The sequence below is a fragment of the Physcomitrium patens genome, chromosome 4, assembly GCF_059467195.1.
Source record: "Physcomitrium patens ecotype Gransden chromosome 4, ASM5946719v1, whole genome shotgun sequence".
Taxonomy (NCBI): Eukaryota; Viridiplantae; Streptophyta; class Bryopsida; order Funariales; family Funariaceae; genus Physcomitrium; species Physcomitrium patens.
The window spans coordinates 13,773,787-13,844,051 of NC_143413.1; the positions used below are offsets into that span (position 1 = coordinate 13,773,787).

Genomic DNA, 70,265 nt, shown 5'->3' on the forward strand with positions numbered 1-70,265 from the left:
TTGCCAAGATAATGCCCGAATAACAATAACTTTGATGCCGTTTCCTTACTACGGGTCTCTAGCCAATAATAATTAATTGAACAGCAGTAGGCTATGGAATGTAGATAGCAGAGTGCCATAGGTCGTGGATAGCAAAATTTTAGGAGTCAGAACCGCTCGGAAACTGATTCGTAATAAGGTGGCTTCTGTCTTGAGGACGTTCATTATTGGAACCGCTGTGACTCGTACTATATGACAAATTGCAACGTGGGGATCTGTAGAGTATACAGTTAAAAATTCACTCAAGCCCAGACATCTTTAACGGAACTGTACCCAATGCATTGATAGAGTTGATCATGGTACAAGAAACGACGGGTTTTCACGAACTGGGTCCTGTCTGAAATTGCGACCCCATCGTGTTTTCGTGGTCAACGGAAGGAAGGATGCCTCGACAAATTCTGCGGAGATAAGAACATTCGCAGTTTCCGCCCACCTCAAGAGATTTTCCTTTTCGTGTTTTTGCATGCAGAAAGACTTCTTTTCAGCATGCAAAAAAAAATATCGGTGTAAGCGGAACAGCCATTCCTACTCAGCCAATGTAGCCTCATCACTTTTATTGGGGGCAGTGGTACGTGTGCAAACCCTCACCGAGCAAAAGAGTGGACCATGCAGTTGCGAGGTAGCTGCTACGAGAATCAGTTTTTCTTTTCTTTTTTTTTTTCTTTTTTTTTGTTTTGTTTTGTTTTGTTTTTTTTTGTAACACTAATGAGAATAACTTTCATTGCAAGGGGTCAGTACACAGAGTTGGCCTAGACAGAATTAATAAATCACAGCCAGACACGACACAGACTGACGAAGAATATAATACAACCCAATTTTGCTGGGATCGGCTTTACCCTGGCCTGCGCTTGTGCGCATGCCATCTAATGGATCTACGATGACGGGTGCAGATCACCTGATTATTACCCCAATTAGAGTCGAAACCCTCGTATCTACTTCCGGGTGCGTCAACTGGTATTGTTGCAAGGGCCTTGGCCCACGCAATTCGAGAATCAATTTTTGAATCCTCAAGGGGTAGTTTGCATTCCCTCTCTAAATAAACCCAAGAATAACCAACATTCCTCATTACGTATAACAATAAACGATCAGCGATCGCAAAGTTCCCTAATCATACATCCAAAGATACGCGCACGAAATCAAAACACCTGCATCGAATATGCAAGATCGCATGAGAACTGTTCCCAGATGCACGAACCTGGAGACGTGATGACAGGTTGTGTGAATCGTCGCAGTTCAGTTGTAAAGAAGCTTCGTTCAAAACCTGCTGCGCTGCACCCACCGAGGAAAACTCCTGATATAGCTAGACCTTGAAAGCAAACTTTGAGGTACAGCCTCACAGCCTCAAAGGCTGTCGCCATGGTGAGAGGCTATTAATGTTCGTGTAGATGAGAGCAGCGAAGGGACATCATGAATTTCCCAACAACCCCACCTGGAACAACGCCATAGAAATAGGACACCAGAAGCACACCTGAAAAGCCTCGACGTCGACGAGGAGTTGAGGCCAAAGCCGACGAGGAGGGTGAGGGAGAGACAGCCAAGCCAAACCAAACCAATCCAAGCTTGGTTCCTGCGATACTGTGTGTGTGTGTTTATATATATATATATATATAGATATTTTGTTTGCTTGTTTGTGTTTTTTTCTTACACAAAAATGTACATCCGGTGCAATGGTAGATTGGAGCATGGCGATTCTGGATTAGCTTGTGAAGTGTCGTGAATGATTTGCATGCACTTCCCATTTTGTTCACTTGAATGGAAATTCTTGCCATCAGAAATTTACATGCCAACTTGGTGAAACTTTAATTCTTTTTTGAAATATATAAAAAATGAACAGTTCAATACACTCCTTGTCAGTTCGTAAAATGATGATTATGATGATGATCGTTATTATTTTTACTAAAAATTTGTCTTTTCTCCAAGATTTGATAAATTATTTGTTTTCGTTTGACATTGCAAAGATTTTTCAAAAAACTGCTTTTAACGAATGTTGAATTCCTGAATTTTTTTTTTTGAATATTTTCAAATCATACATGTGATTACAATATAAAACTACACCCTTTTGATACAATCCAAAAACTTAACAAATAATCCTTAAACATTGAAATTAATTTTTAACTATTTGCATTGAAAAGACAAATAATTCTAACTAATGAAGTTTTCATAAAGGAGTTTGAATGAGTTGCACTTTGAGTTCATTCTAATAATCTAAACCAAGTGTTGACACAAAATTGTGTTAAGTGTAGCAGCTCAGTTCCAAGTGTTTTTAATAATGAAGTGAAGGTTGCAAAGAAAACTAATACTATTTTTTTGTTGTACAAACTTGACTATTAAAATAGACTAACTATGAGATGCTAGTAGTTGTTGTAGAGACAACAAATGTTGGTATGCTATCAACATGGATTTATTTGTTTCTTGAGGACAAGTTCAATATTACACTCTATTAGACACCCACACATGGTGGCCTTATCATGAGCACACATACATTTACAACCAAGCTCATTATTAATACAGTCCAATCTATTGCATGAATGCAACTACATTGTACTTTGGATGTAACTTCACAACATTACCTAATGGTAGCTAAAGATACTAAGTTAGAGCTAATTAATTCTTAATTATAGTTAGTAATTAAAATTACCTCTAGATCTTTGATGGTGCCATTTGGTCACAACAATAACTAAACATTATTAAACTTCTAAGCAATCTTTTGACAATATTGTTACTACAAAAATTTGTACAATGTGAGTAGGGATAATGAGGTTAAATTCATATATAGTTTATAAAATTTTCTTCCAAATATATCTGATAATAAGATGATATCATGCTAAATATTTAAAATCTAAATAATTATAACAAATTACTTTAAAAATTATATCTTTAATATAAACACCTTATGTCTCAAAGAGCACCATGTAAGATTTTGTTTTTGGAGTAAGTTAGAACTAAAATTTGAAATGATGATTTTATTCTTTATAATTCTAAAACTATTAGTTTTAATAATAAAAAATAAAGTATAATACTATAGATTATACCAAATTTAGATTATTAGTATAAAAAATATAAGACCATCTTCTAAACAAATACAATTAAGCCATCTTGTTGGACTTCCAAAAAAAATTGTTATTATATTTTAATATATATATTACAAATATAATAAAAGAAAATATAAAAATTAGTGAGCATTATTAAAAATACTATTTAAAAAATAAAAGTACATCATTATTGAAGATAAAGTTCATAATTTTTAAAAAATAAAAATAAAAAATAAAAAAGAAAGTTATAATTATTTTTTAGATAAATTACAAACTTTTATAATCTCAAAACAATATATATATATATATATATATATTTTTTCTTTTATTTATTTTAATTAATTAAATATATATTTTTTCCAAAATATAATTCTTGTTGTAATATATAAGTGGCATCTCACAGATAAATTAGCAAATTAAACCATTAAAAAAATATGTGCTAAACATGCCAACTTGTTATGTTTTTTAAAATTATATTTATATACTAAATTTTATGTGGAATTTTGCTTCAAATAAATAAAAAATATTATTGGCAAGAATTAAAAAGGCCTAAGGTAGCTGAAATTTCCTACCATTAATATCTAAGCTAATCCAAAAAATCTTAAATTTTATGATCATGTTGCAATACACACCAATACATTGTAAAAAACTAATAAATTTCAAGTGGAAGAAAAAATGGTTTTAAATAAATTAAAATAAAAGAATGTTACTACTAAGTAATTAAAGAAATTCCTTAAAACTTATAAACTCAAGTTATTTGCATTAAACATAAGGACATTTTCCAACGTATACAATCAAATGGATTTCACTAAGTTATTTTGGAATCTATTTGTTTTAAAGACAACAAAGATTGAATAAAGAAGTAAACTTTTAATAAATGAGCTAAATAAAAATGAATGATATAAAGCTAAGTAATACACAAGACATAATACAAGTTATTTATGAATAAATAAATAAATGAGCTAAATAAAAATGAATGATATAAAGCTAAGTAATACACAAGAAATTATATTTATATAAATAAATATATAAATAAATAAGTGAAGAAATCTATTCTTTTTAAACATAATATTTGGATTTTATTCATGAAAGGCTTAATAAATATATTTTTAATATTTATACTTATAAATATAATTCATACTAGAATTTAAAATTTTGATTATAACAAACTTTATAGAATTGAGTGATCTAAACTATTTTACTTTTCTACCAATTTATTTTATTTTAATCAATTTCATGCTTACTTAAGAAAAAAATAAATTTATTAATCAATCCAAGTTATTTTTATATTATTTTATATTTTTATATTTTTATATTAATATATTTTTAAAATTTACATATTGATTTAGTTTTAAAATTTATGAAAATTTATTATACAAAATATATTTATATTTTTTTTGACCTCCTTATAAGTAATTGGATTTCTTCCTTATTTTGTACAAGTTATTTATGCTATATTTAAGGATGCAAGAACATGCATAAAAATTAAAAAAGTTCTTTTTAAATCATTTCTAATTAAATAAGATGTCTATTAGGATTGTTTACATGTCATCCTATTTCTTCTTTATTATTGCAAATATATAGAATGAAATTATTATCAAAGAAGTGGAACAAAAACTTGTTTAAAAAATAAATCTTTTAATGCAAGGAAAACAATAGATTACATTCCATTATGTCAATAACATACTGCTAATTCTATTAAAAGATGATATATTAGCATACAATACTATTTGTATATTTAACTCAAAATTTCAAAAGTATTACAAAAAAGGATTAAAATTTTATAAAAATGAAACAATGGTATATATATATATATATATATATATATATATATATTTATAAAGTTTCATAATAATATTAATGATATTGATCCAAAAGACTTAATAATCATACTCATAGCATCATAGATGTGAATAGTTTTTTCTTTTGGTAATAGTTGTTAGAAGGCAATAGATGTAATTATTTTCTTTTGGTATCAATTTAAGTATTGAAATATATACAACAACACAAAATAAAATCCCAACTTAACCTTCTTTTTGTTAATTAACTATCAATTAATTAAGACTCTCTTCTTTTTAATAACATCTTTGTTAGATGAAAAAAAAATATTACCCAAATTTTTACTAATCAATCCCATAGACATAGACAAAAACGAATAAGCAAAGAATATGTTTTTGTATTACCTAAAATTATTTATGATTAACTATTGCTTAAAGTTGCCAAATATATAACATAAAAATATTACATCTACGACTATACAATAGAATTAGTCAATTTCATTTTACCATATGCAACAAATCAAAATAGTTTTCTCCCTAGAAAAACTGAAGCAAAGAACATAATCACTGTCCAATTATTTTGGCACAATATCTTTCAATTCCATTAGTTAGAATAAAGGCAAGTGAAATACGCTACAACCATAGTAGAGAGATGTTTTTGCAGCAGTTCCATGGGATACCATCAGCGTTGTGTAGTAGTTAGTAATATTATTGAAGAGGGGGTTGAGGTTGCATTGAGCTCCGCGTCGCAAAAACAGTGGCCAGAGATCTCATGGCTTCGCTCGGAGTAGTCGAATTGATCGTAATAAGGTGCGGCTCTTCTTCTTCAGACTCTCCGGGATCATTCTCACATTCACGTCAATTGCCATTCTGAACAAGGATGATACTTCTTTAGATTTACTTGTCTACATTCGATTGCGGAAATCGATGTTAGAGGGATTGTAGCCGTTGTTGAATTCCAGGTTAGGTTCTGTAGAGATTATGCGTGTGGTTTATCAGGACTGCTTCGCGAAGGGCAAGAGAAGAGAAAATTTGGATTCGAATGTTATTCAGATGTCGAATGCACAGCGCGGATCGGCACTACCGGACCTGAATGATAAAGAATTTGCAACTCTCTGCAATGGAATCAATTCCGGGGATCTTATGGCTGTGAAATTGCTTATAGACAAACCCGGTGTCGACTGGAGTTGTTGTGATGTCCAGGTTCTGAGGGCGGTTCTGCTCAGCGTGATTCACTGTCGTCTCAAAGTTCAGGAAACTTTACAATGAAACAAATTGCTTTGGTCTTCATGCTTGTGTTTTTTTTGCATGACTTGACAGGACTGTTAGCAATCTTCTACTTTCATCCAGAATATTGAATTAATGTGCATGGTACCAAACAAGTCATGTGAACCAGCCGGACTCAGGATGTCATTGGTTGCTTTCGAATTGGCGAATCCAACTAGTGTGGTGCCTCCCAAGCACTTGACTGTGTCGGTTGGAAACTACGGCTGTCAAGTGCACCAAGTTTTGTTAAGCATGGTCTGTTTCATGTCAATCATGGCTATTTTTTCCACCATGCCGGTAGAGAGAAAGAGAGTTCAACTGCAAAATAGGGTTGCCGATTTCCAACTACTCTGCTATTCTCATATTTCGTGGGAATCGGTTCATATGTAACATCAAGTTGAAGAATCTGAACTAGAGCATCCGCAGGCCGACGATTTGGGACACCTAATGCAAGATTTTGTGCTGAAGCTACAGAAGTCTGGAAGGGGGGTTGATTGTCCTTTTGTTCGCGTAAGATCTATTTCATCTCGAATAAAATTTGGACATTCGATTTTGTGATTTCGCATTCCTCTCATCCAGGCTTTTAGCTGTTGTTGCACTAATTCTTCACTTCAAAGTACTCCTGGGTACTTGTCGATGACAGTAATAATATGTAATTATATGTATTTTTGTACTTATCTTTTTCCTTTGTTGATAAGCTGTTGAGGAAAACCTGAACAATCATTTTGCCTGTGGCATGACCTAATTCCAAGCGCTGACTGCGACCTCTTAAATTGTCTCTTAAATTGTCTTGATGGAAATTTTCAGATGTTTCACAGATTGCTGAGGAATTTAAGAGAGAACACTCACGCCAAGTGTTTTGGTTCATGAAGTGCAATAATTCGTGCGTGTCTCACCCTGCTGCATAGGGTGCTTGTCTGGAACCATATCACTGGAAAGTTTGACTTTTTTTTTTTGAGAAGTAAGAATAATATACCTTTTTCTCCATCGTTCTTGATTCTTGATTCGAATGGAGTAACTTTTATAATTTCTTCACGAAGCAGGTATTTTTGAATAAGATTTGATAATCAAGATGGCAGACCCCGAATCCCCTGGCGTCCCTCTGGATCCGACTTCTGCAGAAGCGCGGGCATGGCCGAGAGAATCTGTGAAACTGATCGCATCTTTCGGCCTTGACGTTTGTCTCTGTTCTTTTTGCCGTTGAATTCCAAGTTTGCATACTTAGTGTTCAGCGTCCATGCCTCGATGATCATCGTTATCTTGTTCATGACTATTATGAGACATTCAAGGATTTTCGTTTGTAACTATAAATGGTCATGGAGAGTCTTGGTTTTCAAATTTGTGTCCCTAACGCTTGCAGGCTAACTTATTAGATTACTCACCATACATTCATACCAACGTCTTGATCTGTATTGTATTTCTGGAAATCTTGTATTATTTGATCGCAGGGAAGCAGGAGAAATAATGTGATGTACATTGCTCCTGGAATTCTTATTCATTCTTGTGGCGATATTGTCCACTTTCTGGATCTAAAAACCATGACATACATGTTCCAGCATGTATGTTCTGACCCAACTTCTCCTGCTATCAACTTGCGCACAAATACTTTCTAACAGTTCTTGCTGGCTATGACTGTACCTTCTCTCTAGCAAGTCTTGGATGTAGTAGGATTACAATTTTGCAATTCTCTACTTTTCATGATAATTCTCTCATATAAGATTTTACAACAGTTTCTGAATGCTTTCCAGCTTGGTATGAAGACGTCTAATGTCGTTTCTATGGTGAAAATTCGTTTGTTTATACTTTGGGATGACGTTTGTCACTGTGAGGACCTCACAACCAAACTGTCGTTGTTTGCTGGTTGTTCCTCCGCTTGTCACCCCGACTTTGGAAACTGATGTGACATTTTACCATAGGCATAGTAGGGTTTTGCAGAAATTTTTGGTCTTTGCTTCAACTATCGTTATTCTTCGTAGAGCACATTCCTATTACCGAATCTCGTCTAGACTAGTTTGGCATGTTATAGATTTAACCTCCAATGGCCACAGAGTGTGGAGGGGAATGGAATCGGATGCGTGGCAGTCCATCCAAAGAGAACACACTTCTGCGTTTGTGAGAAGGGCGTCTCGCCAAACATATACATCTATGCATATCCTTCTATGGAGCTTTACAAGGTATTCCCTCTCCCTCATCCCACAAATGTGCATGTGTCTTAAGTTTCTGATTATCTCTATTCCTGCCACTTTATTTGCCCAGTATTGCTGTTAGTTCAAATACGCGTCCCTCACTGAATGTCGTACTTGGATTAAACAGCTACCAATATTTATCGATGTGAGGTAACTTTGCATTCCTCTCTGTTGACATGTTTGCAGTAGTTCAGCTTAGTTTCTTATTATCAGCAATGCCTTCTGATGATACATCTACCATTTGAAATCGCACAACAATTGCAGCACTCCTGGAGACACTCAAACAACTCTTAGGTATACTGCACTTGAGGTGGGGCGATTTTCTCTCATTGTAATTGCAACTAACAGAAGGTTTGACTGATTGCAGACGCTGGTTGACGGAACAGAACGATATTTTTCAGGAGCCAGTTTTAATTTCGATGGTACCCAATTGGCCACAGTACGTTTCGAGTGCCATTATTCACTCTTTTCTATATTTACTTGTTGGTAGAATCATTCATGAAAGCTTCATGTTGATGAAATGTGTGTAATGGGAAAAAATTGCAACATTTTTGACGGCATGAAAATTCGTATTTTGCACCAAATTACTGCGCATGCTATTATTCTGGACGCTGAGATCAATAATGTAGGTGGGAGCTCACCCAGATTATCTGCTCACGGTTTGGGATTGGGAGAACGAGTTGATGATTTTACGATCGAAGGCATTTTCACAAGAAGTCTTTAAAGTAAGATGATAGTTTTACATTTCTGAATTTCCTGTGTTTTGGATTGCATGATGAGAGTCATGCCAGCTATTTCTTTACAATTCTTTTATTATTATTACATTGATATTTTAAAAATCCAGTCTTCATGCTATACACTGCCTTTTCAATAATTTTTATAAACCTCTTGTAAAATGTTCGTTTCAAACTAAGTTTGAACTCTGTTTGAGTCTTGTACAGCATCAAGAGAAAGTACTATGAACTGTATGAATTGAAGGGTGGATTTTTCGCTTGCTGGTTCAGGTTGACTTCTCAAGATACTTTAAGGGGCAGCTTTTGACATCAGGAGTGGGGCATGCCCGATTCTGGAAGATGGCATCTACTTTCACTGGCTTGAAGTTAGAGGTAAGTTGTGGCCATTTCAAGCTTCTAATTTTGTTCTATATTTGTCTGGATAGCTCCAAGGTGTGATGTCTACATCAGAAAGTGGGTGCTTTGTGGTGATTCTTCCCTGTGCTACTTCTAAACAGGGTGCCATAGCGAAATTCGGAACAGTCCCAATCAGTGACATTGCAGCTTACTTCGAGTTGCGAAACAGCAAGGTAATGGGTTCTTTTGTGATCAATTCGGTTTGGATGAATGCTCCAGAACATAACACGAAGACCCCTGCTAGTCCCAATCTGGACATCTCAGCTGGTTCCTAATCTGGAGTCCTCTGTAGGTGTGGCTGGACTTAAAAGGGACAATGGTACCTAAATAAAAGCCAACTCGTAAATGTAATCTCACATTTTGATGATCATTGTCGGACATTGCAGGTTGTCACAGGTACAGAAATGGGCACTGTTCTAGTTTGGGATGATGCACTCGTCAAATGTCAACTCAAAAGGCCAGGTGGAGATGAAGTGTATTGCCATCAAGGAATGATTGAATATTTGGTGTTAGACGAGGACGCTCGGTTCATGATCACTGCTGCTGCTGATGGATACATTCGATTCTGGGACCTTGACGTACGTGATCTCCCATTTCTTAGATGATATTTAGATGATGTAGGTTAGGTGATTAACATATATGCTCCGCAGAACCCATCCCTGCTGTTGTCAGTAGTGTCAAGGTCTGCATTTTGGTCTGCATTTGGCTGATGAGAGTGCATGCTGGAGACTTCTGTTTTCTTCTAGTGGGCTTGTCGGAGGTCTTAAAGGGAGCGAGTGTGAGTTCATTATGAGACGATGCTCCTACGATGTTCATGTTGCACAGTGAAAATAACATGCAATCCATGTCCTGTCGGACTCCACTTATTCATCACAAAAAAAGTGAAAGAAAAAGAACAATTGCGCATGTTTCCATTTCAATCCAAAGTCTTGCTCTTACTGAAATTTCTCCAAATTATGAATAAGAGTTGAGGACATAGAGGCACTGGGAAGTGGCTGGAAGCAGCAAATGATGGAGATGACAAACTTGTGTGCGAGATTGTTCCTACCAAAGAGGTGCTTGTGGATCCCCTGTGCCGTATCAAGGGCATCGTTGTTGAAAAGGACCACTGGATCATACAGGTTCTAAATATCGCTTGCTTCTACTTCACGATGTTCTATATATTGTGGATATAACTTATGCACAAGATTCTATGCATTAGCTGCACTAAATACTTTTGTAATTCGATCAATTACAAGGTTTAAGATTCAGATTCATACAAGCTCTCTGGAACGTAAGTTCTCGACAGCGTCCCTTAGGATTGTTACCTTTCCATGTCTATTTTCTGTCAGCTGCGATGTCGATTTAAGCTCGTTTGAATTGGGCTTTGTTCTTGCAGGATGAGGGTGGAGCACTATGGAGATCTGACCTACCTTCATTCAAAATGACGAGATTACTCGAATTTCATGCAGGTCCTATTGTAGGGCTTGTAAGCTCACCTATTAGTCATGAAATGGCATCTGCTGGATCTGATGGCACAGTAAGTTTCTCGCACCATGCATACTTTCAATTCTCATGTAATTTTCCAATGAATAGTACCTGATAATAGGTATATCAACGGGGGCATTCAGGTCCGATTTTACAATTTCAAGAGTAGGACGGAGGAGTTTAAAAGAAGATTCACCGTAGCATGCACTGTGATTATATGGCTGCCTTTGGTAGTGGATCCTTGCGGACAGTCAATAGTTGTTGGTTTTGCGGATGGCATTATTCGAATTTTGCAGCGAAATAAGAACAAATGGAGGCTCTCTGTTGCGGTCAAACCTCACAAGGTCAGTAACAGAATAGTTAGGTGATTACTTCAGCGTCGTATCGTAATGACATTAGTTTTAAAACGTTCAAATTATGGACTGACTGGAGTCTGTTTTTAGGAGAGTGATAAGTTGATTCACCTCATGCATGATTGTTGTAGGTGTCAAAAAGTCTGTGTTACGCAAGAAGTAACTATTATGTCTGACAGCTCTCAGAGTTTATTTAGGTGGGTGTGACAGGCCTGGCTTGCTCGGGTGACGGACAAGTGTTAGCCAGCACCTCCTTAGACGGCAGTGTTTTCTTCTTTCACTGTCCAAATTCATTTCGGCCGCTTGGGTGAGATACTTTTAATGCTAGGTTGATTGACAACCCATCATGCTCAATTGCCAAGTTAAGTAGCAGATCTATGCTTTAAGAATGACTTTCCCTTGAGTTCGAATTACGATTTGTGTTCTTTCTCGAAAATAAATGATCGTAGAAAGCTGTTGTAAATACGATTAAACTCTGGTTACCAAACAATTTGTCACGAATTATACCTTTGAGCTTTGAAACTGATTATCCTACTATCATCATGCAGGTACACTACCGTACCAGGTTCAATTACATGCTTGGATTGGTCTCCTAACTCACAGATACTTCTCGTTGGTTGTTCTAATGGAATGATCAAGAAAATTTCCAGACCTGGTAATTAGAGTATAGTGCTTTGGCACCTTGTAACTTTTACAATTGCCACAATTCGTTTGGTCACAAGTCATTAATTATTTTGCATGTTCCCTCTAGTGCACAACTTCATTCAATTTTATAGAAATCTCGGGGCTATCTCAGACACGAACCAAATCTTTTTGACTGAACCACACCTCTCCATGCTGCAGATACCAATAATGATACAACCAAGTCATTTGAATTGAAGGATTTGACCATCACCGACCTCAGCTTCATTCGTCCGAAAATTCCGAAGAAGATTCCACCTAGGCCACGGACTCCTCCCTCTCCTCCACCACCAGCCTCTAAGGGAGTGGGTGCCTTCATTAGTATTCAAATTCAATTTCATATAGTTTAATGTCAACTGCATGCATTTAATGTCAAATTCATAATTTTATTTCTTCGATGTTTCTGTATGGGCGTTTACAATAATTATGTATGTGCTCAAAGACGTAGTTTTACCCTGTATGCAAGTATTTGGTTATTATCTGACCATACGTACAGGGTGAAAGCTTGCGGTTACTATTTGACAGAATTGGATTTGTGTAAGCTCTGCGCTCTGCTGCAAAAGAATCCTCCATCGATCTGTTATCAAAGCTCCCCATACTTGAAGCATCTTGAAAAAATATTCTATGTTTGCAGGATGGAGAAGAAGCGAAAGGTGAAACTCGTGCAGAAAGCGAAGCTCTCAAGGACGGGGTATCAACTGCCGAAGTGGAATCACTAGGGGACCCCGCGGTTCCTCTGGAGATTCCACTTGAGCCCCTTCCAAGGATTCCCACACATCCACCAGAGCCCATTGAATTGGATGACCCTTCAGGCACTACTTATCCAATTCGTTCCATTTTTTACTCCAACGGCAATTTGAACAGCTTCTATGTTTCGACCGAGGTGCGTACATGTCATCCGTTCTCTTTATTCTACTCAGTGATTATGCGTAAATTTAAGGTCTCCATGTTGTGCAACCCATTTCTGTAATCTATTCAACTTTCTGCTTGATGAATTCTATGCATTATCATTGTTTCTAAATTGTACTATTCGTAATATATTTTCGTGCTTCCCGCGTGTCTCTTCTGCAGGGGATGGCAACTGGTTTTCTATTTGAATGCCACAGTGAGGCTGGAGAGGTGATGGGTTGGACTCATTGGAGTAAAAAACCAATCAAAACTATCAGGTCAGTTTACTAACGAGATTCCCCGTAAATAGTATCAAGTGGCTCCAGAAGCAGGTATATTTGATGCAATCGTACATTCGTACACTTGTATGTGTTCTTAGGATGACGCACTCGCGGAAATATTTTGTGTCTGGCTCTGATAACGGTGTGGTCCGTATTCAAATGGCTCCTCTGCCGGGCCAACTAATGGGAAATGATGACGACTCGAAATATTGGGAGGTAAGCGCTGTTGCTTTTTAATGATTCCTTGAAGAGGACCCCTCTCCTTGGTATGATGTGGATTACATGTCTTCTATTATCATAAAACTGTAGTGAGCGAACTACGGCATACAGATGATTCAATTAGATTTTCTCTTTTAATAGTATGCTTCTCACTTCCAAGCAATTAGCTTGTTCTGTGTATCCCAGTTTATGGCGGCTACAGTGACACTCTCATGGACATGAAATAAGAGATTCCATAATGAGCTCCCAAGTCATCCATGTCTGAATCATTGTTGAAACAGTTGTAACTAGAAGAATCTTGACTCAGGCTTGCAACTTTTGCTATATTGAGTCCTTGTTAAAACGCATGTAACAAATACATGAGGCTTAACATAAACTGGGTTCACAGGCTGGTTTGCATGATGCCTTCTACGGTGTCGTCACTGGAGCAGCGCTGAGTTTTGATGATCAGTATTTGGTAAAAACATTTCCTAACTATTACCTTCTTTTCATGTGAAGTTTCTGCAGCAGTCGCTTTACCATTTGAGTTGTTAACCGACCAGCACTACTTTTCATAAATAACTTAGTTTAGTATCCTTATCGCGATTGCATTATATATTTTCAGGCAAGTGTATCGGAGGATGGTAGCTTCTTCATACACACGATCCACTTTATCGACGAAAAACCAGCTGCACCCGAACCATTTCCTCGTAAGTTATGAGAAAGACATCTGTTGGCTTTGCTCTATTGAGCAAAAGAAAACGATGCGTGACAGAACTCACATAGGGTACTAGATTCAGGGTATAGTCTTATGGAATTTCTGGATTTTAAAATCTGGAAGTAGCGGGCAGAGAGCAACGGTGCCAAAGCTGAAAATGTCAGACTTCATACTATTACGACGTGTGATTCGATATGTTGCAGCAACAATTCCTGATGGCGATGTCGAGGATGTTCCGGGATACATGCTAAGTATTGAAGAATGGAGGCGAAAAGCGGAGCAGGATGAAATAGACCGGCTAGCGAAGGAGGCAAAGATGAAGCTTATTACTCAGTTAGAAGTCATTCGGAATCAGGTTGCCGTTCTATTAGAGGAAAACGGAGCAAAAGAACGCAACCAGCAACTAGCGCTGGAGGATTTTGTGATCGATTTTCGTCTTTTTAAGTTGGTCTTTTACCCCATTTTTGTAAGAGTCTGTTGCACATTTCTTAGAACTGCATGTTCAGTGGCTGTTTATGAGTGAAGGCGAGATAGTGACACTAATTGTGCATCAAGAACGGTTAGAGAATGCAGCTTTTTAAGCTTATTACGCAAACACGTAGCTATAAATCCTGCGACGCCTACTATATTCAAATTTTGTGTCGAGTTTTGGACACGTTTGGCATCACAAACAGGTATACTAGAGTTTTTTAACCCTTATAGTAGCTTCACCAGTTAGGCATCCTCTGTTTTCAAGCAATTCTATGATGTCACAAAGTCTTTACAATTTCTTAATTTTGAGATGTCTTCGGGTTTGAGTGGTAAGTGCAAGTTACGAATACCGTTTACAAAACCTACAACAAGTAAAGCTTCTCCTAATGTTGAAACACCGCTGCACATACCGTTGGGTATGTGAGTGTGCAGGAGGCTTGAGGAGGACACAATAGCAGAGCTGGAGCAAGCCCGCAAAGAGCTTCAGTGGGATTCTGAGAAGAGAAACGTGGGCCTTCGCAAACTAAGGTCGTTTTTCCTCGATCCTATTGAGGTTAGCCTCTGATATGCCACTTTTCATGATCTTCGGCACCAGTTGTGGACATCCTGCAGAGTTTTGATTTAGCATATTAATTTGAAGAGAATATTTTGATTTTTTTTGTTGAACTTTTCTCAATTTTTAGATAAGTATGGTATCCTTCCTTTGATTATGCATATATTGGGTTGCAGGTAGAACACATCGTAATACATGCCTTCGCCTCGGTATCACAGACCTCAACCTTTAGAGTTCTGAAGTTAACAGATGAATTTAAGGTGATTTTTATATATTTTCATATAACCTTGATGCTTAATTGACTTGAGTATAGTTGAAATCGAAGCGCAGTGACTTAATGATAGATGCATGGAATTTTTGAAATCACATGACAATTTTCAGTTGTTTGCAGATCAGAGTTGTCATGCTATCTCGTTTGTTTCTCACCTTTGAGATTGTGTTTGCGTTAGTCTTTTATCTTGAACGATCTTTAGGATTGAACTTGCTCACAGATAGCTCTCAATGAGGCCAGACGTCAGGGATGGATGGGGAAGAGATCGTCAGTTTCTGACGCGCAGCGGAAACAGACTATAAGACAAGATGCGCTGGTATTCTTGAGTTCTTGATCTCTCACTACCTTTGAGACATAAATGAGAGATGCAATATTGCAGTAATGATAATTCAATAATCCTCCTACTAATTCTCAACGCTGTGTCTTACTGTCCTGCCGTCCTACATGGACGTCTGAGGCTTAAAGTAGAGAAAACTTTAAATCTTATGGTACCAACTTTACAAATAATGACGATACTGTATTCATAGTGTATTTACTTCAAGAATGCCTTTTTGAGTTGAATAGCTCGAAATTTTAAAGAATTACTTATATCTGTAATCCCTGTATCTAAACACAATGCAGCAGAATCGTAACAGTTTAAAACAGTTGAATTTTGTTCGTTGAGATAAAAGTTTTAGCCTGAATTCACTCATGTCTTTGGAATTACAATTCGAAAGTGCAGAAGAAGAAAAAGAAGAGGGACGAGGAAAGTGCAGATGAACCGGGTATTACCAAGCTGGAATACAGGCGGCGTTTGTTGAAACAACGAATAAGAGAGTGGGATGATTTTCTTAAGACAAAACCTGACTTGGTGGGTTCGCCAGCTCTAAGAAATTACCTATACCATGTCTTTTGTGTAAATATTATGCTTCTGTTTTCCCGTAATAATTTGTGCACATTCTATTAGTATGGTATCGATGTCTCCTCACTTTCTGTTAGACCTTCTGCAACTCGTAGACTACATACAACCAAATGTATGTAATTGCAGAAATCATTATCTAGCGCTGCATCCTTATTTGTTTTGAATACTTGCAAATAATTTTCTCCCCTCGCCTCTACATTGACTATTACTTGTTGAGTACTGAGATTATGATTCGGTTTTGTAGAAATGATGAACACACAATCTTCTTTTTTTTATTATTAGACTTGGGTTGCTGATGAAGATGTTGAGGCACTTGATCGGGCAGTTAATAGCAAAGGTGATTTCAAGTTGAAGACGAATCCAGGATACGTGGTTCCAGATGATCAGTACACAAACGAGAAATTGAAACGAAATGAAATTGTACTCTTTCAAGAAGCTGTTCATGGTGTTAAGATGAATTTCAATAATCAGTTCTTTGTTCTTCGTCAAAAAAAGAAGGAACTTCGGGTAGTTTTGCTACTGAAGCAGAACCGCGTTATGGAGATTAACAAATTACTTGAGTAGGTCCACACAATCGCTTCCTTCATTCCTTAAACAAGAAGAAATGTTCTAAGTGTTACTTCACTAGTAAACATTTTACTTAATTGCAAATATGAAAGATATTTACTATTCCAAGGATTGGTAATGGTCCTACGGTTTGCTGTGAGAAACTCTGACCTGAAATTATTGGAGCTGAAATTTCTATTGCACAGTTCAAAAGATCCTCTTGTTCCTGTACCTGATTTCAAAAGAGAAGAGCAGCCAGAAGTACGAGAAATCGTCAAACAAGAAGTGAGTTCCTAAGTTGTCTAAAGAAGACTTCTGAGAATGTGATGATTAATCTGATTACGCTATCAATTGCTCTAATGGCACTATAATCAAGTGCCTCATTGTGGTGTCCAACCGACTAACTTTGCTCTGGCATCATTATTTCAATGTGAAATGCAAAACATAGCTGGCCAGCCATCAAAGAACTTAAAAAAGATTTTAAACTTGCCTGTTTGAGTGGTTTATCTGCCCATGCTTTGCATTAAGATACGCACATTCTTTTTGCAGGACCGAGATGCACACGAAGCAAAAATAGCTGCTGCGACTGCAGCCGCATTAGCAGCAGAAGGCAAGGTATTTAACTTTGTAAATTTATTGAAAAAAAATCCTTAAGCGAAACGTGTCATGGTTGCATTCCCTACTTTCTAACCAATTCTAGCAATTGATCGGTCACTGCTTCCCATCCCTCGATTACTTTTAAAGATCCTGCCAATCAATCCATTTTCAAAGCGTGTGCTGTGCTCATCAGAATTACAATCTGCAACTTTTGGTGAGATTGGAAATGATATTTTAGTGTACATCGAGTGATGGAGGTTTCCTTACTTAGTGTCAATGTCAGCTCATGGCAGAGCAAAGAAGGCGGTGGCTTAGGCGTTATGACAGCTGGTCCCAAGAAAACGGCCGAAGACCCAAAACCAGATCCCGTTGTTGGGACGCAGAGACTGGATCCCAAATCTCAAACGAAACCGAAAGGCAAACTCAGAAGGAAAGCAGAACCACCGAAGATAATTCTATCTCCATTGGAGGTAATAGAGATATATTCCTCCGTCCTTTTCAGTCCATGAATTTATTAATCAGGAATTTTTCAGTTGTGATAATCTCTTACAGGAAAGTGAAAAGGAGGCAAATCACATAAGGCTCCGACATGAAAAATCAAAGTTGGAATCAGAGATGAGAAAAATCATTACCGAATTTGATGATGAATTAGAGAGGCTGCGGCAGGAAAAATATCGTCTTGAGGTCAACATGAAGTGCGCTGATTTAAAAGCGCTTGTCATGTATGAGGTGTGCGTTAATTCAATCTGAAAACTCTTTGATCAGCTTCGATTTTTGTTTTATATTTGTTATGCTCTTTTTATTCATGTATTCAAATGTTTAGGCTTTCTGCAGCGGTGATTGTACTACCTTTTCCTTGACATCTTTTCTCATCCAGATTGGTTAGTTGTAAAACCATTCTCAGTGTCAATCGTCGGCTAGATATTAATCTCTAAGTATTTCATAGAGCTAATTATCAACAGGAGCTTTTTCATTTTAAGAGTACTGTGAAGGTAAGTTTTCACAAGGTAGTTTGAAGTCAGCTTTAGCTTCATTATATAATGTGATACTTTCATTTGTTGGATCAAAACTTAAGCAATCTGTATTATTGGTTCAAAATTATTCTGCGACACAGGAGTTAAAAATTCTCCGGAAACTGCAAACCCACGAGGACGCTTTAGACATGCGTTGCCAGGCGAAACTTGCAGAGGATGCTGATATTGTGGTAAGAGCATCGTACAAGGCACAAAACGACTGAAAAATCTAAGTAAAGGCAGTAGTCCTTTCGAGTTACAATATTTCTGTCTGCTTCGACTGTGCTTAACGTAAACGGAAATAAGTAGTAAGGTCTTTCATGGATTGAGAGAGCAAGACCTTGACTGGGAGATCAATTCTTAAAGATGTCAATATTTAGTATCTATGGACAATGCTTACGCAGTCTTGCTGATGCGGCTGATAGGTAAAACTGGCCGAACACGATTTGGTGGTGGATGCTGCTCAAGAAGAGGTTCAAGAACTTACAGAGCAAAGGGATAAGGTGGTTATAATATTCGTGACTTAACATGTCCTGTAAAGCTTGTTACAAAATCTATTCATAATCGTCTTTCAGCAGCGATGGGAAGTTTTCTTATTTTATTTTCTTATTTTCTTATCTTTTACCTCTTGGTTTAGTTTTAAAATTATCCTTTTAGTCCGGTTAACTTTTAGAAGGAAATTCCATACAATCTCAGTTTATTTATACAGTGATGCTCATTTTGTGATTCTTTTGTAGAGTGTCTTACGAAAGTTGACTAACTGGCATGTGGACATATTCTGAGCAGCTCTTTGCGATGTGGATGCAAACAAACCCACCTCCGGATCTTAACCCAGCTCACGGTGAACTTCACCGAATGTACATTAAAAAAATGCGACGGCCCAAGAAACCCAAGGAAAACCCTGACGATGAGACTGAAGAATCAGATCTGGACGAAGTAGCTGACGACGACGAAGAGGAATACGAGGATGAGGATGTACGTCTACTTATTATTTTTAAATGTATCTTCTATTTCATGTAAAGATTACTTTGAATTCAACACATTTGTTTTAGCCTGTATTTGGACTGGTGGCATTATGTTTGTATGGTCCCACACAGCGCTTCTGATGTCTGGAATGAGTAGTGTCCCTCTTTTTCTGTTTCATCACCGATTTCATCAATTGGCCATTCTCTGGATTATGATGTAGTTCGTAGAGCTGTGTCCTGGGAATGGGGACCCTGCGCTATACAAGAGGATGGTTGCTATGCGAGATAGACGTTGTTTTCTCGATTATGCGATTATTGACCAGGGCAAGATTGTTGATGGTAATAACAGAACTTTCTCTCTCTTAATATTTGTATTTTTCTTTGCAACACTTATGAAGACCTTTGTTATGAATGGATTTGTGATCCGTTCATTCTGTGATATAATGTTTAGGTCAATGATTTAATAGCTGGTCAGCATGCATCCTTTTTCTAAGATTCACTTGAAATATCGAAATGTGTAGCATTTGAAATCAATGATTAGAGGAATTGTCGCTACAGCCCCCGTTTTTGGTTATTTTGCAGCTTTGTTGAAGGAAAAAGGACAAATTATAAAGAAAAAGAAGGCAGTAGCGAGCCAGCTCAATGGCATTGAGTCAGAAATCGTGAAATTTCAGACTCTAAAACAAACGTCACTGAACAATGTGGAAGTTGGGCTTACGCTAAAAATGAACCAGGTTAAATTTCTCTTCTGCGTCGACATTAAATTCCACAAGACATTTTCACAAAACTGTATGAATGATGTGTTCGCACTTGATTATATATCCACACATCGCCTTCTTGTCCTACTGAGCGACTGCAGGTTGAGTATATGGAGAATGGTAGATTGCCTGAAGATCTCTCTAGAGCCCTTGTATTTGCGTTGAAAGAAGAACAAGGATTGATTGACAGACTTCGCGCGCATGGCGAGAGGAAGAAGTCTTTGAAGAAGCTGCACAAAGAGTTGAAAAAGATGCATGCCGACCTGCAAAGAGAGAGACGGGCTCAAGAGAAGAAAACGAAACAGACCGAGGCAAAATACGTGGAAAGCCAAATGTTGAAGTTTGGCGAGGTGCCCGTTACACTATTCTATTTCCATCCGACTTTAACTTGTACCTTCGAAGCTCCTTAGAATCAAATCAGTAATAAGTGGGGAATTCGATACGCAAACAATAATCAATAGAGCAGACATAATTTGTTTGCACATGTTCCTCATCAAGATATGGGGTTGTATGTGAAGACTCTTGTGGACGAAACGTTGAATATTATCATGATCAAGAAAGATCTGCAATTCCTGAGAGATAAATTGCGGAACCAGGAGGTCGGGCTCATACGTGAGCTGTCAGTGTGGCACCGGAGGATAGAAAGAGCCACGGACCAATTGCGAAGTATGTTGTGACTTTTGTAAAATTAGCTGTATGTTCCTAAAACAGCTCTGTTACTGAAGTATCACACAGCTTAAATACTGACTTCACATGGCAATTGATCTTCCACCAGGTCTGACGAAGGAGAACGCTGCAATCCTTCACATTGTTGCTGACCTCAAAGAACAGATGCAATCAATTCATTTTGTGAGTTTATTCGGTCGTTGAATATGAAATTCGCACTTTGCATCAAATACAGCATGTTGAGACCACTTCCTACCATCTTAATCTAAAGATTTTGTCTCAAGTATCAGCATCTTTGACTAAATATCAACTTTAGGTCAGCTTGTGATCTGTAGAATGGCATTAGATGATTGCCTATCTCCAGAGAGTAACTGGTTACATTATTATATATCCACAGGACATGACGTGCAGGGCAGCAACCACCTACACGGACTCTCTTCTAGAAAAGCAAAAGGCCGAATCTGACCAGAACATTCTCTCCATTGTAAGTAGAATCTGTTTCAAAACAACTGATGTGTTGACATCAAGGATTCATTATGTATCCTAACTTGACTTTTCTATGTCATGCAAAGGTCACAACCTGCAACATCCATGTGCAACTCAATATTTACTACGTTCATGTATTCTGATGTTCTATCTGCTCAACTGAAAGGATCGACTTCCAAACGCAAAATCTGCCCATTCTAAATTTCTACATTTTGTTCTAATGGAATTAATGAGCATTATCGACGTGTGCAGAAAATTACCAAGCAAGATGAGATGATCCAAGAACTTAAGAAATCAATCACTAGAACGAAGACTGTGTTGCCCAAAGTGTACCCCTGCGATCGTGAACAGGCCAGATAAATGCAAAGACAAGAAAGTCATAAACATGGTCGTTTCAAAAACTGATATCACTAGAAATGAGGTTGAACTTGAAAGCTGAGGTAACATGTCTTCATTCGTGCAACATATATTCAAGGTCTGCCTAAACGTACTTCAAAAAAGCCACTTCTTGAAAAAAAACCAAGCAAATAGAGTTGTGAAGGCATTGCAACCTAATTAGCTTAAAATATTGAAATTCTTGCACATTAGGTATTAAAAATGTATGAAAATAAAAATACGTACAATGTGAAAAGAACCAATATGCTCTACAATTGTAGGTTGTTTCATACATCATCTACTAGAAGGGAAAATGGTTTCAAGTTTGATTGACTTTTTGTTGCAGTAAACAATTATATTGATGTTTCATATTGATAATAATACTAACAGATTTAATATTTTCGTTTGAAATACTTGAATTTAATTGGGCAATAAAAATATGTGCATTAAGTCGTATCCAAATATTAAGATTTTTTTTTTTTTTCTTCAATTCGTTGGTATTCCACATAATTTGCTACTATATTCAGTCCTTTATACAATATTAGTTTTTCATCTAAGTAGTACACCATCTTGACATACGTAAATATTCTAAGATTAAATATATTGAATTTTTGTGGGTAACACATAGCATATTCCTACCACATTTTGTTAACGTTCATAGACTGACTCGGACTATGGAGAAACATGGCGATTGTGCTTTTGTACTTGAGCCCCACAACAGATAAATAAAAGACAATACTAAGGATATTCAACCCCTGAACAGAAAACACTCCAGGATTTATATCAAGAATTAATGAGCCAAAAACATATAATGCCTAAAGAATACATGCTTCATATACCCTCAGGAAATATTTCATGGGTGCAACATTTCTCGTCAATATACAGTGAGCCAAGCACGTGGAAAAAACTCCGATCAAACAACTCTAAATGAATACAGGATACAATTATAGAATGTCCTGTGAAGTATGGCCTAAGAAGATACACTCCTTGAGTGCACCGCACCAAATAACCAGCAGATAAATCAACCTCTTCCTGAAGCACAAGCTGTTGGCCAGTTGGTACCTGTTCTAAAAATCCGTGTACAGACACAGAAAATGAGGGAGGAAGCTATTACCAGCCCTTAAGATACTACATACTTTACCCGGAATCAGCGATCTTTAGAGTAGCAGATAGCGATTGCACTTGGACATCTCCTCAGCTCCAATTAAGCCTCAACGTTAGTGGATATCCTCCTTGGTCTGGGAGAAAACTTCCCAAATCTTCTCGAGACCTCTCCAATTGCTAACGTATCCCACACATGCAAATTACCCTTTGATCCACCAACAGCAAGCAAAAATGGAGCATCCTTGCAAAAACTTGCCGCAAAGACAGCACCAACCTTCGGGTTGGTGGACGCAATGCAAGCTGGTTGATTGTCTGTCAAGTCCCACAACTTCACCATCTTATCAGTGGATACCGTAGCCAGAAGGTTGGGTGCAGCAGTGTTGTATGCCAAACAGCAAGCAGCCTTGTCATGTGCATGAATGGTGAACAAAGCTTTCCCTTGCTGAGGATCTGTTGTCCCTGTGCGCACATCATATCCTCCAACAGTTCCATCTTCTAAACTCACTATAAATGTGTGTGGCGTGTGCGGATCCCAGGCTAGATATTCTACATCGGCAGAGACAGACCAGCGGATGGCGGCCGCTTGAGGAGCTCTCATATCTGTCAGGGCCACTGTCCGATCAAAGGACCCACTAAGAAGGACTGTAGGCTCCTTCAAGTTCCATGCTACGGCTTGAACTTTATCTGTGTGAATATTCATGGTGTGCTCGCATGCTCCCTTCACCACGTCCCAGATTTTGACAGACTTATCTGCACTTGCACTTGCGATAACGTTTCGAAATACAGAATTCCAAGATAGACCTAACACTGCATCCGTATGACTGCCCTCTTTGTACTGCACTTGTTTCGCTGCAGCCTTCTTCTTCGACTTCTTCTTGTTCTTCTTCTCTGTAGACCCTTGCTCAGGTACAGACTGAATTGCTCCACCTAACACACTCACAGGTTCCACCGAATCCACCACATCCAAATCCCAAATTTCGATTTCGGGTTGCATCGTCCCTACCGCAACATAGTTTCCCTTTCCTTCGCCTTTAGGATTACAATCTAGCCATGAAAGGCACAAAGGAAAAGCTGGCAACATGATGTCATGGTGAACGTACATATTCGTCTCCTCGTCAGGATCCTCACTTATAGTGTCTTCAGTTTCGTAAACCCAATACTCGAGGTGACTCACGTCGTCTTCGTTTCGAGCAGTCAGGATGATCAAATCCGAATCCTTAATAGTCATGTCCTCAATTTCCTCATCCTCATCGTCATTTTTATCGACAAGGTAAGGGTCGTCTTCATTGCTAGGATAATAAGCTGCCCCCAAACCACCATTTCCAAAAATCTCGACTCCTTCATCTTCTTCGTCGTAATGGTCCATGTCAAGCTCCGCCAAACCATCAGCGAGCATCTCCTCATGAGACTTGTGCCCATTGGGCTGAGACGTCGTCGCTCCAAGTGCCGAAGCAGCAGCTAAAGCAGTCGAAACAGCAGCGGAACCGCCAGAACCAGCCCCAGCGTCCTCCATCTCGTCTGCATCCAATTCCTCATCCTCTTCGTCCCCTTCTCCTTCGCTCGCCTCGCGAAGATCCTCATGCTGCTGTAAAAGCTCCCGCAGCTGCTCCTCCGTCGGCGGCTCGGCTACCACAGGCACATTTTTTGCTGCCCCTTTCGGCACCCAACACACGGCGGCAATCATGCTGCTGCCACAATCTAACACAAACCCAGAAAACCCTTCCGACTCTCCACAATCCCAGAGCCTGCGATTGCGCGAGAGCTTCAAAAGCAATCACGCAAGCGAAGATGAGCACACACCCTCTGTAGGTGAAGACAGCAAAGTCCTTGCGCTAGAGCTTCGAGAATTAGGGTTTAAGGAGAATTAGGATTTAGGGCATTCAGAACCCGCTACTCTTGGACGCATCTAGACGACTACTGTTTTTATATTAAGAAATAGGTCAACGTCACACCGTCTGCCACCTGACCACCACTCATAAAACCTAAATCTTTGCTCAGAGAAATAAAAAAAGATTTGTATGAATTGGTAAATGTTGTTGTTTTTGTTGTTGTTCTTTCAAATTTTTGAATTGTAGACAAAAAATTGAGCTGTGACAAAAAACCCAAAATGGATGACTCATGATGATTTGCAGTCCTATGTGGCAACTGCAACTTTGAAGTGACTTTCATGCTTTACATGGGGTTTTTGAAATACTGATTTTTTTTAAAGTGAAATAAACATAAGTAAATAAATAAATAAAAGTAGATCACATTATTACAATTCTTTATTCAATAACATTAATGTTAATAAAATGAACAGTGAACTTAGTCTATTTTTTATTTTTTATTTTTCATAGTAATTGTGGTTTGGGTTGAAGAACTAAAGTTTATATTTGTTTTATGGAGTAAAAGGAGGGTTGAATTTTGTTTTAAAATGGGGTTTCAATTCTGCACCTTGATGAGGGAAGTTTGAAAACTTTGAGAAGAAAAATGTAGGTACCAGCAACAGCATACCCAAGCATTTCCAAGTTACTGAAATAAATAAATAAATACGTGGTTATAGTGTCCACAAAAATTGTGTTTTAGACTAATAAATGTAAAGTAATACTAAAAATTAAATAGAAACACAATCTTTTGATGATTGAGTTACTGTTATGGTTAGAAGTATGTTAGATCTTCCACAAATTAAATGCAACAACAAAACAATTAAATTTTAAGACAATGGTTAATGTTTGAATCACAAAACAATCTTTAACAGATTAAAATGTGAAGTGTGTGTATATATATATATGTATACATATACTGTATTCCATTTGAAAAGAAATGCAAATATTAGTTACACTTAAAAATATATTCATTGTAACTACCAAATAAAGCAAAATTTTATTCAAGATAACAATACTTAATAAATAAATTTATAAAAGCAATTCTTGTAGCCATTTGTAAAATCTTCTACACCTTAAAAACTATTAAGATATAGATTAAGAAGATAAGGTAAGGATGGATGTGTGTTGCATATCTTTATGGCATTTGTTGAAATTTCTTATTATAATCCATCAATTCTTGTTTAGAAATTGACATATTTCTTTGAATCATTGAAGGAGTTGAGCTAATTTATTTTAGTAACAGTAATTATATTAATAGACATACATAAAAATAATTAAAATAAAACACGTATATATATATATATATATATATATATATTTTTATAGATTTTGAAGCTTCTCAAATTCTAAAATTAAATTAAGAAATGTAACTTAAAATTTTAGTTAAATTGAAATATAATTCTTTTAATGAGAGTGATGAAGACTAAGATGTTGGCACTTATTAGAAGATGTGAAGGTTTGAAGGGGTGAATATTTTTAAATTGATAAGTGGTATTATTAAAAATATACTTTTGAAAATATTGTTTATAATTTTAGGTGTGATATAAATTAGTTATGCAAAGATTGTTTTCTGTTAGAATAGCAATACTAAAAAAAAATCGATAAAACTAGATTAATGAAAGATAGTACAAAATGAAAATAGAAACGAGTTTTAAAAAATAATATTAGAAAAAATACTTTGAAAATTAGTTTAGAGATGGTAGTAAGACAAAAGTTCTTATAAAAATATTATAAATATAATATTTTTAGATATCTTATTAAAATAATAAATTCTAAATAAACTACAATATTTTATCAAAGCATCAATAAATTTTAAAAAAAAATTATATAAGGTATTAATAATGTCTGTAATTGTTTTTTAAAAATTGTAAGTAGAATAAGATAAAAGTTGCATTAAATATATATATATATATATATATATATATATATATAAGGAAATGATAAAGCAATCCAAATTTTTACTAAATCAATCCATATGTTTAAACCATCACTGTGCCCTTTCAATCCTGTGTCCATTTCTAGCCGTTCCCCTATTTCCAACCATTGTCCTCATTTTCAATGTTCTAAGCTCCTCTACCCCCGTCTTTAGCAATCGTTAGGAATAGAGAACGGTTGAGAACAAGGATAGAGGCTACAAGGGTGCAATGATGGTTAAGATATAGTGAATCACTTAAGTAAAAATTTGGGTTGCTTTATCATTCTCCTATATATATTGAGAAATAAAAATATAATTTTTTGAAATAAATTTGCATTATAATGTACATGTATATATTTTTTTGTTTTCTTTTGTTTTTGGACATATAAATGTGTATGTAGAGTATAATATTAATATGAGAGATAGAAATACATTAATTAAAATTTAAAAATAAATCTGGTAATATTAGAAGAGGTAAAGAATTAAATTGAAGAGAATTGCAATATTAGAGTGGAAGAGGCAACTAAAAACAATGCATAAGAATTGCAGCAAAAGAAAGACAAATGCAAGTCAATAATTCTATGAAATGAATAAAAAGGATATAGTCTTTAAAACTTTATATATAATAAGAAGGTTTATAAAAATTATTTGATACTCAAACCAAAATGATACAAAGGTGGCAATTTATTTTTAATTACTCTATTCAAGAAAATATCAAAAATAAGTAAAGATATAAAAGAAGTTAAGAGATCAATAATTAAAAATAAATTATAATAAAAATACGAAATTATAAATCAATTGGCTAGAAGTACATAAGAAACAACTATATATATATAAACACTATAATCAAAGAAGTATACTAATAGAATCTTGAAGTTTCATTGTACTCATAAAATTTATCTTAGAAGGTATTTGGGTGTAAATCAAACGTATTAATAAAAATTAGAATGAATTTTTTATTTACATTTGAAAGAAATTTCAAAATTAATTTATATAAATTATATAAATATGATTTATTTAAATGATTATTCATATTTATTAGGAGGTAATATAAAGAATTTAGTATGTTAAAAAATTAATAATTTTGGTTTAATTTTGATGTTCTTATAATCAAATTTTATTTCAATTATTATAATAAATTTAATATTTTTTCTATTTTTATCTATTTTTATAGAAGATAGAAGGTGTAATCAATGATTTTGTGTTTTTCAAAGATATTTGTTTTCACAACATTATTGCTTCTTCAATTACACAATGTTGTTCCTTTTATCATAGTAAGAAATAATACTACATTTATTTTTATTGACATCCATTTATGTAATTCCATCATTTGTATTATGGTTTTTATATTTTATATATCACAATCATAAATACAATCCCAATTTATATGGTGGCTCTAATAATAATACTATTTAGAGCTTAAATAGTTTTATGTGGTGCATCTTAAAAAGTATGCTTTTAATTATTTAATTATATTTTTATTATGATTTTTAAATTTTTATTTCTTCATAATATCCTAAAAATAAAAAATTTAAATTAATTAGTAATTATATTCTAATTAACAAAGATAATAGTGGCGCAAAACATTGTAAGACAATTCTCTTAAAAGTTGTGAGTATAGTCTTGATTATTTTACTTCTAGAAAATATTATTTAAGCTATGTATCTTTTATAATAATTTAGTATAATTAAAAAAAAACTTACCAATATTATATCATATTAAAATACTTTTGATAGAATTGATAGATTATTATCTATTCTTGTTGATAATAACTTAAGATTAGAGTAAGTTATAGCTTTATAATTGTGCTCTATTTATTATGCATGATCTTACTTATTTCACTGTCTTCATAAGTTATTACTAACTTACTTACTCATAAATGTAATGAATTTAATTAGTATTTGATTTTTATTCATAAATTTTTTTTCATTATTTATGATATTATATAAAAAAAGAAATTATATAATAAATTATTTGTTGTACTTCATTATAATTTTTCTTGTTATTGTTACTAATCTTAGATCATATTGTCAACTATATTTATATTTCATAAGTAAAATAGTACTTTTTATAATCATGTATAATAAATCTTTCTATTTTTAGTAATAAAAAATAAGTTTACTTTTGTAAAGCTCACAATTATATATAAGCTCATGAATTCACAAAATTTACAAGACTACAAGAGTACTATCTAAGCTATATTACTACTAAGTATAAACTCTATCTGCATTAAGAAGTGCCTGTAATATTCTGGTCATCTCATCTATCAATTTATTTATAGTGCCCTCATCAATGAAGTTCCACTCTTCTTCTGCCACTTCAAACAATTGTTGCGCATCATAAGGTCTCTTCTCTCTTTGCTAGAAATATTTTTTAAGGTGTTATTTTAAAATCATTTAACAATTATTAATTGAAATGTCTTATGGATATCCAATAAGAAGATTTTAGGAATATTTTTAGAATATTCTATAAAATTTTAAAAGATTTACAAATGATTTAAAAAATATTCTAATAGCTTTTAGAAAATACTAAAGAGATTAAAGAAGTTATTTGAGAAGTTTCCTATGATTGCTTCATCTTCAAGCAACATAAAAACTTCTCAAAAAGTTTCTTAAGATTGCTTCATTTTCAAGCAATATATATATATATATATATATATATATATATATATATATATATATTTTTAAGAATTTTCTTAATATCCAATATATATTAGAATCAAGGCTAAAAAGTTCTTCAATCTTGACAACATATCTATTAAAGCTTTAGTTCGTCTTTTTTGGTATTAATTTTATATTTATTTGGCTTAGTTAAGTGCTTATTAGATTTCTTGTTAAAATTCTTTTGTTCAACTTCTTATTTGGACTCTCATATAATTTATTTGTGATAGTTTGTAGAAATTTTCTTCTTATTAATATTAGAATTTATCATTCTTGATAAAGAATAGACTATTCATCTGCTTGAAGGCATCTAAGCGCTTTAGAGGTTATAGAGTACCCTCCTCTAAATTAGTATTGTTTAGAAATTCTCTTTTTTTCTTTTAAGATGATTGAAGGTAAAGATGTTAGTATGGTTGAGTCTCTTGAGTCCAAATTAGATGTTATTATGAATACAGTAAATGCTTTATCTTCTTGAATTGCTGAAATTGAAGATTTTTTAGAAGATTTTATAGTAATGCAAGACTTAGAGCAGTCCAGCCTATGATGCAACTACTTTCTTAAGCTTCTACATCCAAGGAGGTGGTGGCACTTGTATCTCAACAAGAAAATTTACCTATTCAACAATATAAAGAGCCTTAGATTAATCTTCCAAAAAATTTTGATGGCAAATAATTCAAGTTTTGAAGGTTTGTTAACTAAATTCAATTAATAATTTTTTTGCAACCTAAATGCTATTTGACACAAGAGCCATGAATTGATTTAATTAGAATCTTGTTCATAGGTCAAGCCTAATCTTGGTTTGTTCTTTTGTTTGAAAAAATATCTCTAATTTTGAGCAATTTTGAAGCTTTTTTAGAAATATTTGAAAAAACATTTGAAAAATATGATAAGGTGTCAAAGACATGAATCTCGAAGAAAGAGAATCCTCAATACACTCTTCTATCACTTAAGAAAACTAGAAAGTCTTTGAAAAGGTGATGTAATATTAACTAGAATGGCTATTGCCAAAAATAAGAAGATTAGAAAGTCTTGAAACAAGACTAAGACTAGAAAGGGATTGACAAGAGTGAAGAAGGCTTTACTCTTGCTTCCATATATACTATCTAACTAAGAACTACATGGCGATGTCCTATATTGACTTTGCTAGCCACATGTCTTATCTTGCAAGGCAAGTTATCTATGTATGTGCCACGTAGTTGGCTTGTTCCACAAGCTAATACACGGAGATAACTTGTTCCACAAGCTACCAATACATGGTTAGCTTTTTGGCCAAGTTTCTAATCTACAAACACATCTAAAGTCAAAACCGCATCTATAAAGCTTCTAGGAAGCTTCTCTGAAAGACTTTATGAAATTATTTTATATTTACCTACTTCTACTTAATTATATAAGTAACTATTGAGGTAAATGTATATGTTCGTGACATTACCCCCCTTTCTAGGGACGAATTCCATGAGGAGTAGTCTTTATATGTTGAAGAAGTCCAAGATGCGGCAAATTATATTTGCTACATATTTTGATCTTTGCTCTCTATGAAGATGGTTGATAGGTCCTCTCAACCATCTATAGTATCCCATGCCAGGGCAAGAAGACCACCTTGTTATTTGGTCATTGTTGAAGCCTTCATAACTTTCTTTAAATAAAACATTTGAAACACCGTCATGAGTTGTTCCTACCTGCAATAAAATCACTAAACATCGGGAGTCTCTTCCAAGGTCATGATAATAAAAACATTGTATCTTACCATCTATTTGAGGAAAGACATGTCGTTCTTGAGGATCTTCATCTCGATTTCCTTGTCTTGAAGGTTGTGACAATCGTAATGTCTCATCTAATAAGTCTGCAAATGAAAGCTCTTGAATTGAATCTGTTGGTTGTAGATGCTCCATCTCATCATAGAAGCTACAATGAAAGATAGAAGGTATAATGTTATTTTTCTTTGATCTTGTTTCTTTTGTAGCAAAGGTTTGTTATTCTTCATCTTGGTTTTGATGGATGTCGTTGATGAAAGACTTCAACTTTCTTTGCTGCATTTGCAAGATTCTTTGATGGCTCCCATGTGCGCTCACTAATATCATATCCATGCCAATGAACAAGATATTCCAATCTATTTCAGTACCACCTTGAGTTTAAGACTTCTTCCACCTCAAATTCTTGGTTATTATCCACTTCTATAAGAGGAGGTAGCATTTGTCTTCTTCCCAAGATATTAATTAACTTATACGGCTCCAAAAGAGACACATGAAATATAGAGTGGATCTTCATAGACTCCGATAGATGTAATCGATAGGTAATAAGATTGATTTGTTCACAAATAGAAAAAGGTCTCAATCTACGATAATCTAATTTATCACAAGGATGAATAGTCTTGATATTACGACGAAGTAACCATACCTTGTCATCCATATTATATTGTCCTTATTCCTTGCAATAGGCATTCACGTTGGTCTTTTGTCGTTCTTCAGCTTCCTTTAATTGTATCTTCATTGTTGTATGTAGCTCTGATAAGTGATTTGCTAAATCTTCCACCAGAAGATTATCAACTTTTGAAAAGTCAAAAGTATGAAGATGTGGATGATAACCATAATTGGCAAAGAGAGATGTTTGTTGAGTGGAAGAATGCACCAAATTATTATATGCAAACTCTACCAATGGTAAAAGAGTTGTTCAATCATCTTGATGATAGTTGATAGTACATCTCAAATACTACTCCAGAACTTGATTTATCCATCCTGTTTGTCCATCAATTTGAGGATGAAAAGCTTAAAAAAGCTTTATATCCATCTTTAAAATCTTGAATAGGATTCTCCAAAATCTTGACACAAATTGAGTCCCCCTATCCGATATAATATCCTTTGTCAATCCATGATAGCGATAGATATTGTCAATGAAAAGCTTAGTTGTTTCTTCACTTATGATAGATTTTGTATATGGTATAAAATATGTCATCTTGATAAAAAAATCTACTATCACGAATATAGAATCATAAAAATCTGAGATTGGAAGATTTGTGATGAAATCCATAAAAACAGAGGACCATAGTTGTTTTGGAATGGGTAACAGCTTAAGAAGTAAGTAAGGTCAATGACGAGGAGTTTTTGATCTTGAACAAATATCACAAGATTGTACAAAATCTTTGACTGCCTTCTACATTTGCGGCCATCAATAATCCCTAGATATTAGTTCCAAAGTTTTATTGTATCCAAAATATCTTGCTGCTGAAAAGTCATGACGAGCTTGAAGAATATATAATCAAGCTTCACCTTCTAGAATATATAAGCGTCCTTCAAAATATAATAGACTATTCTTGAATTTAAACTTGGAAGTATCATGAGACTTAGAGGAAGTATCCTTGATATCCTGAACAAGAAGATCAGAGGATATGCTTGATTGAATTTGCTTCACAAATATTGAATCAACAGTCAATATTGATTTTATAGCTCGAAGATGAAAATGCTCGGGCTTCAAGAGAATTGATCTTTATTGATCAAAAGATACATCTCCTTCTTTTGGTGCAAGATAAGAACTTCTAGAAAGAAAATGCGATAGACCTTGTTATTTTTTGGGTCGATAAGTGATCTTAAAATTGAATCTAGATAAAAACATGCTCTAACAGGCTTGATGACGATTCAAGACATGTGTTGATATAAAATACTAGAGGTTCTTATGGTCTGTATATACGATAATTAGCCTTGAGGCGCTTTCTAGATAATGATGCCATTCTTGAAATGAATCGACAATTACAAGGAGCTCTTTGTCATGGATTTCATAATTAATCTCGGCTTCTGAAAATTTCCTCGAATAAAAAGCTATTGGATAGAGTTTGTAATCTGTTCCCATTTTTAATAACATGGTGTTGTAATACATGAAGTCTTGCTTGAGAATGCTCCGAGCACCTAACTATGGAAGGTATAATAGAAATTGCAACAATAAAATCCTAACTATAATATAATAGAATACTAACTAAATTCTAATTAGACCATAATAATGCTAAGCAAGCTTTAATCAAATTCAAAGAAACCTCAAAGAAATTTCAAAGAAACAATAAAAAATCTTAAAGAAATATTAAAATGATCACAAATATCTCTCAAATACATCTCAATTCAATCTTAATTTAATTCTACTTAAAATCCTATTGGACTTCATTCAAATTTTAGGCCAAAACTAATTAAATTTTAAATCCTAAAAAAATTCTAATAAAATCTTAAATCCTAAATCAAACCCTAAATCCTAAATCAAATTCTATCCAAATCCTAAATCAAACCTTAACCAAATCCTAAACCCTAAACCAAACCTTAAACAAATCTTAAACCAAATTCCAACCAAATCCTAAACCAAATCCTAAACCAAATTCTAAACCAAACCCTAAACCAAATCCTAAACCAAACCCTAACCAAACTCTAAACCAAACCCTAAATCCTAAATGAAACCCTAACCAAAATCTAAATCCGAACTAAACCCTAACCAAATCCTAAATCCTAAATCCTAAACAAAATCCTAAACAAAACTTAAACCAAATTCCAACCAAATCCTAAACCAAATCTTAAATGAAATCCTAACCAAACTCTAAATACTAAACCAAATCTTGACCAAACCTTAGTAATTTTTACAACAAAATTAAACCTCAATAACTAATGTATGAACTATTAATCTTAATTCAATTTTTGCATACTTCTTAAAAACTAAGTTGAAAAAAAGCACAAAAATTTTGAAAAAGGTCGGAATTACCAAATAGACGATAAACTCAAAAACGTGCTAGAGTATTAGCTCGCCTCCTTCTCCAACCTTGATGCCAATTTTCCAGAGCCAATATCTCTTGTTTTCACCATTCGATTGATTTCAAAATTCTTATACACATAAAAAAATAAGTCTAATATCCTCTCACATAATTTTCACTCCAATCCAACTAGAGGATTGCAAAAAAACTAAAAAACCCTCACTAGACCTAAAATTCTACTTTCTGAGACCTTGACTCACTTAAACCTCAATAATCCTCAATTCAACTATTAGATTGAGCTCAAATTTATAGTACACATTGAACACAACTATGACCATCAATCCACAAAATTTCACTTGTATGTCTATTACAAAACTCTTGAAATCACTCAAAACGTAAATCCTATTTTATTTCACAAAACTAAAGTCATCCAAAACAAACCTTGACTTTGCAAAGCTCTTACAAAGTTAATATAGATCCAAATCACCCAAAACCAATGCCTATAGAAACTCTATCTAATCTTCTATCAAATCCCATTCTCCGATGTCGTCTTGTAACACGAGTATACCGTGAAAATATAAAGAAAGGGGACTTTTATTAATGTTCAGTTACCTCGAATATTGGGAGCAACGACCAACTCCAGTGCAAATACTGAGTGGCCAGGTTCAGTCACCTCGTTACAGTCAGCCAACGCATACTGAAATGCTCCATTCGATTCCAATAATAGGAGTCAGCAGGAAGAGAAAGGACCAATTCACACAATGGGTGAGCCTGGTTCGAAGAGCCAATTGGATCCAATTTCAAGAATCCAATCCGGGTCCTCTTACCCAATATGAGACCTGCATTGGTCGCGCAACCCAATGCAATCTAATTATGGGAAAATCGAGGTCTTACTATGGGCCTCAGCCAATCTGATGCGAAGGACCAATTTGATCCAATTATGGGAACATCCAGGTTACTACGGGCATCTTACTCAATATGAGACCTGAATTCGTCGGGCGACTCAATGTGGACCTGAGTACGGGGTTTCGATTCTGTTTCACGCTGTCCTATTCTCTGTGCCGTTTCAGAGAACGTTGTTTTCAGTAAATGGATCTCTTAAAGGTAAAAATGGAGGAGAAAGCTTTGACGACGGGAGCCAATTTCGGATCTAAGCTCTGACGGTGGGAGCCAATTCCGGATCCAAGATGGAAGATTGGAAAAATTCAGAGGATAAGGTTAGGGGGGGAAGAAGTTTTTGGAGAGGTTTTTGAAGATCGGGGGAGAGGAGCTTCATGCTTCGGGCGGGGAAAGAAGACAGAGAATTTTTTTTTTTTTTTTTTCATAGGGTTTTGGGAAGATTGAGGCAATCGTTGCTGAAGTCAGTGTTGTAATGGTGAATCAGGATTTTTAATGAAGTGGGTTTGATTACTCTTGACTGTTTTGTGAAATCGAGTTACGTCTGAGATTGAAGAATTAAAAGGGTGTCTATAGGATTGAGTATGCGGAGTGAATGAAATTTATTGGGTTAATCTAACAAGACAGTCAGTGGATATAAGATTGTAAGCACAAAGCGGTATCGAAGATTAACAGTTTGGGTTGTTCGGGGTTCTCTATAACGTTTAGAGACCTACCGGCCGGGACAAAAAGGACTTCGGCGAGTAGTCGAAGGAGCATCCGTATAGATTTACGGTGTATTCTTGTAGTCGTTTATATTCTAACAGTCAAAAACTGATAGACTGCTTGACTATTGGCAAATCTCCATACTACCTTCTACAGCCACACGCCCGACGCCTTCTCGAGTAAGAAAGCACATAATACGACAAAAGTGGGGAATCCGACGTGAAAGCTTGAAGTGGAAGATATTGGATTTTATTTGATTTGATTTTTATTTTTATGGAAAACGAAAATAAAAATTTTGAAGGATCTTTGGGAGGAGTTTCTAGTGGGGGTTCTTCTAAAAGACAAGGTATGCACATGGATCCGTCTATTGCTAGTATGTTTCAAGCCTTCTCATTATCAATGCAGCAACAGCAAAGCAATGATCGAAAGGAAGCTTTGGCAACTAAAGCATTGCAAGCAGTGGTCAGTAAAATTGATCAATTTGATGGAAGAAATATTTCAAGGTATTTAAGATGTTATGTTCGTGAAATGGAATTAAATCGAGTTTCTGAGAAAAAAATGGTTGAACTATTTGGACTTGCCACGATACCGGAGATAAGAGACCATATTACGTCGATAACGGATCGTTATGGGAATTCATGGGAGGTTTTTTCACATGCATTGAAAGACGAATATTTCTTGAAAGATGCTGATCGCGTTACTAAAAAGCTGTTTTTGGAATGGATTGAACGGCCCAATAAGAATTTGCAAGCAACAAAGCTACTAAGGGAATTTGAGAGGCAGTACTCTCAATTGTCGAAGGTAGAAAAATTGACATTGGAGCTGAACAAAGTTGATCTATTTCTTCAAGCTGCTGATGGAGAATTGCAAGAGAAATTAGAACTCCTTCTTGAAGACAAAGAAGAAGATAAAGGATTGACAACGAAGTGGAAGAACGTTGAAGATGCGGTGGGGTTGCTTACAAAAAGAGAAAGGAGAAAGGATAGGAGCAATATTCCGAAAACAGTACAAGCACCCAAAGCTCTAGTACGTACAACACCACCAACAATGCCTACAGTTCAACCTTCGACATCCTTATCAAAGAAAGCAGATATGAGGATGGAAGAAATTATACGAGGAATGCGAGATCTTCAAATCAAATTGGCAAGACTTCAAGAGAATACTTCTATAAAAAATTCGAAGAATGTTTCAAAATAAGGATATGTACAAAGATGCATTTGGTGTGATGATGCTTTACACACTAGAAAAGATTGCAATGAATTTAATAATATGATACGGCAGGGAATTATTTGCTAGAAAGATGGGAAGATAGCATTGAAAAATAGAGAGGATCTTCTTCAAACCAATTTTGGCAAAGGAGGAATGAGAGCATTGGTTCAAGTTTACCTAAAAGAGTATGAAACAGCAGCACGAGAAAGTGCAAGTTATGATGCTAGAGTAGATGATGAAATTGGTAGAAGTACGGAAACTAGTGAGTTTTGGGCTTTTGCCATTTCTACAATGCAAGAAGGGAAATTACGTCGAGAAGCGTTATTGAGAACTGCAGCTACAATACAAGATAGAACAGGTTGGGAGGATCATGTTGAGTCTCTTTCAGTTCATGCATATATTGCTAAGAGCCAACATGAAGCTTTGATGGAAGAAAAGAGACGAGGAAATTTTGATGATACTAGAGAAGGAAATTCTTCTAAGAGGCAAACTCGAGGAGACAAGGCTCGGGAGGCAGCTTCACAAGAATTGCCTGTAAAGGATACCTCAGCATCATTGGGAGAAAAAACGGCAACCTTATATCACGGCAATACGGATGGAAACAAAAGTACTTGACGATGGTTCTGCTTATGCAAGGATACGGAGCGAAGATGAGAGGAAAGTTGTACAATTTCTAACAGTACCTCCTAAGTATGAACGGAATCGAGATAGGTTGAGGGAGAAACCATTGCCAAAGATTGTTGAAGGATTTAAGGATTTTGGGGAGGTACCACTGTAAAGCGAGATTATGGAGGTACAAAAGAGGAGGTACTCTCGCGAGATGAAGGTGCCTTTGATGCGAGTTTTATTGGTATATTGGAGAATGGAAATATTATGTATAAGAAAGTTGATGATTTTAAAAGAAAAGAAAGAAAAAGATTATATGATATTGAAGGACAATTTTGCAAGTTAGGTACATTGCAAGATGATAAGAGGATTTTAGGTATTTATGAAGAAAATGGACTGGAAGATTCATTGGAATTGATTACATCTATTGGGTTAGGGGATAATGATAAGATTGTTGAGATTCATTCAAGAGAGGTTTATACCATACTTGAATCTTTTCAAGCACCAGAAGTCACTGTAGAGACGAGATATAAAACGGTAGATAAGAAGGTAAAGCTTGTTGTCGGACCATTACCAGAAGATTCTAAAGAACAAATGGGAGAAGCATCAAAAGAAGCAAGTTTAAGAGATCCAATGAGTATTGGACACCAGTTTACTAGAGAGACTTTTGAAGAATTGAAGATTGATTCTGATGGTTCTTTATTACCGGAGGAAATTACTTGCTTCAAAAAGATGTTGGCTAAACAAGGTAGATCGTTTGCCTTCGAATCTCATGAAATTGGGTGTGTGGATCCAAATATTATAACACCTATGGTTATCTTCACTGTACCGCATGTACCTTGGAATCTAAGACCGATTCCAGTATCGAGGGTATATTTACCTAAATTGGTTGAGCTATTAAAAGAAAAGATAAAGATAAAAATATTGGAACCCTCGTTTGCGCCGTATTCTAGTTGATGGTTTACGGTACCTAAGAAGAATGGATCACTACGGTTTATTCAAGATATGCAACCGGTGAATGCAGTATCTGTCAGGAATGCAGGAATTAGGCCTATTATGGATGAATTTGCTAAGGCATTTGCTGGAAGGGCGATCTATTCAATGGGTGACTTGTATTCAGGTTATGATCAATTTCAACTTGTCGAAGAAAGTAGAGATATGACAACAATGAGGACACCACTTGCATTGGTTAGAATGTGCACTCTTCCTCAAGGTGCGACCAACTCAATTGCGGATATGATGAATGGGATGAATAAGGTATTGAGAGATTTTATTCCAAAAAAGACTATGCCTTTTCTGGATGATGTTCTTATAAAAGGGTGCAGAGAAGGAGACAAGGATGAAACTTTAGATACGAGGGGGTGTCGCAAATATGTTGTTGATCATATACAAGATTGTGAAAAGATTTTAACTCGGCTTGGAGAAGTTCATCTTACATTATCGGGTATGAAGTCCATATTTGGAGTACAAGAGGTTGTGATTGTTGGACATTTATGTGGATCTTACGGAAGAAAACCAGATCCGACTAAAGTTGATGCAATTGGAAGGATAAAAGAGGATTGTGATTCTTTAACAGAGGTTCGCAGGTTTTTGGGTGCATGTGTATTTTATCGAATCTGAGTCCCTCATTTTGCTCACATAGCGGATCCATTATATGAACTGTTACGCAAGGGTTACCGATTTAAATGGGAAGAAAGGCATATTCAGGCAATGCAAAGATTGAAGAAATTATTGATGTCACCTCCAATATTGAGGAAGGTTGATTATAAGTGCAATAGACCAGTGATTCTTACTGTGGACGCTAGTCCAATTGCCATTGGATGGACTGTGGGTCAAGATGATTCCAGTGGGAATAGATTTGCAGTTCGATTTGGAGCTAAAGTTTTAAGTATTCGTGAGCGTGCATATTTGCAAGTCAAAAGAGAACTTTGGGGAGTCGTTTCGGCTATGAAAGCTGAAAGGGATTATTTGATTGGGGTAGTAGTAGTAATTGAAACAGATTACTTGCCATTGCTTGGATAGATTATTAACTGTTCAACGCCAGATATTGCAATGTTGAGATGGATTGCTTATATTAAGTCACTGAATCCAGAATTTAAGCATATTACTGGGAAAGACAATTTAGTAGCAGACATGCTATCTCGAGCAAGATACGAGAGGGAGGACAAAATGGTTAAAGACATTGATGACGTCGGATTGAAATTCTATTCAATATCAAATCTCAACAGAGAAGACAAGCTATTTCTTGAAGAATCTTATGAAGGAGAATTATTGGATATTGGTCATTATTTGAATACCTTGACTAAACAGGGAAATTGGTCTATAGAAAAATTCAAACAAATAAGAAAAAAAGCATATGGATTTTTACTTCGAGATGGATTCTTATGAAAGAGACCGAAGAAAGGAATTGAGATGCCACGACGAGTGATAGGCAAAAAGGAAGAAAAATTAAAATCATTGAAAGAGTTTCATGATAGTTTATGGGCAGGGCATAGAGGAATCTGGGCTACTTTTGCTAAACTCAAGGAACGATATTGGTGGAAAAATATGTATCGAGATGTGCTCTCATTTGTAGAGTCATGTAAAATCTGTCAATCGTATTCTAATATCCGACATCGAGATGGTCTTCATCCTACGTATCCTCTGGCTATTCATTTTAAATGGGTTGTTGATTTGGTTATTATGCCGGTTGGGTTATGGCAGATGAGATATTTGGTTTTAGCTCGCGAAGATTTATCAAATCAAGTAGAAGGAAGAGCATTGAGGACAAAATCTATAGAGGGGATTTGTAGGTTTTTGCTTGAAGATGTCATTTGCCGCTATGGATGCGTGGGAAAAATCACTGCAGATGGTGGAGAATTAAATGCACAAGAAGCTCGTAAGTTCTTTGAAAGATGTGGAGTTAAACTATCACTGATTACTGCTTATAATCCAGAAGGGAATGCAAAAAGCGAACGCGGTCACCCACCGATTGTGAAAGCATTGGTTAAAGCTTATAATGGAAAAGTTAAAGAGTGGCCGCGGCTTTTGTCATTTGCATTATGGGCTGATCGAACAACACATAGTTCGGTGACAGGATATATGCTAGTAGAACTTATGACAGGTCGAAAACCAATTATGCCGATTGAAGAAAAGGTACTTATTTGGAGTATGCTACCATGGGAAGATGGATTGACAAGAGAAGAACTTTTGGCTATTAGGATTCGACAATTGGAGCAAAGAACGGAAGATGTGCAAATAGCATTGGAAAGGTTAAAAAGAGCAAGGTTACAAAACAAGGCGCGATTCGATAAGCAACATCGATTGAGACCAAAAGCAATCGAGGAAGGTGACTGGGTACTTGTTTATGACAATAGTCTGGATAATCAACATAGTACTTTGTGAAAATTTTCAAAACGTTGGTTTGGACCATATGTGGTAACAACAGTGCATGATAATGCGACTTACTCGTTACGTGAGTTAGATGGTACAAAATTGAAAATACCAATTGCAGGGAAGGGAGTAAAAATATTTAAACGAAGACAAGCGGAGATGAATATGGAAGACCTTAATGAAGGTATAGAGATTCAGCAGCAAGAAGATGAAAGTGATTTAGATAATGAAGGTGACGAAGACGAACAGGACAAAGACGTAGAGGATATATTCTGAATCAAACAGCAATTGGGTAAATTGGTGCATACCGGAGGATGCACAGGTTTAGAGGGGATGGATGTCGTGTTGTAACACGAGTATACCGTGAAAATATAAAGAAAGGGGACTTTTATTAATGTTCAGTTACCTCGAATATTGGGAGCAATGACCAACTCCAGTGCAAATACTGAGTGGTCAGGTTCAGTCACCCCATTACAGTCAACCAGGGCATACTGAAATGCTCCATTCGATTCCAATAACAAGAGTCAGCAGGAAGAGAAAGGACCAATTCATACGACGGGTGAGCCTGGTTCGAAGAGCCAATTGGATCTAATTTCAAGAATCCAATCCGGATCCTCTTACCCAATATAAGACCTGCATTGGTCGGGCAACCCAATGCAGTCTAATTACGGGAAAATCCAGGTCTTACTACGGGCCTCAGCCAGTCTGATGCGAAGGACCAATTTGATCCAATTACGAAAACATCCAGGTTACTACGGGCATCTTACTCAATATGAGACCTGAATTGGTCGGGCGACTCAATGTGGACCCGAGTACGGGGTTTCGATTCTATTTCAGGCTGTCCTATTCTCTGTGCCATTTCAGAGAACGTTGTTTTCGATAAATGGATCTCTTAAAGGTAAAAACGGAGGAGAAAGCTTTGACGACGGGAGCCAATTTCGGATCTAAGCTCTGACGGTGGGAGCCAATTCCGGATCCAAGACGGAAGATTGGAGAAATTCAGAGGATAAGGTTAGGAGGGGAAGAAGTTTTTGGAGAGGTTTTTGAAGATCGGGGGAGAGGAGCTTCATGCTTCGGGCGGGGAAAGAAGACAGAGAATTTTTTTTTTTTTTTTTTCATAGGGTTTTGGGAAGATTGAGGCAATCGTTGCTGAAGTCAGTGTTGTAATGGTGAATCAGGATTTTTAATGAAGTGGGTTTGATTACTCTTGACTGTTTTGTGAAATCGAGTTACGTCTGAGATTGAAGAATTAAAAGGGTGTCTATAGGATTGAGTATGCGGAGTGAATGAAATTTATTGGGTTAATCTAACAAGACAGTCAGTGGATATAAGATTGTAAGCACAAAGCGGTATCGAAGATTAACAGTTTGGGTTGTTCGGGGTTCTCTATAACGTTTAGAGACCTTCCGGCCAAGACAAAAAGAACTTCGGCGAGCAGTCGAAGGAGCATCCGTATAGATTTACGGTGTATTCTTGTAGTCGTTTATATTCTAACAGTCAAAAACTGATAGACTGCTTGACTATTGGCGAATCTCCATACTACCTTCTACAGCCAGACACCCAACGCGTTCTCGAGCAGGAAAGCACGTAATACGACACCGATCTACCAAAGAGTCTCAAAGTCGTCGTAGAGACTTGGTTTTGTATCTCAAGGTTTTATTTCGACCCTGATTCATAACTGGCCTTCTCTAGGTATCAATATCTAGTTTTTTTAAAATAAATTTTACTAGAATTTACTCTTAACTTTCTTCTAAAGATGCTTATATCATTTATTTTTCCAATCTACTTTATTTTGCTTTATTTATGGTCCTAAAAAGTAAGTAGAAGTCACTTTTCTAAAAAAAGTAATAATACTACTAAAAGTTTTATTACCTCCCTATCTTTTATCCATATTTTTTTACTTTATATTTTAACTTGGCTCTTCTATAATAAGATCCATATTATCATCTTTCACCATATAGTCGTGTTATAAGACAACAACGGTACCTATAGCAAAATTTGACATGTCTATTTTTATAAAAAATGCCTTGGAGAAGTCAACCCAATATGAGATTGGCACAAAAATAAATTCTTTCTTTAAAGCATCAAATGATGCTTCTACTTCTTTATTCGACTCAAGTTTGTCTTTATAAATCAAACGTGTAAGTGGACCTGCAACTTGAGAAAAATTCTTGATGAAGATTTGATTGTAATTAACAAAGCCCAAAAAGCATTGCACATCTCGTATTGTTCTTGAAATCTTCCAATCTATGATAGTTTGAACCTTCTTAAGATCCATCACAAGGCCTTCGTTGAAAATGATGTATCCTAAAAAGTCAACTTGAGTAGTATAGAATATACACTTTTCTAACTTGGAATATATTCTTGCATCTCTAAGTTTCTATAACACGTGACGAACATGAAGCTCATGTTCTTCTGTGTTTTTAGAGTAGATTAGAATGTCGTCTAAATAACAAACAACAAAATCATCTAAAAACTCACGAAAAATATCATTCATAAGATATTGAAAAGCAGCCGATGTATTCGTGAGTCCAAAAGACATGACATTATATTCAAAATATCCATATCTAGTTCGAAAAGCAATCTTCCATTCATCTCCTTCTTTAATATGGACTAAGTTATATGCTCCTCGTAGATCTATTTTGGTATAGATCTTTGCTTGATTGAGTTGGTCAAGAAGTCTTGAAATCAAAGGCAAAGGATACCTATTTTTGATGGTGATCTTATTGAGTCCTCGATAATCTAGACACATTTGTAGAGATCTATCTTTCTTCTTCACAAATAAGATAGGAGCCTCAGCTGGAGATTTAGAATGACATATGAAGTTCTTTGCCAAATTTTTATCAATATACTCCTTTAATGTAGCCAACTCATTTTGCAATAAGCTATAGATTGGTCGGAATGGTGATTGAGCTCCTTTTTGTAGATCAATTGAACAATCATAAGGTTAATGTTCAGGGAGAATATTTGCATTCTTCTTTTCAAAAACATCTTGGAATTCTTGATATTACTTAGGAATACCACTCGATGTTGTTTTACTATTAGAAATGGGTGTAGCAAAAGATGATCCCTCTTTTGCAGCATGCATGAAAGCTTTTGCACCTACTAGTAAAGGTTTGGACATACTGTACTTATGTACTTCTACTTTGCTAATGTAATCTTGAATTATACTATCAAAAAAGTTAAAGTTACACAAAATCCAATCTATTTTAGGGTTATATTTTTCTAGTCAGGATAATCCTAAAATAATTGGATTAGAGGGAGATTTTATTATATTAAATATTATTATGTTATTATGATCTTTAATTGCTATATCTAAAGGAATAGTTTTATAGGTAATATTTTCAAAAGACAACGAAAGACCATCTATGATTTCTACATGTACAGATTTAACTTTCTTCACTAAAGGTATTTTTTGATTTTTGGCAAAATCTTCGTCTATAAAACATGTTGAAGCTCTTGAATCTAACAAGGTAAAAACTTTGTGATTATTAGGTCCTAAATATACTTCTATTATAAAAAAAGGTGAGGGGTCTGAGGAGAGGATAGGACCTTTACTAGATGTTGCACATGATTCCAATCGCGCAGTCCCTATTGTAGTTGGAGAAACTCGTTTTTTGACACACTATCTTCTTTGGTAATTGTGCTCCTCATTTTGTAATTGTGTTGCTTCTTTGGATAATATTGAGTAGTGTGCTTAGCTCCTCCATAATATAAACACAACCCCTCTTGGTGACGTCAAGTCTTTTCTTGCTTTGTAATAGGTTTAAAACGTATCATATCAATTTACATTGGTTCCAACTTTGATGAATATATTTAAAAAAACTTGGGAGCTACGGCCATTACTTGACTTGTTCTTCTCTAATCAAATCTTTATTCTTGAAGCCTTTCAAATAAATAATTGTCATATGCAATAGCTTGAATAATAAATTATTCCAAAGATTCTACTTTCGACATTGTTAATAATAAATCTTTGATGCTATTCTTCAATCCATATTGAAATTGGTTGATAAGTGCTTTGTCGTTTCAGTCTATGTCACAAGCAAGATTTTGGAATTCGATAACATATGTAGTGGCTGATTGTAATCCTTACCATAAGGATAAAAGCTTGGTCTCTGCTACTCGTTCTTGATCACTTTTTCTGAATGTGGCCATAAATACTTCTAGGAATGAATTCAAATCATAAAGGAGTTGTGAATCTTTTTCCATTAAAGGTGCAAATGAAGAGAGAGCACTTCTTGATAGTAGTACACCTATGAATCCGACTTGGATAAATCCATCAATATATTGGAAAGGGTGCAACCTTAGATAGAGCTTGACTTATTGAAAAAATCCTCGAAATTTTGATCTTATTCCATCAAACTTTTCATGCATACTAATCCTTGTCCCTGTCATACTTGTAGAAGCAAAACTCCCTAGATTTGGTTGTGACGTTGATCTACTTGCTTCTTTCAATTGCACAACTTCTTGCCATAGACTCTAAACTTCTTCCATAGGCGTAGGTATAGTACTTCCATGATTCACATTGGAAATATGTGAAATTTCCACTCTTAGAGTATTGACAAGCTCATGAAGATCTGCCATAGTTGTAAATCTATTCTCACTTCTGTTGAGAGTAGCATCCATAATCTTTCCTTCCATAGACAACTCAAATGAATTCAAAAGTTAAATTAGAGGAAGATAATCTGCAACCTCTAAAAATAAATCCCACAAAGAGGGATAATCCACTCTCTTTAAGGAAAAGATCAGTATTAGAAAATAAGATTTTTTGTTTAAAGGTGGGTAGTCCATAACCTTCAAGACACAACAATAGAAGTGGAATAATCTACTCACTTCTAGAACAAGAAAGAAACAAAATATTAGCACTCTTGTCAAACTATGAAGGACATGAATTTCAAAGAAAGAGAATCCTCAATACACTCTTCTATCACTTAAGAGAACTAAAAAGTCTCTCAAAAGATGATGTAATATTAACTAGAATGGCTATTGCCAAAAACAAAAAGACTAAAAAGTCTTGAAATAAGACTAAGACTAGAAAGGCATTGACAAGAGTGAAGAAGGCTTTACTCTTGCCTCCATATATACTATCTAACTAAGAGCTATATGGCGATGTCTTATAGGACCTCCAACATGTGCTGACTTTGCTAACAACATATCTTTGCTTACAAGGCAAGTTATCTATGTATGCGCCATGTAGTTGGCTTGTTCTACAAGCTACTACACGGAGATAACTTGTTCTACAAGCTATCAATATATGGTTAGCTTTTTGGCCAAGTTTCTAATCTACAAACACATCTAAAGTCAAAATCATATCTATGAAGCTTCTAAGAAGCTACTTTAGAAGACTTTATGAAATTATTCTATATTTACCTACTTCTACTTAATTATATAACTATTGAGGTAAATGTATATGTCAGTGACATAAGGCCTCATAAGTGACTACAAAGGTTTTCTCATTACATCAAAGATCATGCTTTGATTAAGTTTATGTATTTGATTTTAAGCAATTAGCTTGTAATATTAATTAAGATGAACAAGCTCTTATGAATCAATTCTATTAGGAACTAAAGGATGATATAAAAGACCTATTAATATCATTATTTAATCTTCAAATACTCAATAAATCTATTAATGTAGCTATTAAGTATAATAATCAATTATTTCAATACCATCAAGATCAATGCTTGTGAATTTTGACAAAGCAATGCATTAGAAATTTGTACTCTGTTGCTTCAATAAATATATTACTTTTAGATTCTAGAGCTGAGAATATGAAAATTGATTTAGAATGATTTAAACATCTTATATCAAAAGAAAAGAAAAGTCAATTTGAACAAGGCCTATGCTTATAATAAAGGAGGCCACAAATCTAGGAAATGTCCAAAGAAACAACTTACAACCAAGAATAGAAGTGCAATTATTCTAAAAAATGAAAAAGCCTAGCGACAATAGGGATAATACGGCTAGACATTCTAAGACCTCAAATTTATCAAAGTTCTTCTCTCTTTGTCTAACTTGCTTGTTGTTTTATTATACCTTTATTTCTTGACCTACAAAAACTTCAAATAAATGTGTTATTAGATTTAAGAGATTCTTTTTGCTTTTTAGATGATAAATTTTTTAAACTTCATAAAATTCTTTTAATATAGAATTCATGAATTGTATATGTAGAAGTAATAGATAGTCAATCTTTATTTTCAAGCAATGTTACTCATGAGACCATATTGCTAGAAATGTCATATGAGGGCCATAGTAGCAAAATAATATTCATTATTATTAGAACTCCATTCAATCTTATTATTCTAGGACTTTTGTAATTGAAAAGATATAATCCATCTATATATTGGAGGTTTCATAAGATTGAATTTCTTATAGAATTCCTTTGGACAAAACTTATCAAGAAATCATTAACAACAAAGTCTTTATTTTTTGGAGCAAGGGCTTTAGTAAAGAAAATTGAGAAAGAATTACCATTTATTATTTATACAACTCAAGCTTTTAAAGAAATAAGCTTGCTAGTACTTATCTTAGAGCAATATAAGGAATTTCAAGATGACTTCAAAAAAAGAAATGCTGACATATTATTTAAGCATTGATCATATGACTTTACCATTTATCTTTAAAAATAAGCTTAACTATCCTTTGACCCAATTTACAACCTATCATAAAATAAACTTTTTACATTGAAAGATTACATTGATAAAAATCTTGCAAAGAACTTTATTCAATATTCCAAATCTCTAACAAGTGCACCAATAGTTTTTGTGAAGAAAAAATATGGATCTTTCCAAATAAGTATTAATTATTGTGGCTTCAATAAAATAATGGAAAAGAATTATTATCTATTATTATTAATATCAAGGCTTTTGGAACAACTCAGTCAAGTCAAGATCTATACCAAAATTGATCTTTATGGAGCATATAATTTGATGCAAATAAAAAAAGAAGATGAATAGAAGATAACATTTTGGATAAGGTATGGATATTTTGAATATAATGTCATGCCTTTTAGATTGGCAAATGCTCCAGCTATATTCCAACATTTGATGAATGATATTTTTTAAGAATTCCTAAAAAAGTTTATTTTTTGCTATTACAATAATATCTTAATCTATTCCAACACTTCTAAAGATCATTAAGAATATGCAAGATTAGTTTTATAAAAATTACAAGATACAAGATTATATGCCAAATTAGAGAAATGTATATTCCATTAGCTAAAAGTAGAGTTTCTTAGATATATTATATCCAATGAAGGCATGTTGATGGACCCAAAGAAAGTTTAAGTTGTAAAAAAGTAGACGACTTTAAAGACAATACAATATGTATAATATTTCTTTGAATTTGTTAATTTCTATCAAATATTTATCAAGAATTACTTTTGATTTGGTGCTCCTTTCACTTGGTTGATATCTAAAGACAAATTGAAATAGGGACTTCAAACATAAAATACTTTTTAAGATTTGAAGGTAGCTTTTATTACAACTTCAATCTTAATATGTTCAAATTTTCTTAAGACCTTCTATTTGGAGATTGATGCTTTTGACTTTGCATTAGGTATTTCATTATTTTAAATAGAGAAAGATAGAAAGTTCTACCTATTTGCATTCTATTTTAAAAAGTTTTTAGCTACAAAAATTAATTATGAGATTTTTAATAAAAAACTTTTTATAATTATAGATTTTTTTAAAAAATAGCATCATTTGTTAGAAGGTGCTATGTAATTTATGATTGTATATATAAATCACAAAAAATTAGAATATTTTATATCAACTTGAATTTTGAATTGTAGCCAAGCTTGTTGGAATACATCATTATCTTGTTTTGATTTTATAATTGCATATTGATTAGAAAAGCAATAAAGACTGTTAGATATTTTATCAAAGAAATCATATCTTACTCTAAAAGTTGGAAAAGAAGCATTTAATTAGCAATATACCACTTTCTTAAAGCTAGAATATTTTTATCTTTATGCTACTTCTATAGTTATACCTATTGATTTAATTTTTTTAAAATAAATTTAAACATTGTCAATTAAAGACTCATTACTTTGTAATACCAAAAAATATTCTAACAACAAGAAATTTAAATTTATAGAAGATATTTTGTATTTTAAAGATCATTTATATATTCCAAAAGGACTTGTAGAACTTTGTATTCTTCAATCTTATCATAATTTCTGAGCTGCAAGACATTTTTGATTTAACAAAACATTAGAGTTTATTTCTTGAGATTTCTAATAGCTTCAAATGTGGAAGACCATTGTCATGTAGTAACACAACTATGTGGTGAAAAATAAAAATATGGATGTTATTATAGAAGAGCCTAGTAGAAAGATATAATAGAAAAATAATGATAAATTATAAAAAAGTAATAAAAATTTAGTCTTTATATTATCTTTTGTATAAAGGACTTCTATTTACTTTGTTGAGACATAAATGAACCAAATCAAAGTAAATAAGATAAAAAATTGATATGAGCATGTTTAAAAAAATTTAACAATAGATTAAAAAAATTCATTTCAAATTATTAAAAATTGATACCTAAAGAAGACCAATTGTCAACTAAGGTCAAAATCAGAGCCAAAGACACAAAACTATATACCTATAGTAATTCCAAGGTTCTTTTACAAATTTGAGAGTGGAATTTGAAATCAAACTTGAAGAGAGATTTTTTAATATTAATTTTATGTCATTTAGATTAATATTTGGATTTTGAGAGATTTTTAAAATTATTGATGTACTTGGTAGATTTAGATTTAAAAAAAAAAAAAAAAAAAAAAAAAAAAAATTACAAATTTTAAGATTTTGTGAATTTTGTAGTCTATTTATAGATAAGAATTTGGAAATTTGTCTTTATGATTGTTTTTAATATGTATAAAAAATGTGAAATCAATCAAGCAATTAGATTGAAGCATATGAAATTTTTTGTAGGTTATGGTTTCAAAAATTGGAGTTTAGAGGACCTATGAGAATTTTTAAGATATCTGTTAATTTTCCAATTGGATTAAAATGTAATTTTTTTCAAAGGTAGATAGCTTGATTTCCAAAAATTTTGAAAATTTTGAAAGAATTAAATGATAAAATTAAGAAATCTTGGCTTGGAAATATTAATATCAATGTTAGAGAAGGAGGCTGATTGATCTTTGAACAGAATTTTGAGACTATTGTCTATTTAGTATATACAATCTTCTTCAAATTTTTTTTACTTGTTGCTAACTTAGTTGTTGCAAGGTCTAAAAAATTTGAATCAAAATCAATGGTTCAATGATTTGTTATTTAATTTTTGATTTATTGTAGGATTTATTAAGATTAGAATTTTATTAAGATTTTATTAGGATTTCATAATTAATTTATTAGAATTTAATTAAAATTTTATTTAAAATTTAATAAAGATTCATTAGGTTTTTAATTAAAATTAAAATAGAATTTTATTGAGATTTATTTATGATTTATTTAGATTTTTATTTTTAATATTTTAAAAGATTTTTTTTTAAAAAAAAATATATATTTCTAATATTTCTTTAAAGGTTTATTTTTACATTTCTTCAAGACTTCTATTTTATTTTTCTTTAGAATTAATTTGTAACTTTTTTGTGTTTTTTTTGTAATTTTTTTTTAAATATTTTTTTTATTGATTAAAATTTAATTAGGATTATTAAGAATTATTTAAAGTTTATTTAAGACTATATTAGACTTAGTAAGATTGTTGTTGCATTTCTACTTAACTTCCACATCTAAGTACTTGGTGTATTTTCAAGCAAGAATACTTGTAATATAACATTGTGAAGGACTTCATTTTCTTGTATGACATCTCTTCAAGATCCAAGAATTCTCAATATTGTCCTTATGAACTTTTATAGGTACTACCAACTCTAAAGCAACCATGGTTATTAGTATCAATGGATTTTATCACTAATTTTCTACTATTAGCTACATTTAATGCTATCTACTTTATTGTAGATTGACTTACAAAGATGATACATTTCTTTTTCATTCAAAAAGATAATTTTTGAAGAAGAAATGGCAAGGCTCTTTCTTGATAATATATATTGATATTGTGGCCTACCTAATGACATCATTTTAAATTGATGACCTCAATTTATATCAAATTTTTGAAAATCTTTTTTTGAGATATTGAAGGTGGATATCAAACATTCCTCTACCTTCCGCCTTCAAATTGATGGTCAAATAGAATGAGTCAATCAAGTTTTGGAATAGTATTTGTGATATACCATCAATTATCAATAAGTTGATTGGACCTTATATTTATCCTTAGCAAAGTTTGCTTATAATAATATTCTTTACGCTTTATCTCAACAAATACCATTTCATGCCAATTATGGTTATCACCCAAAGCTTAATTTATTAAATACATCGAAGGATAAAAATTCAATAGTTGAAGATCTTACAAAATAATTGTCATAGCTCCACACAACTTTGAAGTTCCATTTACAAGATTCTTACAAAGTATCATCAAAAAAAAAAATTAAAAAGAATATCTTACTTTTTAAGTTGGAGATAAAATATGGCTTTTTCAACAAAATATCAAGACCAATTAACCATGCGATAATTGAACTACCAAAAATTGGGACCATTTTGTATTCAAAAGTAAATCAATCTAATAGCTTATTGGTTGGAACTACCCATATCTATAAAGTTACATCTAGTCTTTCATGTTTCTCTCTTATAAGCATATATAGAATCAACTATTCCAGGAAGAATATAACCATCACTAACTTACATTGAAATAGATAATCATGTGGAATATGAAATAGAAAAGATCCTTGATTTTGGATAAAGAAGAAGCAAGTTGGAATATTTTATTCATTGGCATAGTTACAATATCAATGAACATATATAGGAACCAACAAAAAATCTAGTTAATTTGCCACAAAAGGTACAATAGTTTGATCAACGCTATCCTCAAAAATCTAAATCTATTTTAAAATGACTTCTCTATAAAGCTATTGTTAGGATGTTGTATATAATAAAGAAAATAAATATAGATCCAATGCTCCTCATAGAACTCAAAATTAAAGAGGTAGATGATGTTATAGACATCCAACAAGAAAGATTTTAAGAATATTCTTAGAATATTATATTAAATTCTAAAGTTTTTAAAAATATTCTTAGAATATTATATTAAATTCTAAAGTTTTTAAAAATATTATAATAGAGGATTTTAAAACATTTTAGAAGGTTCTTAAAATATTCTAATAGATTTTAAAAAGTTCTAGGAGAATTAAGAAAGTTGTATAAGAATCTTCTTAAGGTTGCTTCACCTTTAAGCAATATGAGAACTTCTTAAGAAGCTTCTTAAGGTTGCTTCATCTTCAAGCAACATGGAAACTTCTTAAGAATTTTTTTAAGATTGCTTCATCTTTAAGTAATATAGGAACTTCTTGAAGAGCTTCTTAACACCTAATATATATTAAAATCAAGGCTAAGGAGATCCTCAATCTTGACAATACATCTCTTAAAGCTCTAGCTCACCTCTCTTTGTCTTGATCTTATACTCATCTCATTAAATCAAGTTCTTATTAGCTCTCTTGTTAAAGTTCTTTTGTTCAACTTCTTCTTTGGTGTCTCGTATAATGTATTTGTGACAAATTGAGGTCCAAAGGATTGAATGGCTAAGGTAGGTGATTATACATAGTTACATTCTCTCCAGATTCTTGTATTCCGATGCCATTAGTACCATCTGGCTCCATCCTTAGCAAGATAGAGATGACTTAGCTCATTGCTTAAAGTACAAATTGCATAATATTAAAGTCAAGTCTTGCAAAAAATAAAAAATAAAAAATCAGTTAAGTCTATTGTAAAAAATAAAAAATAAAAAATAAGATTAAATTGCTAGTTTCTTCCAAAAATAAGATAAGTTATAGATTGAAAATAAAATTGTAGGATGTAGAGAAGAAAACAAACTTATCATTAAATGAAAGTTTAATGTGTTTTTCAACAAAGTAAACTTTCATACATTGCTCAACCCCTATTATTCTCATACTGGCAAGTATACCATTTAATATTAGTGCTCAAAGTTTGGCTTCAAAGAGAGACATTAAGACTTTAGAAGCAATGTAATTGTCTGCTTTCTTAATAAATGTACAATGTACTGTGCAAATGGATATCCTTGTTCATATTTCAAGTAATAAAAAACAAAAAAAAAAAAAAAAACAAACAAACTTCAGATATTATAACACATATTTGGACGAATCATTGCTGTAAAACTTCTACTCCTTAGGGATAGTTTTTAACTTTTTGGTTGAGTATAAATGTGGGCTTTTAACATTGTTATATTTACAAAGTCACATCTTGGTATATATTTGAAACCATTAAAATGCAACTCTAAAAACAAGATATGGGCCTCATGTACAGATAACCCACAAAAAATTTACATTGTCATAGAAAGTGAGATAATTATAAAAAGTTTTATCCTTTCAAAATTATTCAATTCCGTCTCACTTCAAGTATTTCACTTGAAAATTATCACAAAAGTTAATTAATGATTTATTTTTGATAAGCCCACACAACAAGCAGTTATTATACAATGGAAAACAAGATTATCTGCCTAAAACTTGGTTGCCAGGATCCCAGTTACTTCTTGAATAAAGTATGTAGTGTGAAAAGCTCGATTTTCACGTGGAAAGTGGATCCCAATCACTTCCTGAACTGGGATTCCTGTCGGGGATTCCCCCAACTAGTACACAATCAGATAAACTAGACAAGAAATTGAGCTCGTACAACACAGGTGATAAATTATATGAATCCGGCACACAAACTCAAACAAGGCAGCACTTGACTTTCATTCACATGTTCAGAACACAAAACTGCATCTTCAAAAATTTCAGCACTGAAAAGTCAGGGTCAGGTCAAAGGAATAGATCATATCATATCTAAATAATGTAGACATGCCTTTCGATTGTAATACAATTACAGAATATAACAGATCATTTAACATGCACAGAAAAAAGATTAAGCTGAGACAATTGGTAAAAATGACAACTTGGACTACTTCTCGGCGCACTCAAGGACAATATCCAAATGCACATAAAAAAGGTGTAACATCCGCTGCACGAATACAACCAACACTACTCGAACCAATTTACTTTCAAATTTCAATCTACGAACATCGTGGTATGAATTGGCCATAAGACATCAGAATCAACTTCAGAGACCTTGAATTAAAATGCGACCTTTTCTTGATGTCCTTCACACTCCTTTTGTACCTTTTGACGACATGAATGAACCTAGCAGTCACCGCTGTTTCCAAATTCTACCCTACCGAACAGAAAAAATCGTGTGAAAATAACAGGAATCTTTAGTGCGCTTCTTCAAGGCCTGTAAGGAGCGAAAACAACGCAGGAATTGTGTCCACCGAACCCAAATGAGTTTGAGATAGCTGCATATCACAGTGTGGATATATTAGAAAGTAAACAATACGGGTACGCGCAACAATTAATTGAGCTCAACTGTAATCTGCCTAAACAGAGATACACTGTGACGATGTCTGCCTAAACAAAACTACGGCCACAATTGCAGTACCTTGCAGTATTAAAAAGAAGAACTGTTCCGTGCAACAAACGCTCTGAGGAATCAATAAGACTCACCAACATTTACTTCATGCTGCTTTTTGACATTGGGCACAGTGTCAAATGTCACCGACTCCTCAGGATTCTGCAACAGCCAATAGCAATCAATAACTTGCAAATTGCTGCTAAAACAAGAAATCCACTGAAACTTGTCCACGAATAAGCTATTGACTAGTAGAATGTTGGATAAAATGACACGTATATTTGACTTCAGTTAAATAAAGTTCTACCACCTAATGACGAACAATGAAGCCAATTACTCGAGATGTAAGTTCAGGCATTATGGTTCTACAACCGAGGCTAACAGAAGAAGCATCTTGAAAACAATGATAACAGTATTCAACTCATTAAACAAAAATAGTCAGAATCTTCAGCGATGGCTTAATATAAGGATCTAGCCGAAGAGCTAAAGTCACCCTCTATTCACAAGTCTAAAAGAGTACGATGAAGGAGTTTTTCTAAATGTTGTTTGAGCTTCTTGCCCGTTCCACACAGCCAATTCACATAAACAACTGTCTTAGCACTGGGTCAAAAATACTTCGAAGAAAAGAAAATATAATTTGCAAACAGTGTTAAGGAAAACCAAATGGATTGAAATTACAAAACACCGCACTTACGAATTGATTAATTGATGGATGCAACCATCCGGTTTCAATAGCTTTGATCGTAGCAATCGCCTCTAAACCTCCAGCAGCTCCAAGGCAGTGCCCAATCATGGACTGAGTCAACTCGGCAAACCATCCAAATCACATTAAAATCAGGTGACACAAGCTTGGACGAACTTTGAAACACAATCTACATGTCATTAATACAACAAATGCACTGCTTCAACGTCCAAAGCAGACACACAAACACGGTAAAATTAATATATACTCTCGGGGCTTAAATAGATCAATCACCTTTGTTGCGTTCATTTTAATCTCTGATGTGTTTTTGAAGACCTTCTTAATGGCGTTCACTTCCGCTAAATCACCCACGACTGTAGATGTAGCATGCGCATTAATGTAGTTAACCTGTAAATTCACCATCACGCAATTCAATGCAGAGCGATAATAATATATTGCATAAAACAACAAAACCCAACACTATCCTACCAGGACACAACTTGGTAATACAATAACATCTGTTTAAAGGTGCAACGAAGAAGGTCATCAAGCTTAGCAAGCGGACGCTGTTGCATTCAATATTGAGAATGCCTTACTCCTGAGTGAACAGAGAAATACCTCCTCAGTGGCGACTCCTGCATCTGCCAAACTCTTCTCAATACACGTGGAAACACCCAACCCGTCGGCGCGGGGATCTGTCATATGGTATGCGTCACACGTCACTGCACCTCCCAGATACTCCGCTACAATTGGTGCGCCTCGCTTCAAGGCATGCTCCAGGCTCTCCATAACCTACAAACGAATGCGGCCAACCATATAAACACTCTTTCAATTCCATACATTGCTTTCCTCCAACGATTTGAAACACAATGTCGTAACCATCCCAACCAAGATATAAACATGATCGATCAAGCATACCAATACACCAGCACCCTCGCCCATCACGAACCCCTCTCGTTCCTTGTCCCAAGGCCTGGAAGCGGTTTGCGGGCTGTCGTTCCTCGTCGACAAAGCCCTGCAAGCCACAAAACCACCCAACCCAATCGGAAGAATGGCTGCCTCTGTGCCTCCAGCGATCATCATATCAGCCTCCCCTCTCCGAATGTGGTTGGCGGCTGCGTAGAAACAGTAGTTGGAGGTGGCACAAGCAGTTGAGATCGAGTAGTTGGGACCCATCAGACCAAGGTCGATGGCGAGAAGAGCAGATCCCATATTCGTAATCGCGTAAGGTATGAAGAATGGTGTGATCCTCTTATGGCCCTTTTCCACCAAAGCTTGGACACCATCTGAGAATACTGTAAGCCCACCCATGCCAGTTCCCACGAGAACGCCCACCTTTTGCTTATCTACCTGGTCACCGAAACACGCTGTGAGGCCAACAAATAGACTTGTAGAGCACATGTACTTAAAATCGATATTCGAGGTTCTCAACTTAAATACCGAATATATACTTCAAACAACACAGGAACATATTCAAAACCGACTTTGAATTGCGTCACGTTGCTTCGCAGTTTCTGGAACTTACCTGATTCAAGTTTTCTCCACCGAGGCCGGCGTCTTCAAGCGCTCTTTTTCCACTGACTAGGCAATACCGAAGACTATCGTCCAGGCGGCGATCGTTCTTACCATCGATGTATCCTTTTGCACTGAACCCCCTTATCTGTCCAGCAAATTTCGTAGGGAACTTGGATATATCGAATCTGTCAATGATGTCGATACCGCTGGTCCCCTCCAGAAGCTTGTCGTAGAAAGTATTGACATCATTCCCGAAGACCGACACCAGGCCCATTCCAGTGATTACAACCCTCTTCTTTGGGTCCGTTTCTCTCTTGGGAGCGCTCTGAGCCGAACATCGCACTCGGGAAGCTCCAACATTCCCATTTGCTGTGCAACGAAGAGGAAAGGTAATCATAAATGCCTTAATCCCTCTAACAAAACTTCAGCAATAAACAAGAGCTACGGTTCTGAGTAGTTCTCTACAGAATGCGGGCATCACATTTTGACACAAAGTCGCTCTAACCGATCGACAATCAACAGTGCTGATAATAACGACCTCAGTGCCGCAACAAACATTAAGTCTAAACTTATTGCACCATCCCAACAAACACACCACCAAACCGAAATGAAATGTGACACTAAATCGCCTCAACCCTACAAATCTAGTCACCAAGTCAAACTCAAACGATTACAAACAATACAAGCTACGGTCTCAACGCTGGCTACCAATCCTAGGGCAGCGAATGACAATGAAACAGCACCAAACACAAAACATCAAGTAGGTGAAAAGGACATACATGAGGCGGGAAACTGTGAGGGACGTTGCGCTTGGACCGTGCTCTTCGAGGCAGCACGGAGGCCATGGTATTGCGGAAGAGCCGGAGCTGCAGCCATCGCCGTTAAGAGCCCAACAAAACCTCACTCAACCCAAGGCTCTACCCAATACACGAAAAACCTCCTTCCTCAGGGTCAGCCGCAACCCAAACCGCAGCGCAACTAAAGAGACGCACTGAACTGCAAAACTCCAACTAATCCTCCCAACCCAGAACCAAAAAGCGACGCATAAAGCAGAGGAGATAGCGACGAACGCACCAAGCTCCCGATTGCTAATTGGCGGGGCTTTGGGTTTCCAATGGCACCGATCGTGAAGCGATGAAAAGGTCCGTCGCCGGATAGTCGATGCTGCTGTGAACCGTCGATGATATCGCCCAGGATGAGGAGAGGGAGGATTAAGAGAAGGAGTGAGACCCAGCAACCGAGAGAAGCTCAGAATGTGGGCTCAACCCACAGACTCACGCACAACAACTTTCTGGCTTGCACAACGAGAGCACATTCAATGGCGCCGAGAACAGAGTGGGGCGTGTAAACGAAAAGCTTAGTTCCGGCGGACGATACCGCGACGGAGTTTCCCCTTCTCGCCCTTTGCGGCGATTCATGGCTCAATGCTCCTTCGTTATCAGCGCCCCCTCCAAATTGGTGGCTCGCGACGCGTATTCTCACTCACCCCCGCCAGCTGGTTGGATCACCCCCTGCTTGCTTCCTTGCCCCCAGCGGCAGCGACCGGCACGCTGCGTTACTACGCGTCACATCATGGCACGGCAGATCGCGGCGTTGGGCGGCAGGAGGAGTGGGAACTACTCATGGCTTTGCGAGAATGATTCTTTTGCTATCCAATTTTTGTTTTGCTCCTCTTGTTGTCGTCTTGGGTTATGCTTCTCCGTTTTTATGACTTCAATTTTTTTCTCAAGTGTAATTTTTTTTTCTTTTTCTGTTATGAGAATTATATAATAAAAAAATACTTTTTAGTTTATTGCATGTATATATATATATATATATTTATTTATTTATTGTATTGAATATAAAAATCCAACAATAAGTTGTATTGGTCAATATTAGATCATTTGAAGTTAACAAATGATTATCATTCCTCCAATACTTGGATGAAAAGACTAGTTCTAGAGCCTTAGATGTCATAGTTAAGTTTTCATTCATAGTTAAATTCATTGTATAACAAAGCACTTCATGTACATCAAATGTAACATGATATTGATAAGATAATTGTATTGTTGTCACATATGAATAGATAGTTGGAACCATATTTGAGAAGTTGTGAAAGTTTCTAAAATTGAGGTTAGGTTAGTAGACTATGTAGGATCCACCGTAGAACATTCTAGAAAGAGCTTAGGGCGATTATTTAGGTAGGATCTACCATAAAACTTATTAGAAATGACTTGTGGTAGTTATTTAGGTGAAGCCCACCATATAACCTTTTAGATGGAATTTAGGGTGATTATTAAAGTGGGGCCTATCATTTAAAAATATTTTAGAAATTCCAAGATAATAAAACAAAGTATAAATAGGACTAGCTAGGGCCTTTAAGAGCATCTAGTTAGGTATGGTTTCAAATCCTTTTTCTTAATAAAATTTGGATTTGCATCTTTTGGTTGTGTTTTGTTTTGTTTTGTTTTAATTTCAATTGTTTAGTTTTGTCATTCGAGTCTTATTCTGTTTAGTTATGTTCAATTTTGTTTTGGCCCATTTGTCTTACTTTATCATGAGATTTTATGTTCTTATACATTAGAAGGGTCTTGGACACTTAAGATACACAAGTCATATTTCATTGGTATTAGAGCAAGTGTTAGATTTTTCTTTGGTAGTATATTGATAGTCATCATTTAGTTCAAAGTTAGTTGTTGTGGTCACATCTGATATTATATTGAGGCTACTATAAGCCACTCTTAAAAAGTCAATCAAGATGTGAGAAGGCATTACAAAAGTGAAGTCTAGCGAGAAATTACAGCATAGAAGATATGGTAGAGCAATCTCAAATAGAGGCTCAAATACAACATGTCTTAAGCTAGATAGCTATTTTATAAGGGCAAATAGAAGCCTTTAGAATAAAAGAGTTGACATCTACTAGGCTGAAATTTAGTAAGTCTAGTACATACTCTAGGACTTCAAAGCAAGAAGATGTATATCAATGGGTCTTTAACATGTGACAATACATCCAACTATCTGGGACAAATACCACTGAAGGAATTAAGTATGCAACTAATTATTTAAAAGATGCGATAGCCATTTGGTAGTAACATTGAGTTCAAAGCTGTGGAACTCAAGGTGGATTTTGTAATTGGAAGGAATTTGAGACCAAGTTTAGGAATCAATTTCGGTCCATCAATGAGGAGAAGATAAAAAGTAATTAATTAAAAAATCTTACACAATCTAGGTTGATGTAAGATTATATCTCCCAATTCAAGTCCATATATCTCGAAATTGGCAATGTTTCAGAGGTAGAGATGATGGATCAATTTCTATGAGGTTTAAAACTTGGAGTCTAATAAGAGGTGGAACTAAAAAAAGTACAAACATTTGAAGAGGCAATTAGGATTACAGAGAAAGTCAATGCTATAAATTTCAAATTTCATGGAGCATGACTTATAGCATGAAATCTTTTACTACTATCTAATATTATGGTACAATAATCAATATCAATGGAGATTGATGTCCTATAAGAATCATTGATACTACAAATAAAACAAGATGAGGCTATCTTAGAAAAATCTAAGATTCTTTTATTCTACATCAACATAAAATCTCATCACAAAATAAGATAAAATAGACCAAAATAGAACTGAATGAAACTACAAAGAATAGGACATGAAAGATAATTGAGTAGACAAAAATAGAACAAAATTGAACAAAAAGATGCAAACCAAAATTTATTAAGAAAAAAGATCTGAAGCCATATTTGATCAGATGACCCAAAGGGCCTTGGTCAATCTTATTTATACCTTGTCTTACTATCCTCAACTTTCTAGAATATTCTTGAGTAGTAGATTTCACCTAGATAACTGCCTTAAACCTTTTCTAGAAGGTTCTATTGTGGACTCCATCTAAATAACTACCCTAAACTCTTTTAGAATGTTCTATGGTGGATCCTACCTAGTCTACTAATCTAACCTCAATTCTAAAAACTTCCATGGTTCTAACCATCTATATAATTATCTTTTCTATATCTTATTATAATTAATCCTCTTCCATTAATGCAGAATGTCCTCATTTTTTTCACGATGGTATCTCTAAATTGTCTCTTAGTAATGGATGAGGTTGTGTGCAAGTCCCCACATTGTATCATGAATGAGATAACCTTTCCAAAGAACTTTATATTGAAGTTGTGGATGTCCACTACAACAACAAAGGTAGCCATGCTTCAAATTGTTGTCCGCTTCATATTCTTGTTAGTCATCAACTACAATTTCTAGGACTAGTGGTTGGTATTGATCTGAAAAGCGCTTTGGCTTGGTATAAAATTCCTTCAATTGTAAAATATGAAAGATTGGATGGACTCAAATATGTGGTAGAAGCTTGAGGCAATATGAGACATCAAAAATCACTACAGAAATGCAAAAAGATCTGAGCCACTAAGGTGCTAGTTTATGGATTTAGATTGATGTAACAAGTCAGAAGTTAGTGTTAAAGAGTAATACCTCATCACCCTCCCAAAAGATCTTATGTTACCAATGGTTAACTGCATACTACTTTTGTTGATTATGTGCAATAAAGAAGTGATGTTGTGCTTCTTGTAAGGTTATTGTAAGCCGTTGTATAAATTTTTCCATTGTCAGGTTATTGGTATTGATGAGATGATGGAAACTTGCTAGTATAATAGGATGTTAATTGATACTAAGGAAAAATAGTGAATGATCGATACTTACTTGAATACTATCATTACAAGCAAAATCCAAGGGCGTCAAGTATTCATCTCAATCATTATGATGAATCCTCACAAATATCCACAACATATCCTCTAAGGTCCAATTTGTATGCTTTATTTGTCTATCTGTTTGGAAATAGAAGGTTATAGATATGGCAAGTTGTGTACCTAATAGCTTAAACAAGACTTGTCAAAAACTTCTTGTGAAGCATAGATCCCAATCTGAAATGATGACAAAAGGTAATCCATAGTGACAAAAGACAATATCAAAGAAGATTTGTGCAAGTATTAGAGCATCAATATCCAAATGCACCATAGTTAAGTGAAGTTGCTTCAAAAGTTGATCTACAAAGACAACAATTGAAATACGATTATGAGGCATGTGTGGCAAGTACATAATAAGATCCATAATCACCTGCTCTTAACGTGCCGTACGTAACAAAATTGGTTGCAATAGTCCAGATGACATTGCATTGTATACTTTGTTATATTCACATGACTCACATGAGTGTACAAAGGCTCAAACATCACGATTCAAACTTGTCCAAAATCATGTCCTTTAAATAGTGTGGCCACATCTTTGTGGCATATACAATCGCTAATTATTTTTGATCAAGTGTAGGGTAATTGCACTCTATTCTTTTGAGCTTGTGTGATTCATATGCCACAAGTTGAAGATCCGTACCAAAGTTTTATTGAAGAATCAGTCAAATAGTAAAGTCAGAAGCATCAATGTTAAGCATATAAGAGAAATTAAAATCATACTATTGCAATATTGGAGCAATAATGAGTGCTTCTTTCAACTTATCAAGAGCATTTTTCTGCTCCAATTTCCATTCAAATGGGGCACCTTTCTCCAATAGATTTATCAATTATGCATCAATATGAGCAAATTGCCAAACAAAATGGCAATAGTATCCAACAAGGCCTAAAAATAAGCAAACTTCAAAAGCATCTTTGGAGGTTGGCGAATCTTCCATTACTTTCACCTTATCTTATTCCATACGCATGCCTTTGAAAGACACCACATGCCCCCAAAAGGTAACTTTTGACTTCTAAAGTTCACATTTTGATTACTTGTAATAGAAGCGACTATCTTGTAGCTGATCCAACACTTTTTGTAGGTGTTGTTCATGCTCTTTAGAATTTTTATTATGTATGAGGATATCATCAATGAAGATGACTACATACTTTTCCAAAAAGTCTTGAAACAATCTGTTCATATAACCTATAAAAGAGGCTAAAGCATTAGTGAGATCAAAGGATAAAACCAGCCATTTAAAATATCCATAGCACATACAAAATATTATCTTTTTTACATCCTCTCTTGCAATAGGTATTTTTTAATAACTACTCCAAAGATCTAATTTACTAAAGATGGTGGCACTTCAAAGTTGGTCAAGAAGATCATCCACATATAGAAGTGGATATGCATTTTTAACAATCTGCTTATTGAGACCTCAATAGGCGATGCAAAAGCAAAGTCCACTATCTTTCTTAGGTACAAAAAGTACAGGTGCTCCCATGGTGACATGCTTTCTTGAGTAAGGCATTTTTTTAAAAGTTTGTTTATTATCCATCGTAGCTGTTTAAGTTCTTTTGGTGTTAGAAAATAAATTGATTGACTTGTTGGTTTGGCTTCATATAATAGTTCTATTTGAAAGATGGCACCTCAATCAAGAGATATGCCACTAGATAGGTTGGTTGGAAAGACCTCCTGATATTTTTGTATAAGTGGCTTTGCATATTCTATCCATTTGGTTGTCTTTTCCACCACTAATGCGAGATTTGAAACCACCATATATATGAATTGTTTATGTTGTAATTGCTTCTTCATAAAAGTTGTCCCTACAAGCAAGTCTTTGCTTACAGGTTGTCTTTCCTTTCCACTTGATGTGGAGGTATGAAGAGTCATCTTGTGTCTCCCATCTTTAAAAGAAATTATCCTTGCTATCTAATCAACTTTCTTATTTTCCATCTCTAACCATGGCATACCAAAGATAATACTTGTCATCTTGAATCTCTTTTTTAAGATATAAGTGTCTATTAATCTCAAGGTTTCTTTTTCATATGTCTTACTCAATACATTCTCTCAATCATTTACAAGGTATATATTTCTATCTTAGATTTTCTTGCTTTTAATTCCAAGCCAATTAATGATTTCAATTGACATACAATTTTTTGTAGAGCCACAATCTACAAGCACTTGACATAGTTGTCATCTTAGTAGTCCCATTAAATATACTAATTGATTCTTTTTATAGTTGTCTGAGGCTATGCTATTTGTCTTTGAGAGATTGTAGCTACTCCTAGTACTAGCTCCCAATGTCTTTATTGGATAGCCTCATTTTCCTATTCTGACTCATTATAGGTTTAGTGAGTTCTAAGACTATAAACCCACCTTGTCTTATTGGTACTTATACTTTGACATTGTGAACAGTCTCCAATCTCATGGCCTAGCTCCCAATAATAGAAATATAATCCTTCTTATACCAATATTTGTCATCTTTGTTGTGCCAATGATCCTTATAAGGTATCAATCTCCATTGGTATTGATTGTTGTGCCGTAATATTAAATAGTAGTATAAAACTTCATGTTATAGGTCATATTCTACAATTTCTGAAATCTATAGCATCAATCTTCCCTACAATCCAAATTACTTCTTTGAATGTTTGTGGATTTCTTAGCTCTACCTCTTGCTCGATTTCAGATTTTAAACCTCGTAGGAATCAATCCATCATCTCTACCTCTAAAACATTACTAATTTGGAGACATAGGGACTTGAATCAAAAGACATAATCTTACACCAACTTAAATTGAGTACAATTTGTCAACTGATCACGTACTATCTTTTTTGCATTGATGGACCAAAATTGATTCCTAAACTTTGTTTCAAAGTCTTTCTAGTCAAAAAATCTACCTTAAGCTCTATAGCTTTGAACTTAATGTCCGCATCAAATGGCTGTTGTATTCTTCAAATAGCTCGTTGCATATGTAATTCCTTCAATGGTATTTGTTCTAATTAGTTGGAAATATTGTCGCATGTTGAAGAGCCATTGACATATGTCTTCTTGACTTGAAGTTCCACAATATGTACTAGGCTTATTCAATTTCCACTTAGTAGATGTCAACTCTCTTATCCTCAAGGCTTTTATTTACTCTTGTAAAGTAGTTATTTAGCCTAAGAGGTATTATATTTGAGCCTCCATCTAGGATTGCTCCATTATATCTCTCATATTGTAATTTCTCTGTTGAACTCCACTATTGTAATATCTTTCACCTCCCAATTGACTTTTTAAGAATAGCTCGTAGTAGCTTCAATATAGTACCCATTATAACCACAACAGCTGATCTTGGACTATATGATGACTATTGACATACTATTAAAAATAAACAATCTAATAGTTGCTTTGATATCAATGAAATAAAATCGGACTATCTCAAAAAAGTCAAAGATCTTTCTATTCCACAGCAATATAAAATCTCATCACAAAATAGGACAAAATAGACTAGAATAAAATTGAATGAAACTACACATAATAGGACATGAAAGAAAATTGAGTAGATAGAAATAGATCAAAGTAGAATTGAATAAAAGGATGCAAAATCAAACTTTACTAAGAGAAAGGATCTGAAGCCATACTTGACTAGATGCCTCAAAAGGCCTTGGCAAGTCTTATCCTACTACCTTTGACTTTCTAGAATGTTTCTAGGTGGTGGGCTCTATTTAGATAATAGCCTTGAGTTTTTTCTAGAAGGTTCCATGGTGGTCCTATCTGGTCCATTAGCCTAATCGGAATTCTAGAAACTTCCATAGTTCTAACTATCTATATAATTATATTTTTTATATCTTGTTATAAAAAAGATAACAAATATTAGTACGAAAGGATTGTATTTCTATTGTCGAGAGTTAGGCCATTAGATTGGAGGTTTTCTAAAATGTCAAAATTTAAGTACCAACAAAACAAGACAAGTTCACAATCTTAAAAATTACCAAGTTGATAATGAGATAGAGTAGGAAAATAAGGCTCCTCAATAAAAGTGTCGAGATTTAATATTGGGAATAGCTATCATCTTTTAAAGACAAATGGCATGGCCTTGGACAACTATAAAAGGAATCAACTGATATATCTAATAAGATTACTAAGAAGACAACCATATTGAATGATTGTAGATTATAGCTCTATAAAATATTTCATATTGACTAAAAATTCCAACCGATTTGAAATTAAAACTAAAGTAATTAAAGAATGAAGTATTTACCTTACAGATAATCAAGAGAATGTATTAAATAAAATATGTGAAGAAAAAATCTTGAGGTTGACTAACACCTACTTTTTAAGAAAGAAGTTCAAGATAATAAAACTAAGATATGATGTTATCCTTGATATGTCATGGCAAGAGGTGGAAAACAAGCAAGTTGATTGGATAGCAAGGATAATTTCTTTCAAAGATGGTGGACATAAAGTGACTCTTTATACCTCTACATTGAATAAAGTGAAAAAATAATCTATGACTTAAGACTTACTCATAGAGATGACCTTTATGAAGAAACAAATACAACATAAGCAACCAATATATATGATGGTTCCAAATCTTCCATCAATAGTAGAAAAGACAGCCAAAAGAATAGAATGAGCATAGCAATTCATACAAGAACATCCGAATGTCTTTCCAATCGACCTATCTAGTGGCATACTTCTTGATCAAGGTACCTCCTTTAAAATAAAATTATTGCTTGGAGCCAAACCAACAAATTGACTAATTTATCAATTAGCACCAAATGAATTTGAAGAGCTACAAAAAATATTAGATAAATTCTTAGAAAATGACATCATTCAAGAAAGCACATCACCATGGGAGCACTGTACTCTTTGCATCAAAGAAAGATGGTGGACTTCAACTTTGTATCGACTATTGAAGCCTTAATAAGCAGACTATTAAAAATGTATATCCACTTTCACGTATAAATGATCTTCTTGATCAACTTTGAGGTGCAATTATCTTTAGTAAATTGAATCTTCAGAGTCAATATTGATAGATATTGATTGCAAGAGAAGATATTGAAAAGATGGTTTTTTGTATATAATATAGACATTTTGAATGGCTTGTTTTACCTTTTGGCCTCACCAATGCTCTAGCTTCTTTTATAGATCACATGAACAGATTGTTTCAGGATCTTTTAGATAAGTATGTAATTGTCTTCATTGATGATATCCTTGTATATAATAAAATTTTAGAAGAGCATTAGCAACACCTACGAGAAGTGTTATGTCGACTACAAGATAGTTACTTCTATTGCAAGCAATCAAAATATAAACTTTAGAAGTTAAAAGTCACCTATTTAGGGCATGTAGTATCCTTCAAAGGCATGCACATAGAGTAGGATAAGGTGAAAGTAATGGTTGATTGGCCAACCTCCAAAGATGCTTCTAGAGTCCACTCATTTTTAGGCATTGTTAAATATTATCGCCATTTTATTTGACAATTTGTAGACAATATTGCCTCATTGACAAACCTATTAGAGAAAGGTGCTCCATTTAAATGAAAACTAGAGTAGCAAAGTATCTTTAATAAGTTGAAAGATACACTTATTACTGCTCTAATATTATAATTATATCATCTCGACTTTCTTTATAATTTAATATTGATGCTTCCAACTTTACTATTGAAATAATCCTTCAAGAAGATTTTGATAGGGGCTTTTAATTTGTAGCGTATGAATCATGTAAGCTTAGAAGGACAGAGTGCAATTACTCTACACATGATCAAAAGTAATTGGTGATTGTACATACTACAAAAGTGTGACAATACTACATGTTGAAAAAGCTAGTAGTTGTTTGTACTAACTATTGATCCTTGCTATATGATTTACATCTAAAAAACATGAAATTACAACATCATCGTTGGAAAGAATAGTTATAATTTTTTGATATCCAGCTTGAATACAAGCAAGGGTGACAATATATTGTGCCAAACAGCTTATTGCAAAGACCAAACTTCAAGGCTAATTTGGAAGACAAGGCAGAAGTTGCTACCATTAGTAGTATCATTTCAAATCTAATTGAAGAGGATATTAGGATGCTTATTTCAAGATGGTTAGCAATAGGCTGAAGGTGGATAATATACAGTATCAAGATTATAGTCTTAGTGATGGCTTATTCTATTTGAAGAAGTGAATTTATATATTTAAAAATGCTATATTTTCGATGCATATACTTCAAGAAGGACATGACATCCCAATATCTTGATATTTAGGGTGAAAAAAGACTTTAGAATGGATTTCAAGGATATGGTTTTGGGCACATATGGATTGTGTAGTTGGAGCTTTTGTGCATTTTTGCAAGACATATCAATGTAATAAAACATGCAACATAATATTTCTTAGACTATTGCAACTAATTCCACTATCTAAGGCATGTTGGTAGAAAGTGACTATAGATCTTATTATGTGTTAGTCATAGATGCCTCATAACCACATTGCAATTGCCATCTTTGTTGATCAATTCTCGAAGCAACTTTACTTGATTGTGACATGCTTGGATATTGATGCCCTAATACTTGCACATTTTTTCTTTGATACTGTATTTTATCACCATGGATTATTTTGTATCATTGTCCATGCTTCACGAGAAGTTTTTGTTGAGTCTTTTTTAAGCTACTAAGAGTACGACTTACAATGTCTACAACCTTCTATCTTAAATAGATGGACAAATATAATGCACAAATTAAACCTTTGAAGATATATTGCAAGCATTTATAATAGTTCATTGTAATGATTGAGATGAATATTTGATGCTCTTGGAATTTTCTTACAATGATAGTATTCAATCAAATACTGGTTATTCACCATTTTTTCTTAACATTGGTTAATATTCAATTATACCAGTAATTCTCTACTTTTCTATCAATACCAACAACTTGACAATAGAAGAATTTATACAAAAACTTACAACAACCTTATAAGAGGTACAATACTGCCTCTTTATGGCAAGAAATTATAGAAGCAATATGCAAATAACCACAAACAACATAAGACCTTCCAAGAAGGTGATCAAGTATTACTCTCCAATGCCAACTTGTCACTTGCTATATCAAATCAAATCCATAAATTGGCACATCAATGGCCTGAACCTTTTTGAATTTCTACAGTGATTTTTGATGTTGCATATCTCTTCAAACTTTAGCCAAATATTTAGGTTTATCCAATGTTCAATATTTTGTAATTGAAGGAATTTCATATAGATCCAAAGCACTTTCTAGAATGATACCAACCACCACCACTACCAATTATAGTTGAAGACTAACAAGAATATGAAGCAGACAACACTTTAGAGCATTGCTACTTTTGAGATAGCAATGGACGTCCACAACTTCAGTATAAAGTACTTTAAAAAGGTTATTCCATCTATAATGCAATGTGAAAATCTGCACAAAACCTCATCCATTACTAAGACACAATTTGAAGATACTATTGGGAGCAAAAAAATGACATTTTACATTAGTGGAGGAAGATTAATTGTAACATGATATTGATAAGATAATTATATTATTGATATATATGAATGGATAGTTGGAACCATGTTTGAGAAATTATCAAAGTTTTTAAAATTGAGGCTAGGTTAGTAGATTATAAAAGTTCCACCACTAAATATTTTAGAAGAAATCCAAAGTAGTTATTTAAGTAGGATCCACCATGGAACTTTCTAAAAATGATTTATAATAGTTATCTTAGTAAGATCCATCATAGAACCTTCTAGATGGGATTTAGGGCGATTATCTAAGTGCAATCCATCATCTAGGAATATTGTAGAAAGTCTAGGCTAGTAAAATAAAGAATAAATAGGACTAGCTAAGGCTTTTTAGGACATTTGGTAAAGTATGGATTTGAACCCTTTCTCTTAATAAAATTGAGATTTCTATCTTCTTATTTTATTTTAGTTTTTTCTAATTTTGATTGCTCATTTTTTTTCTTTTGTATCCTATTTTGTTTAATTCTATTTAATTTTATTCTAGTCCATTTTGTCCTACTTTATCATGAAGTTTTATGTTACTATGGATTAAAAGGGTCTTAGATACTTGAGATAGACTGGTCCTGTTTTATCAAATCTCACTTGTTATGCTTATTATTACATGATCTTGAAGTACATACAGTGTTAGATAGAATAAATGAGTTGTAAAGCATAGTTTCTAACTAACAAGGAATTTTAGGATTACTTAGATAAAGTTTTAGTTGGAATTAGAATAATCTTATTGAAGCATGATTAATAGAAGTTCACTTAAGTTGTTCAAGATTCCTTAAAAGATGTTTTGAATACCTTATGCATTATTTTGGATTAAAATTTTAACTTCAAGATAAGATCAAAATTTTCCATATCTAAATATCTAGTGCATTTCTAGGCTGATTTTCACATAACATAAGAATGTCCATATTTGTGAATTAATTTTTAGAATCACTAGGATTTTTTCTTATACAATCTCTTTATATCAATCCATTTGAATATATATGGACAATTCTTAAATCTTATTATGTAAGATCCTTTTAAAATGAATGCTAGAATTATGAACTTATATTAAAGATTATTGGACTTTAATCACTTTTAAAAAATGCAAGAAATTATACAAAAGTATGCAAAAGTATATGAGAGTTGTAATTAGATGTAGTAGCAAATAAATAGACTATTAGCTCTATTTTACATATCATGATTAAAATTAAAATTCATATTTATTTTTTTTATTTAACATATTTATAAATAATTAACTTTAGTGATTGTGCAATTATACTCTATAATAAGAACTATATTTTCTAATTTATTCAATCATTTTTAGTACATGTATTTTTTAAATTATACCAAACTAAATTGATAGATAATTATGATTATTATTATGCATTGATTCTAAAAATTATCTAATTTCTTTTTATTTTTTTTAAAATAAAGAAAAAAGTAAATACTTAGTTTAATAAATAAAATAGTTTATATCTCAAGAGACTTTACTGTAGAGATTTTTTATAAAAATAAGTTTATAGATGAAGAATTATATATATTTTGCTGTTTTGCTTACTATTAATTACAAATACCATTGAAATGATTCAATGGTGAATTCATTTTTTGATGTTTTGCTTACTATTAATTACAAATACCATTGAAAGTTCTATTTTTATTCATCATTGTATAACTTTACTATAA

At 34.2% G+C, this 70,265-nt stretch overlaps 3 protein-coding genes across 23 annotated transcripts; 1 reads left to right on the plus strand and 2 right to left on the minus strand.

The window, feature by feature from the left end:
- The first annotated feature begins 5,489 nt into the window (after positions 1 to 5,489).
- Positions 5,490 to 23,533, plus strand: LOC112281656 (uncharacterized). Of its 21 annotated transcripts, none has more exons than XM_090249852.1 (42): positions 5,490 to 5,659; positions 5,849 to 6,625; positions 6,923 to 6,998; positions 7,159 to 7,292; positions 7,564 to 7,674; positions 8,164 to 8,289; positions 8,669 to 8,740; positions 8,931 to 9,026; positions 9,306 to 9,407; positions 9,533 to 9,604; positions 9,818 to 10,009; positions 10,424 to 10,552; positions 10,810 to 10,950; positions 11,042 to 11,242; positions 11,449 to 11,558; positions 11,800 to 11,906; positions 12,095 to 12,237; positions 12,567 to 12,815; positions 13,004 to 13,098; positions 13,200 to 13,317; positions 13,709 to 13,777; positions 13,925 to 14,009; positions 14,221 to 14,461; positions 14,921 to 15,041; positions 15,218 to 15,301; positions 15,533 to 15,628; positions 16,034 to 16,162; positions 16,496 to 16,773; positions 16,966 to 17,044; positions 17,309 to 17,374; positions 17,650 to 17,826; positions 17,909 to 18,085; positions 18,471 to 18,560; positions 18,795 to 18,872; positions 19,156 to 19,344; positions 19,556 to 19,673; positions 19,917 to 20,068; positions 20,194 to 20,442; positions 20,611 to 20,758; positions 20,868 to 20,941; positions 21,156 to 21,242; positions 21,497 to 22,030. In XM_090249852.1, exons 4-42 carry the CDS (start codon positions 7,188 to 7,190, stop codon positions 21,602 to 21,604), a joined length of 5,064 nt encoding a protein of 1,687 aa, XP_090105978.1. In that variant the 5' UTR covers positions 5,490 to 5,659; positions 5,849 to 6,625; positions 6,923 to 6,998; positions 7,159 to 7,187; the 3' UTR covers positions 21,605 to 22,030. The 21 variants fall into 21 exon arrangements, 16 of the variants coding, with proteins under 16 accessions (XP_090105978.1, XP_090105979.1, XP_024374188.1 ...); XM_090249853.1 differs by having other exon boundaries at positions 6,170 to 6,625; XM_024518420.3 differs by having other exon boundaries at positions 6,542 to 6,625.
- On the minus strand, positions 22,518 to 24,614 carry LOC112281658 (uncharacterized). The gene has a single exon (XM_024518427.3). The coding sequence runs from the start codon at positions 24,405 to 24,407 to the stop codon at positions 22,824 to 22,826; it is 1,584 nt and encodes a 527-aa protein (XP_024374195.1). The 5' UTR covers positions 24,408 to 24,614; the 3' UTR covers positions 22,518 to 22,823.
- A 29,134-nt stretch (positions 24,615 to 53,748) lies between these two features.
- LOC112281478 (3-oxoacyl-[acyl-carrier-protein] synthase I, chloroplastic) lies at positions 53,749 to 57,354 on the minus strand. The gene is made up of 8 exons (XM_024518053.3): positions 57,160 to 57,354; positions 56,391 to 56,749; positions 55,784 to 56,215; positions 55,484 to 55,657; positions 55,160 to 55,273; positions 54,878 to 54,979; positions 54,279 to 54,345; positions 53,749 to 54,070 (listed from the first exon to the last, which is right to left on the minus strand). The coding sequence occupies exons 1-8, from the start codon at positions 57,254 to 57,256 to the stop codon at positions 54,003 to 54,005; spliced, it is 1,413 nt and encodes a 470-aa protein (XP_024373821.1). The 5' UTR covers positions 57,257 to 57,354; the 3' UTR covers positions 53,749 to 54,002.
- Positions 57,355 to 70,265: the final 12,911 nt, after the last annotated feature.

What these genes read in the sequence shown, in the direction of transcription:
- LOC112281656 (XM_090249852.1), top strand. Translation starts at nt 7,188, where the DNA reads ATGGCAGACCCCGAATCCCCTGGCGTCCCTCTGGATCCGACTTCTGCA. An exon ending in CAGAGGATGCTGATATTGTG is followed by an intron (nt 18,561 to 18,794) that starts GTAAGAGCATCG and finishes TGCGGCTGATAG; the next exon opens with GTAAAACTGGCCGAACACGA. An exon ending in AAATGTTGAAGTTTGGCGAG is followed by an intron (nt 20,443 to 20,610) that starts GTGCCCGTTACA and finishes TTGTATGTGAAG; the next exon opens with ACTCTTGTGGACGAAACGTT.
- LOC112281478 (XM_024518053.3), bottom strand. Translation starts at nt 57,256, where the DNA reads ATGGCTGCAGCTCCGGCTCTTCCGCAATACCATGGCCTCCGTGCTGCC. An exon ending in TTAAAATGAACGCAACAAAG is followed by an intron (nt 54,980 to 55,159) that starts GTGATTGATCTA and finishes GAGTTGACTCAG; the next exon opens with TCCATGATTGGGCACTGCCT. An exon ending in ATCCATCAATTAATCAATTC is followed by an intron (nt 54,346 to 54,877) that starts GTAAGTGCGGTG and finishes TGGCTGTTGCAG; the next exon opens with AATCCTGAGGAGTCGGTGAC.
- LOC112281658 (XM_024518427.3), bottom strand. Translation starts at nt 24,407, where the DNA reads ATGATTGCCGCCGTGTGTTGGGTGCCGAAAGGGGCAGCAAAAAATGTG.